The sequence below is a fragment of the Camellia sinensis genome, chromosome 5, assembly GCF_055761805.1.
Source record: "Camellia sinensis isolate YWXY chromosome 5, ASM5576180v1, whole genome shotgun sequence".
Lineage (NCBI taxonomy): Eukaryota > Viridiplantae > Streptophyta > Magnoliopsida > Ericales > Theaceae > Camellia > Camellia sinensis.
In genome coordinates this window covers 30,848,228-30,920,316 of record NC_138965.1, presented here as the reverse complement: position 1 = coordinate 30,920,316, position 72,089 = coordinate 30,848,228, and the positions used below count along the sequence as shown (strand labels likewise).

General features: G+C 35.2%; 3 protein-coding genes, 1 long non-coding RNA gene and 1 pseudogene across 7 annotated transcripts; 1 reads left to right on the top strand and 4 right to left on the bottom strand.

The window, feature by feature from the left end:
• Positions 1–24,411: 24,411 nt before the first annotated feature.
• On the bottom strand, positions 24,412–25,326 carry LOC145790525 (uncharacterized). Its single transcript, XR_014329309.1, has 2 exons — positions 24,641–25,326; positions 24,412–24,498 (listed from the first exon to the last, which is right to left on the bottom strand). It is a non-coding gene; the product is annotated as an uncharacterized LOC145790525 (long non-coding RNA).
• Positions 25,327–33,053: 7,727 nt separating this feature from the next.
• On the top strand, positions 33,054–38,935 carry LOC114320509 (uncharacterized). Of its 3 annotated transcripts, none has more exons than XR_014329308.1 (7): positions 33,054–33,257; positions 34,678–34,879; positions 35,020–35,216; positions 35,382–35,489; positions 35,595–37,312; positions 37,482–37,685; positions 38,564–38,935. XR_014329308.1 is itself a non-coding variant. In XM_082868502.1 (7 exons), the coding sequence occupies exons 2-7, from the start codon at positions 34,729–34,731 to the stop codon at positions 38,729–38,731; spliced, it is 2,415 nt and encodes an 804-aa protein (XP_082724628.1). In that variant the 5' UTR covers positions 33,054–33,257; positions 34,678–34,728; the 3' UTR covers positions 38,732–38,935. The 3 variants fall into 3 exon arrangements, 2 of the variants coding, with proteins under 2 accessions (XP_082724628.1, XP_082724627.1); XM_082868502.1 differs by having other exon boundaries at positions 37,613–37,685; XM_082868501.1 differs by having other exon boundaries at positions 35,595–37,315; positions 37,613–37,685.
• Positions 38,936–42,214: 3,279 nt separating this feature from the next.
• LOC114262676 (uncharacterized) lies at positions 42,215–51,426 on the bottom strand. The gene is made up of 15 exons (XM_082868500.1): positions 51,313–51,426; positions 50,510–50,614; positions 50,315–50,383; positions 49,884–49,973; positions 49,653–49,736; positions 49,368–49,532; positions 47,987–48,174; positions 47,193–47,272; positions 46,585–46,631; positions 44,149–44,410; positions 43,793–43,995; positions 43,571–43,674; positions 43,025–43,169; positions 42,733–42,867; positions 42,215–42,629 (listed from the first exon to the last, which is right to left on the bottom strand). The coding sequence occupies exons 1-15, from the start codon at positions 51,364–51,366 to the stop codon at positions 42,453–42,455; spliced, it is 1,908 nt and encodes a 635-aa protein (XP_082724626.1). The 5' UTR covers positions 51,367–51,426; the 3' UTR covers positions 42,215–42,452.
• An 831-nt stretch (positions 51,427–52,257) lies between these two features.
• On the bottom strand, positions 52,258–56,739 carry LOC114291093 (adenylosuccinate synthetase 2, chloroplastic). Its single transcript, XM_028235124.2, has 4 exons — positions 56,129–56,739; positions 53,651–54,343; positions 53,171–53,482; positions 52,258–52,665 (listed from the first exon to the last, which is right to left on the bottom strand). Exons 1-4 carry the CDS (start codon positions 56,447–56,449, stop codon positions 52,495–52,497), a joined length of 1,497 nt encoding a protein of 498 aa, XP_028090925.2. The 5' UTR covers positions 56,450–56,739; the 3' UTR covers positions 52,258–52,494.
• A 1,891-nt stretch (positions 56,740–58,630) lies between these two features.
• LOC114262674 (uncharacterized) lies at positions 58,631–65,661 on the bottom strand (annotated as a pseudogene). The gene is made up of 13 exons (XR_014329304.1): positions 65,478–65,661; positions 64,639–64,734; positions 64,445–64,513; positions 63,938–64,027; positions 63,721–63,804; positions 63,387–63,581; positions 61,797–61,907; positions 61,471–61,694; positions 61,280–61,360; positions 60,834–61,065; positions 60,080–60,178; positions 59,800–59,985; positions 58,631–59,115 (listed from the first exon to the last, which is right to left on the bottom strand). The product of XR_014329304.1 is annotated as an uncharacterized LOC114262674 (transcript).
• Positions 65,662–72,089: the final 6,428 nt, after the last annotated feature.

Below are 72,089 nucleotides of genomic sequence, written 5' to 3'. Positions count from 1 at the left end.
CAATTTTCCTTCGAATCTAAGGTTGTGCATCTCGAGAGTGGGTTCTATGCTCGTTAAGCAGTGGCCGTTTGCAAAAACAGTTTTTGAGAATTTTTACTAAGGTTGACTGAATTTCTCTCGAAAACTATTCCATTTTTCCAAAACTGGACCTTTTTCTTGGACCCAAAAAAGGAAAATTTTCAGTGCTCATAACCTAACTTGCATGATTTCAAATCAGAAAATCAAACAAGCATGTTAATCTAACTCTCATGTCGGTCAAAATTGTTTTAGTTGAAAACCAAAACAGAAAAATTGGTCAAAATGATGAACTAGGGGCACAGTTGAGTCAGGCTTCCTGTCTTTTCCCCATCGCCAATGCCTTTGCCAGAAAAGGCACCATACTTGCCAAGAAGGGCACTCTCCCTGCCAGAAAGGGCACAATTGAAACTATCAACAAAAGAGCTGAAAGCTCTCTCATCCTCCAAGCAACGAGGTATCAAGCCAAGTGCGAAGCACGAACTGGGATGGATCAAGATATCCCACTCCCTCATCTGGACAGGTCTAACCACGTCCAAACTCCCTGACAGAGCATCATCAACTGATGTTAGCTGTAGATTTGCTACACATCCTGTTGTAGCACAACCCCTCTGTGGGAGAAACTCACTGTTGTGAGCAGAAGAAAGTAGAATCTAGCTGAATGCTAGGGGCAAGAGCCCACAACTTTTTGTTTATCCATCAACCACCCTGGGGAGGGATAAAAATGAGAGCATAAAGAATAGAGAGATGTACGATGAGAGAAAAGTGAGAAAAGGATTTTGTGAGAAAAACCGAGCTTGAAGGCCGAGTGATGTGAGAATCACAAATGAGAAAGGGCGGGAAACAATACCCAGAGAAACAGGCTCCATGTGCACGTTTGTATGTCGTGTCTTTTGTTTCGTTTGTCTCAAATCTTGTTTTGAGTCGTTCCGAGCGTGTCTCGTTATGTTTAGGTCTTTTTACATTTGTTTTCCTTTTTTTTGAGTCGTTTTGGCTGTGGTCAGTTGTAGGCTCAATACCCAGTTGAGAACTCATTCTCTATTTCAAAATGAACCGTTTTGTGCTCAGAGTGCCGTGCCGTTCTCTACATCTGTGCAAAACAAGATTTGTTCTTTCATAAAACCCGCAGGATTCAACCCAGGTCATGTGGGAACAATAAAACCAGGACCTATCTGAAGCTATATGGGTTCCAGACTGCAAAGCAAAAGAAAATAGGAAATGTCAAGCATCTGAGTTTGTTTCAACTTCACTAAGTTTCGAGACTACATTCCGTGTGTACCTCTTCAAGTCTTGCCAATGCTCCGAAGTATGAGTGTGCCTCTACCTCAAGCTCAAGATCAAGTCTGCTTCAAGCCAAAATGGCAATCAGAAGTGCTCTCCTCGAGTACCGTTTCATGCCAGGGACATCTTGGCTGTGTTCGCAATGAGTTCCTAGGAGACCAACTGCGACGGTGGAAACTAGAGTTCGAATGACTGTTGCCTAGAACGCAAAGGTTCGGGATTTCTGAGACTAAAGTCTGGTTTAAATACCCAGGGATGTGTCCCCGGTTTGAAATCTGTATGGAAGCCCCATAGGTTGAGATAGCGTGTATGCACCTCAATTCTGGATACCGAACCAACCTAGTCTGTCACCTCGTTGGAGAATAGGGAAAGTTGTGAATATGATCAGGAAGAAAGGCAACATCCAAAGTGTTCTACGTGAAGAATCCTTGTCAGTATTTCAGAGCCTTTGTACTGTAAGTTGAAGGTAAGTGTTCGAAGAGCACGAAGGGAGATCCCCGTCAGAGTAGAGCGGTTCATCGCCACTCATCCCATGAGGTGCTTTCTAAAGCGCCGCTATGCTTGTTTATTACGTTCCTTAAACATCATGCATTGTATTGCATTGTACCTATCAAGTTTCTTTCTCATTCATGCACGATATTGTATGTACGGTTCATTCAAAGAAGTTCCGTTTAAGATCATTCATTTAGTGTATCAATCACACTTCACTCATTTTGTGTATCAATCATACTTCACTTCATTCAGTTAGTGTATCAATCACACTTCATTTATTTAGTGTATCAATCACACTCTCTTCACTTAGTGTATCAATCACACTTCTTTCATTTTGTGTATCTATCACATACATTCTCGTTTTGTGTATCAATCACACTTCACTTCATTCACTTAGTGTATCAATCACACTTCATTCACTTTTGTGTATCTATCACACACTTTCTCATTTTGTGTATTTATCATGCATATATTCACTTCATTTACTTTAGTGTATCCATCACATTTCATTACCTTTTGTGTATCCATCACACTTGTTCACTTAGTGCATCTATCACACTTTGTGTTCAATTTTAGTGTATCAATCACACTCTGTTCACTTAGTGCATCTATCACACTTTGTGTTTGCTTTTAATGTATCCATCACACCTATTCACTTAGTGCATCTATCACACTTTGTGTTCAATTTTAGTGTATCAATCACACTCTGTTCACTTAGTGCATCTATCACACTTTGTGTTCAATTTTAGTGTATCAATCACACTCTGTTCACTTAGTGCATCTATCACACTTTGTGTTTGCTTTTAATGTATCCATCACACCAGTTCACATAGTGCATCTATCACACTTTGTGTTCACTTTTAGTGTATCAATCACACTTTGTTCACTAAGTGCATCTATCACACTTTGTGTTCGCTTTTTAGTGTATCAACCACACTCTGTTCACATAGTGCATCTATCACACTTTGTGTCGCTTTTAGTGTATCTATCATACCCCGTTCACATAGTGCATCTATCACACTTTGTGTTCACTTTTAGTGTATCAATCACACTTTGTTCACTTAGTGCATCTATCACACTTTGTGTTCAATTTTAGTGTATCAATCACACTCTGTTCACTTAGTGCATCTATCACACTTTGTGTTTGCTTTTAATGTATCTATCACACCTGTTCACTTAGTGCATGTATCACACTTTGTGTTTGCTTTTAATGTATCTATCACACCTGTTCACTTAGTGCATCTATCACACTTTGTGTTCAATTTTAGTGTATCAATCACACTCTGTTCACTTAGTGCATCTATCACACTTTGTGTTTGCTTTTAATGTATCCATCACACCCGTTCACATAGTGCATCTATCACACTTTGTGTTCACTTTTAGTGTATCAATCACACTTTGTTCACTAAGTGCATCTATCACACTTTGTGTTCGCTTTTTAATGTATCAACTACACTCTGTTCACATAGTGCATCTATCACACTTTGTGTCCGCTTTTAGTGTATCTATCATACCCCGTTCACATAGTGCATCTATCACACTTTGTGTTCACTTTTAGTGTATCAATCACACTTTGTTCACTTAGTGCATCTATCACATTTTGTGTTCAATTTTAGTGTATCAATCACACTCTATTCACTTAGTGCATCTATCACACTTTGTGTTTGCTTTTAATGTATCCATCGCACCTGTTCACTTAGTGCATCTATCACACTTTGTGTTCAATTTTAGTGTATCAATCACACTCTGTTCACTTAGTACATCTATCACACTTTGTGTTTGCTTTTAATGTATCCATCACACCCGTTCACATAGTGCATCTATCACACTTTGTGTTCACTTTTAGTGTATCAATCACACTTTTTTCACTAAGTGCATCTATCACACTTTGTGTTCATTTTTTAGTGTATCAACCACACTCTGTTCACATAGTGCATCTATCACACTTTGTGTTCACTTTTAGTGTATCTATCATACTCTGTTCACTTAGTGCATCTATCACACTTTGTGTTCACTTTTAGTGTATCAATCACACTCTGTTCACTTAGTGCATCTATCACACATGTTCGCTTAGTGTATCAATCACACTTTGTTCACATAGTGCATCTATCACACTTTATGTTCACCTTTAGTGTATCAATCACACTCTGTTCACTTAGTGCATCTATCACACTTTGTGTCCGTTTTTAGTGTATCAATCACATTATGTTCACATAGTGCATCTATCACACTTTGTGTTCATCTTCAGTGTATCAATCACACTCTGTTCACTTAGTGCATCTATCACACTTTGCGTTCACTTTTTGTATATCCATCACACTTGCTTCACATTATGCTCATTTTGTGTATCTATCACGCGTTCACTTTGTGTATCCATCACACATGTTCGCTTAGTGTATCTATCATGTGTTTGCTTAGTGTATCCATCACACTCGTTTCGCTTTGTGTATCTATCACACTTTGCTTCACTTAGTGTATCAATCACACTTTATTCATATAGTGTATCCATCACACTCTCTTCACTTTTGTGTATCTATCACACATGCTTGCTAAGATTGCATCATAACTGCATGAAATGTAGTTTGATTTGCCTTCCCGCTTAAAACTGTTGCATTTATTGCGTATATTTGCTTCATTACAGCTTGCTTTGCATGATCATAAGTTACGTCCGGCTTTGTGCATACCATTTTGCATCTTGCCCCCTGCCTGCGGGCACATCTTTGTTATCTTGCCTGTTTGTCTAAATCTTCGGCCTTTTCAAAAATGGGTCGTCTCTGGGCTTTGACATTCACTCCCGTCACACATGACTTTCGAGTTCTGTCAAAGAGGGGCAATTGTAGACACCCCATTTTTGACCGACCTTAAGACTCAGACGTCACTGATTTAGCGCTCGATGGTATTGCATATTGTGCTTGTTTAGAAGTTTCAGAGTCCCGACTGCAAGCCTTGCCTCCGAACTTCCAAATTCTTTCGTGCCTTGCCTCGGTTTGCGAACCAAGCTCTGTTTTCTCTGTTTTCTCTTCCCAAAGGGAGGGAGAGGTCTCGTAGATCATCTCTCAGTGGCCGTAGGCTACGTTTCGTGGTCGTAGGCCATTTTTCCCATTTGGAGCCTGGTTTTCGATTTTTCAGAGGCAACGGCCGTGTGCCTCGGTTCGGGACCGCCTAACCACCTCCGTTTGCTCCGGTTTTTGGCACACATCTTATTTACTCCCTTTTGAGGAACACTGTGGCCCGAGAGACCAACTTCGTGGTCGAACGCCACCTCCGGTGCTTAACAGCCCATTTTCGGGGCCCCAGGCCGCGCGTTTCGGTCCCCGAACCTCCGTTTTGTATCCGTTTTGGTTCATTTTTGGTGGAGACCTTATTTTCATAGTTAGGAAGCTTGTAGGAGGGTGGGAGGCCAGCAATTGTTCTGAAAAGCCAGCTTTATTTCTTCATCGCTCTCCGACACCCGTTTTTCTCACTTGAAAGCCAATGTTGACCACCCCGGGGCCACTTTCTTGAACCCTAAACCCCATATTTGTGTTGTACACACCTGGGAGGCCACCAATATTTGGTGGCCGACTAGCAATTGTCATTGACCCTTTTGAACCCCTCTAAAAAGTTGGCTTTTCTCTCTCCTAGTTCACTTTTTTCTGGGTTTTAACTACATAGTTGTGTTATGCACACATGGGAGGCCACCTTTTTGAGGTGGCCGACCAGCAATTGTCATTGACCCTTTTGACCCTTGGTCGGTCGGCCATGGGGAGTGGTTGGCCGGCCCCCTGAACCTTCTGAACCTGGCCGGCCATGACCCTCTCACCTGGTTCCTTACAGCCACACCCTCTGTTTCCCCCTAGATCCTGTATCCGAGGGGAGGTCTTTTGGGGGGGAAATTTGAATTTGATTTTCCCCCCTTTTCTCCACTCCTCTCCTCTATAAAACCAGCACTTCCAGCTGCATTTGAGAAGGTTACAAAAACTTGTTTGGAGCTCTTGCATTCAATCTCTCTCTCTCTCTCTACTCCAAGCACCAAAACCCCCTAAGTTCTACACCATTTACCCTACACCTCATAGCACAAGGCCTCCATCCCTCATTCCAGCAACTTGAGGCTGCTTTCCAGAGGTGAAGAGCTCCCAAACTTGGCCCAAAAGTTGTTGAAGCTTGGTTCTACAAGGGTGAGTCTCATTTTCCCTCTTTTTTGCCTTATTTTGCATGCTATCTAAGCCATACTTGCTAGCTTTTTTGGACTCCAACCCAAACTGTAAATAGTTATATTTTGAGCCCCTTTTCATGTTTGATCAAGGACCTCCTGCTGTTTGAGGTCTCCTACTACCACTTGCCTCTTTATTTCTCTTTTAGGCCAATTTTTGCATAGTATTTTGGGCTTACTTGTGAGCTGTTTTGGACTTGGTCATAAACTGTAAAATAACTTGTTTTGAGCCCCTCTTCAACATTGTTGAAGGGATCTCCTCTATTTGAGGCCTCCTGCTATCACTTGCCTATTTATCTCTCTTTTAGGCCAATTTTTGCATAGTATTTTAGGCTTATTTGTGAGCTGTTTTGGACTTTGCCATAAACTTTTAAATATCTTTTTTTGAGCCCCTCTTCAACATTGTTGAAGGGCTCTCCTCTGTTTGAGAACATCATCTACCACTTGTCTCTTTACCCCTCTTTTAGGCCTTTTCTTGCATAATAGTTTGGCCTTATTTGTGATTATTTTCGTGGCTTGATGTAAACTGTAAAATGCCTTTTTTTGAGTCCCTCTTCAACTTTGTTGAAGGGCTCTTTTCCATTTGGGGCCATCTGTTATCCCCTTGTGTTTAATCTCTCTTTTAGGGCCATTTTTGCATGATAGATTAGCCCTATTTGTGTTCGTTTTTGAGACTTGTTATAAACTGAAAATATGCATGTTTTGGGACTGTCTTGCTTCTGTCTTCACGCTTCATGATCAAATAATGCATGCTTTGTATAGCTGTAAGTCATTCCATGTGCCTAGTTTCGAATTTCGGGGTTCATTCCATGCATCGGGTGCCATGTTTCCATGTTTCGAGGCTGTTTTGTATCATATTTCAGCGTTGAAATTCGCATGTTTGCATATCATGTTCCATGCCTTGCCATGCTTTGGGTAAAGTGGCATTTGATGCCTTAGGCTCGGTCCTCGATTTGCGTATATGCGTACGCGTATTTCGAGAGTCTCATTTTCATCTAATGGCTACTGATGCGAGTGTGGCTGAGGTCCACTCATGTTGGTGTAAGTCCATTATGCATTGCGTATGCCATTTCGATTCATAGCATTGCGTATGCTAGGTTGTATGTTAGAGCATTGTGTATGCCTTGTTACATCGTGCATTGTGTATGCCATCTCGTAGCATTGTGCATGCTAGGTTGTATATTAGTTGCATTCATGCATGTCATGCATATTGCATTGTTCTTGGGATAGGAGTTAGCCCGAGCACGGGAAACGAGGGACGTTTCGTACTTCGAGTGACGGAACGTGTCTCAATTCTCAATCACCGACACTCCGGATTATCCATGATGGAGTTTAGGTCTTGTTGTGTTTATATGTGCATTCATTTCATATTGAGTCGTGCAATTCGACTCCTCGGCCATCATGCATCGATATGCGTGATTGGTGGCACGAGGATCGAAGACTACACTCCCCGAAGAGTAGTCATGCATACATATGTGAAAATACTTTGTCATGCCCCTTTGTTGCTCTCTGTTGCAGCAAATCAGAAATCGGCAGCCTTCCGGAGCTTGGCACGCATTCCAAGAACATTTACAAACAGAGGCAAACCGGGGCATCACAAGGGATTTTCCGACAAAGGCAACCGGAGCATGCATCATTCATCATCCGGAGCAGATTTGAGGCAGTCCCTGGCTTGCATACCAATTTATTGCTTTCCTAATTTAATTTGTTAATTAATTAGGATTTTGTACATATTTGGACTGTAATTATTCATTTGGGACTGTATATTATTTATTCGGACCCTCTGCGCGAGGGCAATGTTGTAATAAGTGTGTGTGTGTGTGTGATGTATGTCTTCCAACCCCACGTCTTTCTCCCTTTTATTTACCTGCTTATGATGGTTAGATTAGGGCATGTTTCAATTAGCATACAATATGATAGCATGTTTGCATTCATTTCATCTGTCTTGCATGCACCGGGCTCGGCGCATCATACTAACTGCATTGTATTTTCAATTCCAAGTTAAATACATGTTAGCTGTAGCATTTCATATGCCATGTCTAGAATAGCCGAGCCAGCTATAGTTGCACTTTTGCATGTGTTGCATTAGGTATTTCTGTATAATTAGGATCATGCATGGATTTCTAATTAGCTTCTATTTTGGCTTGGAGTACTCGGTAAGTTTTATGCTTTAGTATCCTTGCATGCGTGTGAGTGACTGCCATGATAGCATGCTTACCATGAGACTAATTGCTTATGTGATATAACTGCCTGAATGGCTGTGGGTGAAGGTTAGGTTATTTGGATTGGAACAATTCATTCACTGTGAGTTTTAAGCCCACTAGATAGTGGCAAAATCATATTTTTCTAAGCCCACCCGAGGGTGGCAAATCCACGTCTTAGCTTACTTGCGGGTAGCACCATCAAACCATTTTCAAAATAAACAAACATGAAACGTTTTGTTCCAATTCAGGCGATCCAGTCTATACTTATATGCTGTGCGCATCACATAATAAATCTAGGCTAATAACCGGAATAAAAACGCATAATGTTTTCAAAAATAGATATCATGGTTAGTAGAGGCCGATCTTTGATCGGGCGAGTGGGGGTACTCACGAAGTGACCTTCCCCAATCGTACCCAAGTTCTCGAGCCGAGGCAACTTTGGTGATGACGGACACGTGGCCTTAGGCAAACGAGTCAGGGTTTCCTAAATTTTCCCAAAATAAAACATTTAGGTGGCGACTCTGTATCTAGCAAAGCAGTCCATGTTTGGCACTTCTTTCAAAAATCTGTTTTCTCAAAACGATTTGCCGGATTTGGACTCTTTGGTTCAGATTAAGAACCGTGACAATTTGAGAGTCCTGAACTGTAGTGAACCCTAATATGAACAGAACGGGGGGGGTCTCGCCCCCCGGGGCGTTCGGGGACGTCTACACATTCCCTCGCTCGAGCGGACTGTAAACACATGCAAAGTACTAGATACACGCATTTCACACTCGAGCGTTACTTTCCCCGCTCGAGCGGACTACATGAACTCAGAGTGTACGCTCAAGCGCAGTGTTCCCCGCTCGAGCGTGGATCCAAAATATGGAATTTCCATATTTGTCTCCAAGCATGAAACTCAACATTTAAAGCATCAAATTCGATCCTTTTGGGCTAATTTTCTGGAAAACACTTTAAAACTCATAATATGACATGTTTCAAAGATCAATTTGCAAAATCAAAGCCCAAAGGTAGTTCAATTGAACCCATTTCCAAACAAAACTTCAAGAACATGATGTACATGCAACATGCATGAATTTAATCAACTTCAAAGCTTCTAATACAAGAACAAATGAGTCAATCCTTCCAAAAACATGTTGAATTCATGGACCAAAGCTAGAATATGGACATGCATGTGAGGATTTCCATGAAATCAACCTCAAAATGCCAGAACATGTACATGTATGCATGATTTAAGCTTTAATTCAACATTTTGAACCAATTCTAGACTCTAATCACCAAACTTCCATGAAACATGCAAGATACAACTTAAATACAAGTTCAAGAAGGTGATTCTCCTACCTTAGGTCTTCAATTTCAAGTCTAGAAGCTCAATCATGCAAATTTCCTTCAATTCTTCCAAGTTCAAGCAAGAATTCCTAGTTGAAACCAATGTCTCTCACTCTACCTCTCACACGATTTAGACTCAAGAAAAGGGCTGAAGAAATGTTGTGTCTAAGTGTGTAGTTCAAGCCTCAAGATGTTAATAAAAGTGGCCCACTAGATGGCATTTTGGTAATTAACTCAAACTAATGTATTTAGTTTTAATTAATCTAATTTAATCATTCTAAATCACATTTCAATCAAATCTACCATAAAATCATATAAATTCTAATTAGCATAAAACATTAATCGATTTCAGATTCGGCCGCCGATAAGGCCTTCAATTTGCAGTTTAAAACATAAAACATGAACAGATCATTTAGCAGTCAAACAGATAAACATGCATTCAAACTAATACACTCAATCAATCAGTCAGAATTTCAGTCAATTAGTCACTTAACATACTTAATCATAGATTAGCACTAATCAGTGGTGAGGGTTGTCACATGCTTGTACTTAGTGTGGTAGGAAACATAGAGGAGTTTGCCATCGGGTATCTAGTGCTTGTTTCCGATGTGGCAAGACGGGCCACATGATAAGAGATTATCCAATCGAGTCGGAAAACGCCAACCGTTCTATAGCAAGTTCAGCAGGATCTGTTTCTGGATCAAGAACAAATGCTAGAACTAATACAGGAAAAGAACCCTTGAGACAGGGAAGAGTTTTTGCACTTGTGCATGGTGATGTATAGAATATCGAATCCGTGGTATCAGGTATAATTTATATCTATGCTCAGAATGCCCATGTGTTGATAGATTCTGGTTCCACACATTCATTTGTATCGTATGCTTTGTCACAGAAGTTAACTAGACCATTAGAACCTTTGAATTGTTTATTATCTGTGTCTACACCGTTTGGGGGTTCTATGATATGTGCCTATGTCTGTCCGACTTGTGATGTTATGATTGGTAATATGACATTATATGCTAATTTGTTGCCCCTAAACATTAGTCATTTTGATTGTATTCTGGGTATGGATTGGTTAACCAAATACTGCGCCACCATTGATTGTGCGAATAAATCTGTTGTGTTTAGACCGCTTGGTATACCCGAGTTTGTTTTTATTGGAACTGGGGTAGTTTCTCCACCGTACTTGATTTCATTTATGAATGCCAAAAAATTGTTAAGAAAAGGGTGTCGGGGCTTTTTGTGTTGTGTGATGACTGAGTCTTCAAATAATGTTAGTGTGGAAACAATTCCTGTAGTCTGTGAATTTCTTGATGCATTTCCTAATGACTTACCTGGGGAGTTAATTGATAAAGAAATCGAGTTTGTTATTGATATTATACCTGAGACACAACAGATTTCTAAAACCCCATATAGAATGTCCACTACGAACTGAAAGAATTGAAAGTCCAACTCTAAGAAATTTTGGACAAGAAATTCATCCGTCTGAGCACGTCACCTTGGGGTGCTCCAATTTTGTTTGTGAAAAATAAGGATGGGTCTTTGAGGTTATGCATAGATTACCGTGAGTTAAACAAAGTAACTGTGAAAAACAAATACCCCTTACCCCGAATAGATGACCCGTTCGACCAACTCCAGGGAACCCAAGTATTCTCTAAGATAGATCTTAGATCCGGGTATCACCAATTAAGGGTCAAGGCAGAAGATGTAGACAAAACAGCATTCAGAACTCGATATGGGCACTATGAATTTTTAGTCATGCCATTTGGGGTAACAAATGCACTCGCAGCCTTTATGGACCTAATGAATAAGGTATTTAAACAATTTCTAGATGAGTTTATAGTTATGTTTATTGATGACATTCTGATTTACTCCAAAAGCAGGGAAGAGCATGAGAGTCATTTGAGAACTGCTTTACAGATTTTGAGGGAGAAGAAGCTATATGCCAAATTGTCCAAATGTGAATTCTGGCTTGACAGTGTAGCATTTCTAGGACATGTGATCAACAAGGATGGTGTATTAGTAGACCCACAGAAAATTAAAGCCATTGTCGACTGGCCAAGACCAACCAACGTGTCAGAAGTTAGAAGTTTTCTGGGGCTTATTAGTTATTACAGAAGATTTGTAAAAGATTTCTTAAAACTTACCATGCCTTTGACACAATTGACACAAAAAAAATATACCATTTGATTGGAATGATCAGCGTGAATCAGCTTTTCAAGAGTTGAAAACCAGATTAGTGACTGCACCGATTTTGACTTTACCTAATGGTACTGATGGGTTTCATATTTACAGTGATGCATCCTACAAAGGTTTAGGTTATGTATTAATGCAAAATGGTAAGGTGATTGCCTATGCTTCTCGGCAACTCCGACCACATGAAAAGAATTACCCGACTCATGATCTTAAACTGGCAGCTGTGGTGTTTGCTTTGAAAATTTGGCGCCATTATCTATACGGAATAACTTATGAAGTGTATATTGACTATAAAAGCTTAAAATACTTCTTTACCCAAAAAGAACTGAACATGAGACATAGAAGGTGGCTAAAATTGATCAAAGACTATGATTTACAAATTTTGTATCATCTAGGGAAGGCAAATACCTTTGCAGATGCGTTGAGCCAAAAATCCATTGGGAATTTATCACATTTGCTCACCAGTCAGAATGAATTGCTATGTGACCTAGAAAAGAATAAGATTAAAGTGGTTTTGCGTGAATAGTGTGGAATTCTAGCTGCTATATCTGCCCAACCCGTAATTATTGAAGAGATAAGCAACAAACAACTGCAAGATTCATTCCTGAAAAAGATTGTAGATGTAATCAACTCAAAACAAAGGCCCAGGTTTGTACTTGAGAATAATGTGTTGAAATTTCAGGGTCGCCTTTGTGTGCCAGACTGTTTTGACTTAAGGAAACACCTTATGACTGAAGCCCACAACTTCAAATTTGCCATGTATTCGGGGAATACAAAAATGTATCATGACGTGAAACAGAATTTTTGGTGGCCTGGAATGAAGAAGTGTATTGTAGACTTTGTGGCTAGATGTTTACATTGCCAACAAGTTAAAGCTGAACATCAACGACCCGCTGGATTACTACAACCGTTTCCAATACCAGAATGGAAGTGAGAACATATTACTATGGATTTCATTGTGGGATTACCTCGCTCTCCTCGAGGTATGGATTCTATCTGGGTAATTGTTGATCGTTTAACTAAATACGCATATTTCTTACCTGTTAAATCGTTGTATAATGCAGATAAGTTGGCTAACTTGTGTGTTAATGAGATTATGAGATTACATGGCATACTAGTATCTATTGTATCTGATAGAAATCCTAAGTTCATTTCAAGATTCTAGAAGAGTCTACAGCAAGCTCTAGGAACTGAATTGAGGCTAAGTAGTGTTTATCACCCATAGACAGATAGCCAATTTGAACGGACCATTCAAACGTTGGAAGACTTGTTACGAATGTGTGCTCTAGACTTTCAAAGTAGTTGGGAAACCTATTTATCGTTGGCCGAGTTTGTGTATAATAACAGCTACCATTCAAGTATCAGTATGGCTCCTTATGAAGCTTTGTATGGCAAGAAATGTCAATCTTCGATCTGTTAGGTTGATGTAGGTGATAGACCGTTGTTGAGGCCAGAACTTGTGCAAGAAACAACTGAGAAAGTGAAACTGATTCAACAACGCCTAAGAACTGCATAGAGCCGTCAAAAGAGTTATGCTAATGTTTGGAGAAGAGATAGAAAATATGAAGTTGGTGATCATGTGTTCATAAAAGTAACTCCAATGAAAGGTCAGGCGCGATTTGGGATGAAAGGCAAGTTGGCACCAAGATATGTTGGGCCATATGAAATTCTCGAGATAATCAATTCAGTAACATACCGAATAGCCTTACCTCCGGTGATGAAACATATGCACAACGTTTTTCATGTTTCAATGCTTCAAGATTACTTACGAGACGTGCTCCATGTGATAGAACCGACTCATGTGCTTTTAAAAGATGATTATACGCACGAAGAGAGGCCAATACAAATCGTTAATCGCCGAATCAAAAGATTGAGGAACAAGGAAATTTCCTTGGTGAAAGTTCACTGGCAAAACCATAGAGGGACCTATGCAACTTGGGAGACAAAGGAGGATATGATGAAGAGATACCCAGATTTATTCCCTCTAGACCCGGTGTTTTTCTAAAAGAAGGTAATTTGAGTTTGGAGGACTAAACCCTTTAAGGGGGGAAGACTGTAATAACCCTGACCTCTGATTTACGTTAATTCGTGGTTAAATAAGCTTAATCTGTAATTAAGAGAAATTCTGAATTAAATTGCATGTGTGTGTTGCCTTATTTGTGTTTATATCTGTTTAACGTAGAAATATCTGTTTTCGTTTCCGTCTTGGTTTGCGAATTGAAGGTCTTATCGGCATCTGATTCAGAAATTGACTTGGTATATGTGTTATTTGGAATTTTTAGAATTTTATGGTAGGTTCAATTGAAATTCAATTCGGAACGAAATAATTAGAATAATTAATGCTCATTTAATTAGTGGTAAGCCTAACTAATTAGTCCACTAACCAAACCTATATAAGGCTTCTATATGCATCTCAACTCACCTTTCTTCATCATTTTGTTGATACTAACCGTCAGAGAGAGAAAGAGGAGATTAGAGCCAACTTTGAAGAGAATTGAAATTAAGCTAGCAACTACTAGAGGAATTGAAGGGAATTGGTGAGATTAAGCAAGAGATCACTAGAATTTAAGGAATTGTGGACCCTAGGTAAGGAATCGACCCTTAAGCTTTATGTTAGACTCACTTAAGTAAAGAACTAAGAGAATTAAGTAAATCAATGCATGAATTAATCTAATGAACTAGAAGAAAAGAGCAAATCATGCATGTATGTTCATTTGATCATAATTGAAGTTATTTTCAAGAGAATTCTCACAAGCATGTTAGTATCTTGGTTTTGTTCAAGGAATTCAACATGTTTTAGACCTAAACATCTCATTTGATCATGATTCAGAAACTTGGAGCTTAAATCATTTCATGTATGTCATGTTCATGTTATGTTTTCACATTTCAAACTTGATTTTGTACAATTGCATGTTATTGGGCCTAAATTTTGAGTAATGATTCTTACTTCATGATGTTTTGCAAGTTTACAAGAGTTTCCTTAAGTTTTTGGCCCAAGAAACCATAATTTACAACTTTAGCGTTGAGTTTGAAGCTTGGCAGCAATTCTGGAAATTCCAGAATTCTACTTCCACGCTCGAGCAACAAATCCTACGCTCGAGCGACCATCTTTTTTTTTGCACTCCCGCTCAAGCGACCAAAAGTCTGTTCGAGCATAAAATGTATGCTCCCAGAAGTTTGCATGTTTGGCAGACCGCTCGAGCGACAAAAGTTGCGCTCGAGCAAGGACATCAGTCTCACGCTCGAGCAAGAGTTGAGCAAGCATTGAGCGGAAAAAACAAGCAACCAGCACTTTTACAAAGTTTACAGACCACTTGAGCGAGGGAATGTGTGCTCGAGCGACCACTCGCATTTTACATGTCCGCTCGAGTAAAGAAAGCTACGCTCGAGCGAGACCATTATTTTCAACAATTTTTGTTAAGTGTTTGCAAGTGCATTTTAGCATTCTCATTACATCCTAGGCATTCCTAGGCCAAAATTAAGACACCATAATGAGGATAAGAAGTAGAAACATACCAAGATAAGAAAGAATTAAGTTAATGTTTCCGGGTGTGTAATTCAGTATGTGTTCGTTCTGTAACTATGTAGATCACGTACCGCAAGACGTCTGATTTACCCATTCTGTCTGTTTGCCTTGGAGCCCTCTGTTAATTGTGAGTAATAACTTTGTAAAACTATATTCAATTATATGTATTTTCTGAATGATATAAGATGATCTGTTTCTAAAATATTATTTTCTGTATGAATAAATGGTTGTCCAATGTTTCTAAAATGTACTCATGGCATTCTTAGCTTCAGATGACATATGTTATCTGTTGTGTTACGTCGCAATTATGGGTCAACTGTACGTCTCATGAGCCAACCGTACCGTCTTCGTGCACGTGAGTCAACTGTATGTCTTTATGGCTATGGCTGTCCCTTTATGGGTCAACTGTTTCTGCTAGTGCTAATGAATGTACCACGTATGTTTAACTGCAAATTCTGATTATAAATATGATTCTGAATCTGTACCTGTTATGACTTATGATTTCTAAACATGATTATGAATCCATTTTTGATAACTACTTAATTCTGTTTTCTGTAACTGTTATGGACAACATTCATTAAACCCTTTACTCTGTTATTATTAATTGGGCTTCAGCTCACTATTTATATTATGTATGTAGGTGACCAGGCCTAGAGTTGATGGCCTAAGATTCTGTTTTGTTAGCTAACAACCATGCCTCTCGAGGAGATTCCTTTTGAGAAGACCATGTCAAGGCTTTATTTTTGTTCTGTTTATTTGTACTTGGGCTAAGTTTCCTTTCGACCTTATCTGTGTAAATGCGTAACGCGAGACCAATGTGTTTATGACGTTACATGTATATATACATATAAGTTTGTTTGAAAATTTTGTCTCATATATGTCAGCATATCTCAATGGACTATATATGTTTATATGTTGCTTCCGCAGCGTCTAATTATATGTTATTCTGTTAAGAGGCCTTTGGTAATCTAAGGATTACTGGCCGGTTACGACGCTAAACCTATAGGGGCGGGTTTGGGTTGTGACAAACACCAACATTTCACACCAATTCCAAATTGTAAATACAAGCCATAAGAACATCAACAACATTAACAAAACACATGCTATGACAACAGCAACATTTTTCAGCAACATAATAGCAACAGTTGCAGCAACTTTTTGAGCAACATTAAGGAAGAAACTTTCGTTTATGAGCTGCTATGACTGAATAGCTAGTGTGTTCCACCTCTTTATGCCTGTCGATAGCCTTAAACGAAAAAAAAAAATTAAAAAAACTTAGCAGCAAATTCAACAACTAAAGCATTGAGGTAAACTGAATTTTCCAAAAATTGAAATAATATCAGTTAGCATGAGAATGCGAATCACATCTCCGCACAATGTTCATTACGAATCTTTTTTTTTCCCCTTCCATATTTCCATACACTAGGTTCAACAAAAAAACAAAACAAAAAAAAAAACAAAACAAAACAAAAAAGTAAAAAAAACTCACCATCAAGTTGTACAAAACAAGCAAACACCAACATCATGCGTGAAGCCTAATGTTTTTTTCACAGAACTAAGAAAAAATACTAAACTACAATGTTAATTTGAGAGATCTGTGAATCATAATAAGTATGAAGAAAGCCATCACAAACAAGAAAATAGTCAAATCTCAAGCAAAATGATAAATATAAACATTTATCTTAGAATCCTTTAAAACTAAAGTAGGGAGCAAACAACAAATTTCAATCATTTTGATAAATGGTTCGAGACCACATCAGATTTATCTATGTATCAGAAGACCCATAATCGAAAACCCAAAGGTCCCAAATTAGAGGACCCGAGAGAGAGAGAGAGAGAGAGAGAGAGAGAGAGAGAGAGAGAGAATAACTCACTGAGCAGCGGGTCGCCAGTAAGGGTGGGTTCGGTGGAGGAAAAAGAGTGTGTGTGAGGCTGAGAAGGAGTGTGTGTGAGGTGTATAGCTTTGGGCGAGAAAATTTACTTTTCAATTTTCAATTTATTTATTTATTTATTTTTATTACCGTTGGAATCTAGTTGGCCAGATCTCAACTGTTGCACGGAGGATTTGAAGGAGAGGCGTCAAGAAGAGTATCCAAACTCAATAATCTTCTACCGTAGGCATAGATTTGAGAGTGATCGGGTTATAATTTGTGTTTTACTAATAAGTATCTCGGGATTTGTTTAGTAATAATTAATGTTGTAAAATTTATTTAACAATAGTGATATATCCCATAAATATAGAGCTTTATATACTTGGCAATAAAGAAAAAAAAAAAAGACACAAAGATCACTATCATTATGGGGCCCACGTCTATTAGAACTCATTAGAGCTCCATTATTAGAGTTTCCAATCATTTTTTTTATTTAATAAATTTTATGTTTGACAATGTTTAAATTTGTACTGTTTCAATTTGATCTGATTAATTTGAAAGAGAAGATGATGCGAGAAGGTACTTCTGTGATGCCGATTAAATATTTTTCGATACTTTAATCAGTAATGGGTTGTTTGGGATAAACTATATAAGTGCACTTTTTGACTTTTTGGATAAAAAAGTAGAGGAAAAAAAGATGGTTGTTTTGGATAAATTTTTGATTTTTTACGAAAAATGTATATTAAAATATTGTATAAAATAACAAAATTACCGGATTACCCCTAATGCCCCTAGGCGTCTACTGATAGTGATTGTTTAGGAAGCCAATTAGCTATGCTGCTTTGAAGTTGTGTGATGGACTGGACGGTGCTGTTCGGCCTATAGGGCCCCACCATGGGTCCCATTTTAATAATCCAAACCGTTTAATGTGTAGAGCTTGTCGAGTACTATACGCTTGTAAAAAATCAAGTTGATCGAATATCGATAGCTATCTCATCGGATCAGTTTTTTGTCAATCGTTAATTTGTTCACCGTCCATTTTTTTATACAAAACTGATTTGATCATATAGCTATCGATATCTGATTAACATAATTTTTTACAAACATATAGTACTCGACGAGTTCTATACATTAGGCGGTTAAAATTATCAAAACGAAACCCGTGATGGGCCTCCATGAGCTGAACAGCACTGTCCTGCATAACTTTTTTGTGCACCGCCTATGTAAATTTGTACCATCACTACAGTGGCCATAGTTGGCTTGTACTTTTTTTCTTGTGTAAATTTGTTGTTTTTATATTTTTTTTTGTAAATAGTGAAACTTTTTGACTTTTTAAATAATTTTTTGACTTTTTATCTTTTATAAATTATGACAAACAAGCACTTTAATCAGTAATCTAGACTTTTAGAAACAGTGAGTATGAAAGGAGTTCACAGTTAATATGCATTAGACTTTCAAACTTATGTGGTATTTGTATATTAGTGCAAAAAGGATAATTTTTTTTAAAATTTGTGAATTTTTAAAATTTTAAAAAACTATGGGGTGTTTTAGGAAGATGATTAAAAGTTTTTTTTTTATTACTTTTTTTGGATTTTTTTTAAAAAAAAATATGTAAAAAATGTGAGAAATAATATAATCTAAAATAAATTAAAAGTTGAGAAGTAACTTTTAACCTACTTCTCAAAAGAAGCCATGAAATGTCTCAGTCTATTTGTTTTAAAATTTTAGAAACTATACAACTTCTGCATAGTTTTCCGTACAAAAAATGTGAGACTTGTATGAAAATTGAGAAATTTCATTATTCCTAGAAAATTGCAAAAATATTATGTATTTGTTAATATAGTAATGATAATTTATAGTTCATAAATAAGAACATATCATACAAATGTGTGACTTTATTTATGAATCATAAATTATTATAAGTTTATCAAAAAAATATAGAATATTTACTAAAAAAATACATAATAAGGCATACGATACACAATTTTTGAAAAATGTGTACCATAAAATTTGTTCAAAAACCAAACACGTTTTGTTTGTGGCCATAGCTAAAAAAGTTAATTTTGCTAAAAAAACATCTTAATTCATTTATGATGAAAAATGTTCGAACACGAAACAATCTTCTCGTATCATCCTGTTGATCAAGTTTACACTCCTCCAAACGTCGTCGCTTTACTTCCTGAAAACACAAACGTGAGCTAGCTGGCGAGTGTGTGTCGAAAACCCCTCCGATGTCTAAGTCAGTAACTAGACAATAGACAATAAATTCTGTATATTCTAGAGTAAGAATTGAGATACATGTACATAAGTCCTACTATGAGCTTTTATAGATTCTGCCTGACACAATCCTAGTAGGATTCCAACTCTTCTTATAAAAGTCCTCATAGGAATCATACTCCCAATGAAGAGTGTCTATCCTGATAACACTCTACTCACTACCAACCAAGTGAGATAGTTTGTACAATCTTAGTAGGACTCTATTCTTATTAGCAGAGTCCTTCTAGGAATTACATTCCCAAAGATAATGCAAATTCTGATAACACCCTACTCACTGCCAACTAAGTGAGATAGTTATCACCTTGCTTGGCTCGCTACGCCTAGTCAAGATACCTAGCGCAAATATCCTGACCGGGCCGTATGATCACTAATTGCTTTGAATCTTCTCGCCGAGCTACCTCTAACTTGGCTTCCTATATGTGGCCAACATAGCACTTCGCCTCGCCCACTGATCGCAACTAGAGCTCACCGACCGGCCTATCAACCATTGTTCGTACACCGAGCTATCCTGAGCTTGTAACTTGGCCCACAACGCGACCCAATATTCAGAAAACAATGCTTCCTAGCTCGGTCCAATTTGGCTATACAAATTACTCTCTCAAAAAATAAAACTGAATTAGTTAAATTTACTTATAGTGAAAAACTATTAGAAAAAAAAAAATTAAACAAATTATTATTTTTTAAAAATTTGTTTCAAACCAATAATCCATTTAAGGGTGCCCCAGTGTCGCTATATCCTAAATGATATGAGCATGCATACAAACAGATAAATACAAAAATTTTAATACTAAACAATCATATTGTGCAATATAAACTAGAAAAGTTATTGATTGGTCCTCGACAACGTCAAGTGGTACCCTAATGATATTGGGATTGATGGGAGAGATGGTATTCATAATTTTATATTGAGTGATTAAAGAATTTGAAGGACATGATAATTTATGATTACTAAGAAATATCGTCATGTGGCCTTGGATCAACCAATACTTTTTCTATAAACTATAAGAAGAATCATAAGAACCATCAAAAAGTATTGTCACCCAAAAAAAAAAAAGAAAAAAAAATTAGCAAAAAATATAAAAAATCCTACTTGTTTGGTTTGAATTTTTTGAATTCACTTTTTAAAAATTTGAATTTTTTTACTTTTCGTGTTTATTTTATTTTCACAAAATATTTTTGTAATATTTTAAGCAATTTCTTTTAATTTTTAGATACACCTAACATACGTACACCTAAAAGTATAATATTTGTGAAATTTTTTTTAAAAAATTAACTAAATACCAAAAATTTAAAAAAAACTATGAAAATTTAATATATTTTTCGTATTCTTGTGTGTTTATTATTTTTTAAAATATTTTACTTTTTAAATATATTTAAGTAAGGTGTATCTAAAAGAGTTAAAAAAAATGCTTAAAAAATAAAAATATTCACTAAAAACATAAAAACACGAAAGCTAAAAAATTTAATTTTAAAAAAATTGAATCCAAACAATTAGAACCAAACACGGTGATTTGTCAAAGTGTGAGAATCTCTGTTTCCAACCATCTAAAAGCTTGTCCCTCCATATAATTGTAAATATTTTGGGTAAAATATAAATACACTTCTTCAAACTTGTTTAAAATATGAATTGTTCTTACTGGTTTTAGAAATTATAAATACTTGTCAGATTTTTTATTTAATGGAATTAACAAGAAAATAAAAATTCAAACTACTATTTCATACAATAATAAAATTACTTGAGTTATTAACATACTTCTAACATCATTAAAACTGTTAATTGGCTTAATAATTTATTAATAAAAATTATTATTTGTTATGCAACTAAAAACTTGAACGGTGAGATGTAATTTTCATAACTACATAGACAATTTGTTTGGGGATTGAAAAGGGAAAAAGGGCCATGGCTTCTCTACAAATGGACACAGAGAGAGAGAGAAAGAGACGTTTTAAGATGGTGAGTAGGCGTTAATGATTAAGGGAAACCTTATTGGTCAAAACACAGAGAAAATTATGAGTAAATCAAAGAAATTTCAAATTAAATTTTTTTTTAGAACACTGAGAAAATTTCAAAACACAGAATTTCTCTGTGTTTTGAAATTTGTTTGAAATTTCTCTGTATCGACGCTGAAATTTCTCTGAGTCAGGTTAGAATTTCTCTAAATTGAATTTTTTTCGTGAAAATGTTGAAGGACCCTCAACTACTATGAAAATATTGTATGCCTTCTATCTTATAAAATTTTAATATCAGAGACCTTAAAAAATATTTCCCTTCATTTTTTACATGTCATACATAGCACAGGTTACCACTAGTTTTCTAAAAGAGAAAAAGAAAAATTTATAATTGTGACAAGTTGTTGCTGGGCCTGATTCTCGAAAGTCCAAACCAAATAAAGTCAATTACAAATACAACTCATGAGATTTGTTTAAAATATAAATTGTTTCTTGTAATTTTAAAATTATAAATATCCTTTTATTTATATTTTTTATTTAACAAAAAATTAAAATTGTAAACTATTTTTTTATACAACAATAAAAGTGCTTATTTTAGTTTATTTTTTTATTTTAAATACACATAATCTAAATGTTTTTTAAAAATAAAATATTTGAAAAGCAATCTAAAAAGAACCTAATAAATAAAAAAAATAAAAATATATTAAATTTTATTTTTTTGTTTTTAAGAATTTTTTTAAAAAAATTATTTATAAATTTTATTATTTTTGACTGTATCTAGTTTGAGAACCCCTATAAAAGCCAAAAAAATAAAAATAAATAAAAAAAAAATTAAAAGTTGCTAAAAAAAGATCAAAAAGTTAATGAATTATACAAAAAATAGAAGATTATTTTTCCTCTCTACTTTTTTATTTTTTTTTTGTAAAAGTTAAAGAAAAAAAAATGATTCCAAACATACTAAAATGGATCTAAAATGATTATTTTTATGTTTATTTTTCACCTCATATTTTAGCTAAAATGTTAAAAAATTATTAAAATAGCTTATTCCCAAACCAAATGGATCTAAAAATTACAAATTTTGATTAAAATATTTAAATTGTTTATTGAAAATAAAATATATAAATTTAAAATTCAAAAATTATTTTTAAAACTCTAAATCTAAGTAGATATTTTGTAACCAATCATATATATATATATTATTAAAATTACTATTTTTCCATTACTTATGTGGCATATTTTAAAGACTTACTTCTTCTTCTTCTTTTTCTAAAAAAGTCATATTTCTTTTCCATTTACATATAAAGTTTTATATAAACTCAATTTCAATTATAATAACTAACTAGTGGTTGACCTGTACGACACGGATTATTTTTTTTAAACAATATTTTATAAAATTAAGTTAAATTATTTATATATGTTTATATATAAATTATTTTTAGAAATGTGTTGCAATATATGTATTACAAAAGAATAATATTAATTTTATCATGATATAAAATATAGCATAAATAAATATATAATAATTTTAATTGAAATATTTATCTATATCTATGTATACATATATATAGAACTATTTAAAAAATATATAACGATTTCCGTTATGTTAAATTATGAAAGTGTAGTTTAAATATGTATATATATGATACTTTTGTACTTAATTTCAGTATAATACAATAAATATTCATTTTAATATTAAAAATAATGATTAAATTGGAGAAAAAATGTTATTTAAAATTAAAAGATGATTCTAATTATTAATTTTGATAATTTTAACCTTATCGTTCTATAAAAGTGTTATTTAAACGAAATTTTATTTCAATTATTTATTTGTATTTCAATCATCTTAATCCTATCGTGCTATAAAAGTGTAAGTGAAATAAATATATAATGATTTTATATGATATTAAATTGTAACATAGTAAAATAAACATTTAATTTGATATTAATAATAATTGTTAAATTGGAAAGAAAAATAGGAATATACAATTAAAAGTAATTTTAATTATTTTTTTTATTCAGTTGGAAATAGATAATAATAAAAAAAGGGTAGGAATAGAAGTTATAAAAAAAAGTATTTGAAAAAATTAAATATAAGTATGTTGCGGTTAGATTAAGAAAAAATAGATAGATTAATTATGTTAAGCATTGATTTTTTCTTTCATATCTATTTTAAAACTGTTTATACATATTGTATATAAAATAACTTCATGTTAAATAGGAAACTCAATATAAATTAATAATAAATTATAAATAAGATAGACAAAAAAATAAGAAATATATTTAATTTTAATATAAAAATTGAATACTTGAATAAAAGTAAAAAAAGTAGAAGAAAATTAATTGGTAAAGTATTTTTTAGTATATGTAATTATTTAAATTTTATTTATGAGTAGTTTAGATTAAGTAGAAGTTTTTTGAATATCAGATTTTAGGAATAATTAAGTATAAGGTATGTTACGTGACATTTAAAAAAAAAAGACAAAAAAAAAAAAAATAGAGATATCGCATGAGTGATATTAGGGATTCTAAATAATCTATCAAATTTTCTACCAAACCTCGCACATGTCCTACACATGTGGATTTGTATTGGTCTTATACTCATGTGAGAGATTTGATAGAAAATTTAATAAATTATTTGAGATTTATAGCATTTTCCATGTTCCATAGGAGAGAACAAAATTTTGAGGGTAAACCATATTTATATATATAATTAACTATAAATTAATATTAAATATCAATAAGATAGGCAAAAAAATATAAAATATAAAAAAAATAATTTAATCCATGAGATGAACATAATTAAGCATATTCTATCTTATTTATTTATTTATTTGTATATCAAGATAATTTTTTTAAAATATTATAATAATTAAATTAATAATTCTCAAATAAAATTCATATAAAATTAATTATTATAATTAAAATTGAGTTTTGTAAAATTTTATACATAAATAAAAAAAATGCTGATATATATATATATATATTTTAAAAATAAACATTTAAAATGTGAAACTTTAATAATAAAAAAAATATTATTTTTAATAATATATATAATTTTACATAAATTATATTTGAGATATAATTACTAGTTTATCATTATTTGTCTTATTTTTTTACTGAGAACAAATCACGAGAACAAGATAAACTCCTCCTCAGACACGCCCCCTTTCCTTAAAAAAATGCTGGAAGTTCCAAATTTTCTATTAAATAAATAATTAAATGTAGATGTAAGGCTACAAAATTATGAACCCCACATGAGATATTTGATCATTTATTTAATAGAAAATTTGATGTTCTAGCATTACACCTTTCCTTGTCCATCTCTCTATCTCTCAAAAACGAAAGATTCTCTGTCTCTCTGTCTCTGTCTGTACATTTATAGATTTCTCATCATCATCATCAATCATCAATCGTCAATCTCGACCGATCAAATGCTTCAGTTGTTCTTCGCGCTAGCCTTCTCGGCTGTGCCACTGACTCTCTACGTTCCTCCGATCCGTAGCCTCAACCTCTTCGTGGAGTCCGTGGAGCAGCTCCTCCGCCAGACCACCTCCTACTCCCTCCACGCCTTCCCTCGCTTGCGCTTCATCGTCTCCCGATTCTTCTATAATCTCCTCCGAGCCTGAAGGTACTCAGTCATGTATTTCTCACTCTATATCTATATGTATATGTCAAAAAATCCTAATTTCCTCCATTGTATATGTTCGTGATTGTGTGCGTGTTGTGTATGGTGGGTTGTGGATTGTGAGATTTTAGGTGTACATGAATTTTAATTGTAGTTCTCGAATGCGGAATTAGGGTTTGTTCGTTTGAACTTTGTTCGTTCAAATAGTTTAATAGATTGTATTTTTTTTCTTCTTTTGCGTAATTTGGGTTTCTTTGAGAGACTCCTTTTGTTGTTGTTGTTGTTTGTTTGTTTGTTTTTTTTTAATTCGTGAATTATTTGAATTCCTAATTTTGGATGTGCCTCATAAAGAGGTTTTTGTTTTTAAATTGGAATTGTGTGTGGAAAATTTGTTGCTTTTGTCATGGGCTAAAAATTACACATTCACCTCTTAATAAGAATTATTTGTCATTTTGATCCTCAAAAAACATTCTCTAACTTTGATCTCTAAACTATTTGTCATATTGGTCCAATTATCAATATCTTTTATAGTTAAGGGGCAATTTAATTAATTATTTTTTTTTTTTGGGGGGGGGGGGGGGAGGAGGGGAGAATTAAAAAAAAAAAATTCACCTGAGTTCCTGAAAAAGTGAAGTCATATCTGTAAATTTTGGTCGATAAATCCAAACTCAAACCCAACCTAACCTAATCTCAACACATCCTCACCCTGAAATTCATCACTAAATAAAAGGGTATTTGGAGAATATTATATAAATACACTTTATATATATATATATATATTTTGGTCATATCATATCTCTCTATTTTTTTGTATATCTTTTTTGTAAAAAATTAAAAAATATACTAATTTGGTTCATTCTAAACAATTCTTAAATTTATCTGCAATGGGACTCATATTAATAAATGTGCATGCGACGCATGAGAAAATGAGATAAGAATTAAGATTATATATACTTTTTTTAATCTAAAAAATCAACTTCTTGTCTAATGAAAATTATAGTAGGTATGTTTTGTTAAAAGGCAAAAAAGGTTGTGAATCGAAATTAAGAATTGGGAGAGGAGAGATCATATGACGGGTTCGTGCCATTGGTAGAGGGAATAGGATTGAAAGGAAAGTGGAGGGAAGGGAAGGGCAATGAAATGTGAGGAGGGTTGGATCAAAGTTATGAAAATAAAAAATTTTATAGTTTCAAAAGGAAAGTGGAGGGAAGGGTAGGGAAATTAAGGTCTTGTTTGTTATGATTTAAAAAAAGTCAAAAAGTCACTATCTTATAAATCACATCATCTTATCTAAGTCACATCACTTCTTTACCACACATTACTTCAAACCTAATCTATATTTCATAAAAATTCGAAAAGTGTACTTATTTAGATTATCCCAAACCATCCCTAATGCTGTGTTTGGTTGAGGGATTTAAGGAGGGATTTGGAAAGAGAAATGGAAAAGGTAGGTGAAATGTGAAAAAAACATGCCTACATTTCACATAGTTTCACACACTTTTTCTCTTTCCTTTTCCAAATCCCTCCCCAAATCTCCAAACCAAACACAACGTAAATGTGAGTAGGGTTGGACCAAAGTTTTTTTTAAAAAAAAATGTTGTTTCAAAATTGGTTCGGTTTGGTTTTAAAATCAATTTTGAAAGATAAGTTTTTGAAAACAGTTTTTAAAATTTATTTGGTTATATATTTTGCAAATAGTTTTGCAATTGGAGTTTTTTAGTTTGGAGTTTTGTAGTTTAAGATACTTTTGTAATAGCTTCAATTCGTAGCTCGAATTCGGAGGCTCAAATTTAGCCCGAATTCGGAGAAGAGGAAGAAGAGAAGAAGAAGAGAAGAAGGAGAAGAAGAACTGGACTGGAGTGGGCCATCAAAATCGGAGGTGGAGGCGGAGGCGGGGCTGAGCGACGAGCTGCGACGCCGACGAGCTGTGTCTGACGAGCTCTGTTTCTCTCTCGCCTCTGCTCTGCTCTCTCTCGCCTGTGTTCAACGAAGAAGAAGAAGAAAAGAAAGAAAGAAAAGGAAGAGAAAGAAAAGGAAGAAAAAGAAGAAGAAGAAAAAAAAAAGAATGGCAAAATGACGTCGTTTTGCCATTCGAGCCAAAATCGAGCCACGAGTTTCGAGCTACCAATCATTTTTCTTTTTGTAATTGAATAGATGAGTGTGAGAGAAAAAGTGATTGATTAATGTATAGGATGTGAGAGAAGATGAGAGGAGAGAAAAAAATGTAAGACAAAGAGAGATGGAATAGAAAAAGTGAATGAAAAATGTTTTGAGAAAATTGTAAACTAAGCAAATTTTGGGTTTTGAGTTTTCAAAATTTTATTTTGAAAATTAAACTGAACGCAACCTCGTATTTTAAAAACTAGATCATATTTTTGTCTAACTTTATCCTTCATGATGTCAAGAACTATGCTGTTATCACCTTGTTAAATGGAAATTCCTCTTTGTAATTTTGATTAAAAATTACTTTTGGATCTTTGACAAATGTTTGAGATTTTTCTAATTTTATTGCTAGAGTTAAGAATCTAAATTCAGTGAATCTGGATTAAGATATGTGCGGCAGAGCATAAGTATCAACATAACGCTTGAAGGAGCCTCAGGTAAATTAATTATTTTATATTTCGAAGATATTATGTTGACATGGTTTGAAAACAATGAACATGGGATTAAAAATAACATGACATGGTTTGAAAACGATGAACATGGCGGATAAATTATAAAATGCCATTCATGTACATGAGACTATGGGTGTTTTGGACTCGTGACAATTGTTGTTCAATTAAGATTAAAAAGAAATATTACAGGCATAGTTAGAATAAGTAAAATTCTTATTTACGGTCCCTCTTACAACTAACTCAAAATGCCAATGTCAAACGATTAGGACATAATTTATAATATCATGAGAGAATATGAGTGCGGAAAATTGAAGGAGTAATGAGAGATCAAATTTGGAAGTGAGGTTCCGTTTGGGAAGAAGGGTTGGGTGAGTTTGGGGCTATTTTAGTTACAAAAAGACAAAATAAGCTTTTTAATCGAATAAAACAAAATATCACATCTAATCCCATAATTATTACATTATTTCTCTCACAAAAAATTTAAAAAGTCAAAAAGTCATTTCCAAACGAGACTTTTAGCCTTAAGTTAAAATAAACAAAAAGTCAATCTATTTTCCAAACGAACCTTAAGTTATTTGTTAAAGTAATAAAGAAATATTTGTAACTTTTTTTTTTTTTTTTTTTTTTGAAGACGAAACTAGCAAACAGATATCATTAATAAGAACTATGTACAATAGTAGCCAGCTTATGCGCTGGAGTAATTACATTTTGTCATACCTTGATAATACTAAGAAAAGTAAAATATTTACTAAAATACAAAATATCACTAATTATAGAAGCTACATGTCAATCAACATTAGAATTATTAGACTGAAGTAACTTAACCAAAACTTGGCAGTTCGTCAAAATCTGGATGTGTTGTAGTTGTTGCCCCATAGCCCAGCGCACAGCTTCTAAACAAGCTACAACTTCGGTATTGAGAGGAGAAGAAGGACAATGTAAAGTCGTTGCGTGCTGCCTCACCATACACTGATTAGCATCGTAACAGATCCATGCCGCACCTACTTTCAAACCCTTGGCCCGCCATGAACCATCTATAATGAAGGTCCACATTGCAGTAATTTCCGGCAAATCCATGGCAAAACCTGTTGCAGATTGAAGAACACACATTGCACTTGAAGCTTGCATAGAGTCAGAGGCATTAAGGTGCAGTAATGGAAGACTAGATTTATGAACATTGCGCCTTATGGCCAAAGTGTAACACTCTTTAGCAAACTCAGTGGTAGATGAACAAGACTGCACATTATGATTGAAAACAAGGTTATTGGTGTTGGAATAATTGGTTTTTATAGGCTTATTTTGGGCTAACTCTGAGCCCAAAATTGAGTGGGTCCCAAATGTCTTTTGGGATGGGTCCGAAGAAGTGACGTGTTCCTTGCAGTATGGCAAGTCACACGGTAAAGACGGTTCTTCAAAACCATTTATGAGTGAATGAGAACTTGACGTCGTTTTCGGGTCGTGGAATGAACAATTAAAGAATTAAATGTAGATTTCCTTGTAAAGTTTGTCTCACATTGAAATTTTAAAAGAGTTTTTGTATATATATAAACTCTAGGTAGCAACACTTGGGTTGAGCTTCAAGGGACACTCCAAATTTGTAGAAGGGAGGAATTATGGACAAATAGAACCTTAGCTCAAACCACCACACGCGCGCGCCCCGCAGCCGCAGCCGCTATCCGTCCGGTCGAGCCGTGCCGAGTGTGGGTTGTAGGTCGGGTCAGTTCTAATATTAATTTTTTAGACAAAATTTATTTGAATTTTTTCTAAAAATTCTTAATGAAATTAATTCTAGTTTTGTGCCAAAATTGAAATTAATTTTCTGTCCAAATTTTACCACCTTCAGTCTAAAATTCCTAAATAGATTCAAACTATTTTACAATTTCAAAACTGCCAAAAACTGCTGCAGTTACACAGATTTGAATCTTTACAGTTCGAACAAATCAAATTGTCCAGCAGATCTGTTGAAATTCAAACAGTATCTGTTCAATTCAAAATTACACCTGTTCACTTCTTATAGGTTCTTGTTTGGGTCTGTTTGTATGTCTATAAATACCAGCCTTATTCCAGCAGTTTGGGCATCTAAAAACAACTAGAAAAAATTCATTTTGCTGTCTAGATTTTGCTCTCTTGCATTAATTATTCTTCATATTATTTTAGAGATAAATTCAGAGAGTTTAGAACACAGGTTTTGTTCGCCGAACAAATTGTTTAGAGTATTACTACAATTTGTGAAGATCATTGTATCTTGAGAGATAGACGCCATTAATTTGTTTGATTTATTTCAATTTATTTATTTTACACAGAATATTGTTCCAACAATTGCGTTGTATCCAAATTGCCCATAGCAGGGCCACCAAGTGGATAATTATATCATCATCACCCATTTGTTCAAGCCAAGTCTTAAACCAGCAAGAAAATGACAATGGCTGTCCGACACTAAAATCAAGTCCCAACTGTGATCCCCGCCACACCTGCTGGGAATATGGACACTGAAAAAACACGTGTTCTAGAGTCTCCTCGCTCAAATGGGAACACAAAGCGGATCGAATATCAACCCTCTTCGCAGTAACTCCTAATGAACAGGTAAAATACTATGAAGGCATTTCCACAACCAGAAAAAAAGGGCCTATTTAGGAGGGATTTTAAGCATCCATAATTTTTTCCAAATTGGGTTTTGGGACGGCATGTCGTGATACAATGGATAAACCCGAGATAAAGCTTGTTTATATCTAGAATTCACCGAATATTCTCCACTCTTTAACGGACTCCATACTAACTAATCATCACCATGATGAAGTGAAATATGGATAGAAAGGATTTTATCAATACAACTTTCTGGGGAAAAAAAATTGAGCAAATTCAATCTCCAACAATGATTCTCCATATCCATCAAATGTTCTAATCGCATAGTTGGTAAAAGTTGCGTGAGTCCTCTCCCGATTAAAGGGTTAGTAAGAGATGGAATTCATTGGTTCTCAAAGGGGTTGATCGTCTTTCCATTACGCACCACCCAATGTAAACCCGAAAGTAATAAATCTCTCCTCCACAAAATACTCCGGCACCCCCATGAACATCTCTGAGGGACTTTGACCCTAAGAAAATTTTGACCAGCACAATATTTACCCAGCATAACCTGGGCAAACAAAGAATTTGGAGACTGAAGTAGTCTTCACGCCTGCTTAGCTAGTAAAGCCTGATTGAAGCAAAACAAGTCTTTAAAACCCAAGCCGCCCCATCCCTTCGGCATATAGACCTTTGTTCAACTCTTCCAGCAAACACCACTTTGTCAATCCGAATACCAAAGAAAATTCCTGACTATAGCTGCAAACTAACGTGGGAACAACCACGACATCTTAAAGACCGACAACAAATAAACTAAGATGGAATGTAGCACATGATTTATGAGCACACACCTTCCCGCAAAGTTCAAAACACCACATTTCCAGCCTTGGAGTTTAGCTCGAGCCTTATCCAAAAGACAAGAAAAAATTTCCTTCTTATGCTGTGTTTGGTTGATGGATTTGAGGAGGGATTTGGAAAGGGAAAGGGAAAAGGTGTGTGAAACTATGTGAAAAGGAAAGGGAAAAGGTGTGTGAAACTATGTGAAATATAGGCATGATTTATTTACATTTCACCTACCTTTTCCATTTCCCTTTCCAAATCCTTTCCCCAATCCTCCAACCAAACACAGTATTAGACTTACCCCGAAAACCCAAGATTAGCCCCTAAATAAATGCCGGGCTTCTCCACAATATGTACACCCATAACCGAAATTAGAAACCTTTTATGAGTAGGCTGCATATTGCGGCTAACATAAAGTTCTGGTTTGTTAAAATTTATTCGAAACCCAGTTTGGACAGAAAATGCCACCAACATCCATTGAAAACACCAAATCTCCTCTATTTTAAAATTCATAAAAATAAAGCAGTCATCAGCAAATAGCAAATGAGAAATGGGAGGTGAGTGTCTACTAATAGTAATACTCCAACATATCCCTTGAGATCTAAGTCCGATAACACTTGCATCACCAATAAAAAAAGATAAGGAGAAAGAGGGTCTCCCTGGCGAAAATCAGCATGGGGAGCAAAAAAAATCAGATTGTTGGCCATTAACAAGGATCGGAAAGGTAACAATGGTCGCACATTAAGCAATCAAAAAATCCACTTGTCACTAAAATCCCATTTGACGCATAATAGCCAAAAGAAATTCCCACTTGACCCGATCATAAGCTTTATTCATGTCTAATTTAAGCCCAAACTCAGATTTTCAACCAGAATGTTTGTGTTTAATATGCTTAATTAATTCATGGGCCAGTAGGATGTTGTCTGAAATTAATTTACCACGCACAAAAGAAATATTTGTAACTAAGTGAGAATCGATCAACAAATTTAATTTATGAAATATAGTTTAAAGAGACAATTATAAAAAATTTATCAAATTTTATTCACAATATAATGGTTGATTTGTCATTTATACAAGGCTTATTGATTTTTTTCTCCTCAAATTTGGAAAAATGAACTTAGGCCATAAATTCAATATTTATTTTTTTTGGCAAACAATTCAATCTTAAAACTTTAGAATAATAACTCCAATTTTTTGCCATAAAGATAATAATAATTTTAAAACCATATTATTCTCTATTTGTCATTTTGTCTACTATTTCACATATTAGGGGTTATTTGGTAACCTATATTAACATATTTTTTTTATTTTTTTAAATTTTTTAAGTCACATTATATTTTTATTTTTTTACACATTATTTTTACAAAAAATTAAAAATATATTTATTTATACATCATTTCAAATATCCCCTTAAGTCCATATCAACCCCATCATCAGCTGCCGCGAGTTACCTCAGGACGCCTTTTTTTGATGACCGGTGGATGTGCAATAGTAAGTTAAAAAAAAAAAAAACAAATAATTTTATTAATTAATCATATCATTACAACTAAAACAAAACAATCCTTATTGCCATACACCTCCTAAAAATGGATTTCTCAACAATTTTTTTTTTCAAAAAATACAAAAACAAATGAAAATTTTATTAACAAAATAAGTTATTAAAAATATTTTTCTTCAAATTTAGAAAAAATTTAAAAATAATAAAAAGTAACAAATATATATATAAGGCCAATTGAAATTTTTTCTTCCCAATTCATGAAAATCTAAAAAAGAAAAGAAAGAACTGATTTGGGATCCAGATTAATCCACTCACAAAATTCTAGACAGTGTGTGGCAGAAAATTCTAGACAGTATGCGCTAGAGGTTAATTTATCAACAATGATACATCTCACTAATTTGGGAGTACTAATAGACTATTAATGAGGTGAAAATTCAAAAAAAAAAAGAAAAAAAAAATTTAAAGCCAAAACATCACATCAGTCAGTGAAACCCACTCTCTAGAGCTCTTTTAGTACTCTAAATTTAAAACTCCCAAATATTTTTCTTAATTTATATAGATTAATCCACTCAAAAAATTCAGAATAGTGTGCGGTAGAGATTAATTTATAGAGTGTAAGTTTATGTGTAAAATAATTCTGAATTTGAACAAAAGAAATTCGGACCGTCCACGTTAGATCCGAACACGAACCGTTTACGCACTCCTCGTCGTCGCTCCCCCAAATTCTCATCTCTGCAAAATCTCCCTCTCTCTCTCTCTCTCACCCGGCGAGTCGTTTGTAACGGTGAGTATGTCCGTACACAACCACCTCGTTTGATTTGATTTGAATTTTTTTCTGGGTTGAATTCTATTTTATTCATTGAAGATTGCAATTCGTACTGGGTTTACCAAGTTCCATTCTTTAATTTTAGTTAATGGGTTTGATTAGAATAGGGTTTCTTGTAACAGTTTAACTACATTGGCATTGTCCTTGTTGTTAGAGCAATTCCAACAAGCTCTGTAAAATTGGATTTCTTGGGGCATTTTTGCTCTGTAAAAATGGGGTCTAAAAGCTCTGATTCATCACCAGGCTGAGAGTACAATCTTTGCTTCGAAGGGTTTTGTTTTGGGATCACTGCTATGTTAGTTTTATGAACTGTATGTTTTCTTGAGTGATGCAATTCATGAATTTGCTTTTATTCTAGAGAGATAATGTTAGAATTTTATAAAGAATACATGATTTCCTCTAGCAAACCTGCAATAAATTAATCAAATATACATGAATGTGTTTGCATTTTGCTTTATGTGCATCTGGTTTGATGTATTTTGTTTTGCTTCGTGTGTATCATCCGGTTATTATATGTCCTTTTTTGATTCATTTTGAAAAACATATTTTTTGAAGATTTTTTTTCCCCACAAAAATATGATTGTTGTTCAAATTCCATGTCAGTAGCCACGTCAGCAATAGGTGCCTAATGACATTCCATGAAAAAGGTTGCCTTTTTTAATTTTGTGTATGTAGCATTTTTTATTTTGAAAATTAGTTAAAATGGAGAGTTTTGTTGGAGTACACACTAGCTAAAGTGTTTAGGCAAAATGGAAACAATTGTTTGACGAGTTTCTAATTCAGACACATTCAATTGGGTCCCTAGTGGATTCTAAGTTTTAATTGCTTTGCTTCTACACTTTTTTTAATTGTAATGTAACTATGAATTTATCAGTTTGCTAAATTTGATTCTGGCTTGTTTTGAAAGATTTAAATGAATTGCCGGAAATATAAGGGCAAATGTATGAAACAGTTTCATTTAAATTTCTTTGAATTTCAACCAATATCAACATGTGTTTAGGTCCGCAAGTTTAGCAGTGTAAGTCTTCATAACTTCACCACCAAGATTTCCAGTGTAGATTTCTTAGTTCTGTTGAACACCAGATTTGCAATATCCAATATTTCGTAATTATTCACTGATTGTACGTATGAATCTACATGGCTAGATATTTAAATTCGAGTTCCGTATGGTAAATTGACGGTTCTTCACACAATTTGTTTTTTTGTTTGTGCTGATTTTATGTATATTCTTTCCGTACATGTCCATATATTGGTTGTATTGTTGCTACTTTGAGACAGTTGTAGAAGCATGGCTGAGCTTGCCAGTGCCACATATAGGCAGAAATTAAGCAGGGTGTAGTCTATTTTGTAAATTTTTTAATCCTTACTGCAATTCCAGATAAATTGAGTCCTCTTCTGGCAATATCATCAATTGAAGCCCACTGATGGAATGACAAAACAAGAAAGAGAAAGCAAATCATTGGCTCTGGAAAATTCTGAAATTGTGGTCTCCATGGCTTCTTCTTCTTCAACCCTTCCATGGCTTTGGGTCATCGAAGCTCTCGCAAGCTTCAAGGAAGTGGATGCATCTATTCTAATTGGTACATGTGAATCTAAGAATTTACTTAAAAAATGGTGACTTTTGTTTTACAGTCTGATATTTTCCTGCTGATAGGGTTTGATTTTGATTTTGCTTCTTTTTCTTTTTCTTTTTTTAAAACATTTTATTTATTTGTTTTAGATTTGGTTAAAAGGACTCCAGCAATATCTGACAATCTGGGAAAAAGTGCAAGAGAAATGGTCTCCTTGAGAATTTTGGAGAGTTTTTTCGCTCAGCAAACTGGAAGCACAAAGGGTGTTTCTTCTGCCCCAGATTCCAAAATTGAGTTTGATTCATCATATCGCTGTGAAGATGTTGTTCGACAAATACTGCATGAGGTAACCCCTGGTTTTATCTGTGCTCTTTAGATTGTTTGTTTAAATGGCGGAGACAAATTAAATTTGGAACGACTATATTATTTTTTGAACTCAACTATGTCTCGCTTATATGAAATCTTTAAGTTTTCTTGAATAATATATTCATATGTATAATGTATTTGTCAGATCTCTGCATCAAATCTGAAAATGGATGGACCAGAGATGTTGAAATGGGATGTTCAGAACTTTATTAAGCATAAAAGAGCTTGCTTTCCAAAAACCACTTTACAACAGGTAGAAAGGAATCTCTTTCATTGATGTATAAATTTGTGAGGTTATTATATAAAACCCTGTCATTTATTGTTGGTGATTTGACCCATGTTCATTCTTGACAAACAGCTGAAGGATGCAATTCTTGAAGGAAACCATCGAATTCTTGCATCCTTGAAGGAAAAGAGTGGATTATCAATTGGCAATCAGTCTGAAAATAGAATCACTGTGGATGATGATGATCTTAATGCAGTCCCAGGGAGACTTGAGAAGAGCAGTGATAGTGCAACTATGGAAGCAGGAGGGAACTTAACTGCTCCAACCGCTGAAAATTTGGATGGCCTCTTGCGAGAAGATTCACCTAATAGAGATTTGTTACCCTCTAAGAGGGATAGGAGTGACTTGGATACTGAAAATCAGTCTGCAAAATCCAATGAAGATCTTATCAATATGGACAATGGTTGTGATCCCCATTTGCATAATGGCAAGAAGCTCAAAAGGGACGCTGCTTGTACCAGTGAGGCAGTTGGTCAGAAGTCTGTTCCTATAATTGGAAATGAACTTTCAGAAGATTCATCTAGAAGAGATGGAGAAAATACTGTAAGAGAAGGGTCTGAGTTGGCCATATTATCTCAAGTGGGAGGCTCGGAGGAAAACAGGTTCTCAGAAAACAATCATGATCAGCGTACTAATCCACAGATTTCTTGTAACAACGATACAGTGCCTTTAGGTACATCTGGAGATGGACCAGATTGTGGTCTCCCTGTTAATGGAGCCAAGGATGATGGCAAGGATTGTGCTGAAATGGGAACATCAAATGCTGCACCTCCAGACGAAACCCATCAAAGTATTTGTGTTGATGAAGCCAGAGATAAGTGTGAGAAGGCCCAACTATATACATCTAATGGTGTACTTAATGATGGATCCTTCCAGAACTATTTTCCTGACAGTGCCAAAGATGACATGGTACATAATCCTATACAAGAAATGTCTAGCGATAGTGATGGTTATCAGGACGAGAAGGTTGATGTTGCCATGGAGAAACGTACTTTCTTGAACTCTCAGGGCACATTCAGTGTGGATTCCCTGGCAACAGCTGACTGTACAGAGCTTACTCTTTGTATGAAGTGTAATGAAGGTGGTCAACTATTGGTTTGTAGTTCAAGCACGTGTCCGTTAGTGGTTCATCAGAGGTGCTTGAGCTCTGCACCCAGCTTTGATGACAGTGGGAAATTTTACTGCCCTTTTTGTGCATATTCTCATGCAATTTCGAAGTACTTTGAAGTCAAGAAAAAGGTGTCTTTAGCTAGGAAAGATCTCGCTGCTTTCATTGGATTGGAGAATGGACATCGGGCAAACAAACTTTGTAAGAGATCTCTTAGATCAGAGCAAAATCAGTTGAGACGAGATGACAACGTGAATGGAAACAATCAAACAAACTACAATGGAAACCATGTAAATGAAGTCAATAGTTCTCAATACAGAGAAAATGTAGAAGCTAAGCAACAAGCAGAACCTTCAGTATCAGGCTTTAATGGCAATCTATCTTGTCGAGAAGGTGGTGTGACCGTAAATGATGGAACACTTGCGGAGACACAACAGATTGATGAACGGTCTGGTTCTAAGCTTCATGAAGATAATCCATCTTGCAGAGACGCAGAGATTGTCGATGTGACCAAGATACTTGCTGGAGATGGAAAGCAACAGGAAGTTTTACAACAACCGATTACTGATTCAACCCAAAAAGCTGCATGTCCACCGAATGCTGATGCAGAGGAAAGTTCTGAAGAAGAAAATGATAAGACCTCTTCTAATTACTCCAGATCACTCAGAAGAAAAGAAAAAAAGTAGTGAGTTTGTCGTATTTGTAGATGATAGGGGTGTTTATTTTCTGCATGTCTATGCTAAAGTAAATCACTCTATTCTAACCAGCATCCAAACACTAATATGTTCTTACTTGGCAAATTTCTGTTAAATAATTGATCTGCCTTTTTATCAACTTTAATTTGTTGCAAGGATTTGAATGTCCAACAACTGTATGTCCTCTCCCATCCTCATGTATGCGCTTGGTCTTTTGAATACTCTGATGTTGGATTTGGGTGCTGCTATTTTGATTGATAAGGGATGAACTTTGTTCCAATCTGCAGCACTTACCCGGCAATTCCTCAGTTGAGGCAAAAGAAACTCCCATGGACAGCTGCAGAAGAGTTCATACTAAAGGTACTTTTTTTAAATATTTTTTTTATGCATATATTTCTGCACCATGAGGGCATGATGTATATTTTTTCCTCAATAATTCATATATGCTATTACTGCAATGTAATAAGATTACATCATGTCCAATCTAGGCGAAGTCATAAAGTATTTTCATCTCAGATTTCACTAATTCCATAGTTCTCTAGTCAAATTTTGACATTCACCTCTACCCACTTCACCTGGGACCTTGAAAAGAACGGAAAGTATTTTGGGATAATGTAAACCAAAACAAAAAAGTTGATTTAAATAATGGCAATTGGCCATACAAGATCGAGTTAAACTTGAGTCTAAGTTTTTAATCGCTTTATTAATTCTCCTCTAGTGGAATGTGTTATTCGACCTTTCTCAATTAGCATTTAAGGGCTAAGGGTAGGTCGGGATATATGATTGTCGTACTCATTAACTGGGCATCTCTGAAGCTTGTCTCCGCTCTTATTAACTCTTGCTGCTGTGACTTAAAACTAAAAATTTTACATTATAGGCATGCTACAGTGCTCTTGGACCTACTGATTCTAACCCTAGATACTAGATAGCTGATAATATATATATATATATATATTTTTTTTTTTTTCTTACCCTAGATAGCATCTGGAAGCACTGCAAGGGTGAGGATAAGGTAACTTTGCTGCAAGGGTGAGAATAAGGAAACTTTGCTTACACCTAGAGGCAAAAAAAAAAAAAAAAAAAAAATTGTTTCACACATTTTGACCTTTCATTGCTTGGGATTCATATGGATTTAGTAGTAGCACAATCTTTGGGTTTGTTGTTCTGGTTTATTTCCTTCTTTTGATTAATGTTTGTTGGAAACGTTTTGCATTGATAATTATTACCATTGTTTGCAGGAGGGTGTGAATAGATTTTCAAGTGTTCAAGATAGAACTATCCCATGGAAGAGGATTTTGGAATTTGGGGTTGATGTGTTTCAGAAAGGTCGAACCTCAATAGACCTCAAAGATAAATGGAGGAATATTTGCAAAGGAAGCCCCAAGTCGAACCCGAAGTCAAAGTGAAATTTTGTCAACTTGGTCTGTTTGTTGCATGTGTAAAAATATACTCTGTTTTTGGCTTCCCCTTTTTAAACTTCATCATGTTCTCTTTTTGCTTTCTGTATTCAAAATTAAGTTGAAGTAATTTCATGATATGAGTGGGAATTTAAAAAGAGAAAAAAAAAAAAAAAAGTGAGAAAAATGTAAATAAAATATAGTTATATTTTACTTGGGGTGTTTTGGGAATTAAGTCGATTTTTTGATTTTTTACGGAAAGACGTGTAAAAAAATAAAAAGAGTTGTTAGATTTTTTACTTTTAAATTAAAATAGTCTATCCCCAAACAGAGCTTTACATTTAATCTACAATTTTTATTTTCCTTTTTAAATTTCTACCTAAATTTATAATTCAAATACAACTTAAAATTTATTTTACTTCTCAATCACTACTCCTTTTGGTGATAATTTTTGAAGGATTTGGTGATAGATCTCTCACTGTCTAATTTGTTTTTCAAAAGGACAAGAATTATACAGGTACTTTCAAAACCTTTTAATATTTTTAAACTTGTTTCTTTTATTATACTATCCTCATATCTGTCAGTTCTCCTATTAAGCTATTCTCATAGTATATTTTAGAGTAAAATTTTACTTTAAATTATAATAAATTTTACTTTAATTCTGAGTAAAATTTTACTCTGAAAGTACAATTTTACTCTAAATCAGAGTAAAATTTATTATGATTCAAAATAAAATTTTAAATTTTGTACCCTCTCTACTTCCACCAACCGATGACGAACCAGATCTAAGGACTCTGTTGGTGCACTATTGCTGCCTTTATATCTAAAGCTCTCAGATCTGAATCTCTCGTTTTTTAACTTTCTCAAACTCGTTTTTATCATTTTCCTTCCCAACATAATGACACGAGGAATAAAGCAAAAACAAGAGGGTTTGGGTGTAGTGGATCTGATAAGAGAGAAAGGGATAGAGAGATTTGAGAATGGTGCAGTGGATGTGACATCGAGGACGGTGGTGAACCGACGGTGAGAACTAACCTTTGGTGGAAAAATCTAACCAGTGATGCACACTCTCTTCTCAACCTCATCATTGGTGAGACACCACGAACCGATCATGATAATAATGCAAAAGATTGGGAAGATGAGAGGTTTTGTAGTCATCGACGGCGATGGTTGTGGCAACGGAGGTGAGATACTCGGTGGAGGATCAGCGGCGGCTTCTCGGTCTGGCGATGGGGGAGATCGACTGAGATTGGAAAAGAGAGAGGGTATAATAATCTGATAAAATATTTAAATAATAAATTTTGTCCTTTATACAAGACTTTATAATTATGATGGAGTTTTAAAAGTATAATTTTTTTCTTAGTTCTTTTAACAATAAAAGGAAGGTAAGAGAGGTTTATAGCCAAATTTCCCATAAGTTTTCTCTTCTTTTTTTTTGGATAAATTATATTGACACTCTTTGTGATTTCTGTTTAATACAGATCTCCCACTCACATTTAAAAAATTACACTTATCTCCATGTCTAATTAAAATGACATATTTGCTCCTTAGCTTTTATACATATCAAATAATAAGCATGCATATATTTTGTTCATGTTATTTAAGAGAAATAACAATCTTCATTGGTTTAACTCAACAAAAAATTGAATGTTTTTTTTTTATTATTATTTTTTGTATTTTTATTGAATTTTTGTAATATTTTAAGTAATTATTTTATTTTTTAGATACACCTAATATAGATATACTGAAGAAGTATAATATTTTGTATTTTTTAAAAAAAAATTACCAAGTACAAAAAAAATATAAAATATAAAATTCATATATGATCTTATTTTGTTGTATTCAATGGATTTTTTTTTAAAAAAAAATTGTACAAATTTTTATACCTTTTAAATATATCTAAATTAAATTGATCTAAAAAGTAAAAACAAATTGATTAAAATATTTAAAAAAATTATTAAAAATACAAAAATGTAATTAAAAACTCAAAAAATTATTTTTAAAAACTCCACGAGGGTACATTTTTGTTGATATTATTTTTGTATAAACGTATATATATGCATTATATTTTTGTGCTTTCAAGTTTTATTGGGTGGTTGGTTAGATTTTACGTGAATGGCAATATTTGGTAATACTGTAATAAACGTGAATGAATAGACAAGAAAGAAAAATGTTTGTGGAAATAAAAATGAAAAATTATATTCATATATAAAAATTTATACAAAAAAATATCATAAAAATATTGTGATAGTGATATTGTTGTAAATATAAATCATATTTATGGGTGTTTTGTTTTAAAGTGAAAGACCACCATTAAGCTATATCATTATGTTTGAAAATTCTATACAAAATTTATATTTGTATATCATCATTCAATAAGAATATGTTCAAGTAGAATTTAAGAATAAAAAGTTGTAGAATACAATCATGATGATAGGAAGAAAAAATGATAGAAAAAAAAGAAGAGATAGTCATTTAAAAAAAGAATAATGTTTTGTGGCCCGAAAAATTCTGCCCCGAATTGCTGAAACGACAGCCATTCAATTTTTTTTTTTTTTTCTTCTTCCTCAGTCTGATACGCAGTGAGGGAGGAGAGAAAGAGAAAGAGAGAGGGAGAGGAAGAGAAAGAGAGGGAGAGGGAGAGGGAGAGGGAGAGGCCGTCGTTGTCGCCGATAGCCGATCGCCGCGCCTCCGCCTTCGCCGCCTCGCTGCTCTGCGCTGATCGTCGCCGTCGCTGCTCTGATCGTCGCCTCCGCCCCTTGTCGGCTCTGCCCCGCTCGTCGCCTCCGCCGATCGTGTCGCCTCCGCCTCCGCCGCCTCCTCCATTTTTTAGGCCCCCTCCATTCCTTCCTCCCCCTCCCCCTCCCCCTCCTCCTCTTCTTCGTCTTCCTCCTTTCTCCTGCTGAAAAGAAAAAAAAAAAAAAAAAATTAGGGAAATTTTTTTTTAGCCATTCGAGCCGCTGCCCATTCGGGCTCTGTAGCACCACTGTTAAAAAAATTTAGAGTATGACATCAAAAATCAAAGGAATAATTTATAATAAAATTCCAAATATCAAAAATCAAAGGAATAATTTATAATAAAATTCCAAATCTCAAGGAGGAAAATATAATTTTTTAAATATGAGACGGGATCTATATTAAAGAGAAACTTCAAGGGTGTTAGTGTAACTTACCCCCTATTTTGTTTGGACTAGTCATTGTGATTTTTTCCCACACAAACAGTTGGTTTTAGTGAATCTTGCACTATTTCTCCTTTGAGAGCCCACACCCAAGACTTCTATTTTACATCATGAATACAAAGATGTAAAAAAAAAATTGATAATAAAAAAATTTCTCAATAAAATATTATAACTTTAGCCTTGCTGAAGCAATGAGGGTCACAATATCTTATTGGATTTTATAAAATAAAACACTCAACCTGTGAGTGCTTTCAGAAAACAACTCCTCAAGTAAAAAGAAACAAAAATGATAAACGACAGTGGTTTCCTTCCCTTTTTACAAATTTTAGAACTTTTCTTTGACAAATCCATTAACATCCAATACAAAATAAATAAATGGTTTTGGAAATGTCAGACACACAGAAATTCTTAACATCAGAGTCCCTTCGTGTTGGATCAAGTGGAATGCAAAGTACTGCATTCTGTGCAGTTTTCTGAATAAATTTCAGTGTTTGTTATCTAGGACCAAGTCACATTTGACAAAGAAGGAAATATCCTTCTTCCATTATTGTTTATTCATTTCCATACTCCGAAGCACTCAAATACTCGCCATGCTCCTCAAAATACTCAATCAGACGCTTCAAGAATCCATCGCCAGTCACGGTTTCAGTGTCACAAATAAGACAACACTGCCTCCTTGCTCGTGTCACCGCAACATTCATTCGCCTGCGATCGCTCAGAAACCCCACCTAGAAAATCCATGAGTCATTTACCATCACGTAATCTTGATGGCAATTGAGATTTTGAACATTAACAGAAAGGAATTAAGAGGACTAATATTTCAAGGATTACCTCTTTCTTTGAGTTTGATCGGACCATTGAAATGATAATCGCTTCCTTTTCTCGGCCTTGAAAGCCATCAACTGTTGATATCTCCATATCTTTTAGCTTGTCTTCATTGCTTCTCATCATCTTCAGTAAGACAACCTACAATAGTATACATAGAACAAAATAATAGGTCATAATATTCATAATGGGTATTTTAATCCTGTTCTGTGAAACCAAATTCACTGCAATGAGGCCTTCGATTGAACATTAAAAAAGTTATTCTTTAATTTATTGTTATTATTTTTTGTTTTTTTACCTGTGCTGCGTAAGGGGAAATGATTCCAATATCAGAAGCTTGGACTCCACTCTGAACAAGTCTCTTTGCATGGGTAATGGCAACCTCAGCTTCGCCCTCATTCATTCTGCTGTCTTCTTCATCTTTCTTTTCCTCCATGTCGCATCTGAAACAGATTGGAGTGAACCACTTAAAGCAGTAGCACGGAATTCTTAAATAAAATCATTCCATTCTCTTCTTACAGCATAACAAATGATATTGTAACGTTTCAAATGATTGTCTATATTTAACAATAAGATGCTTTGAAGGGTTTATAAGAAGTGTCTCATTTTAAACATCTCTAATCCATATGTCGATATTTTTCCCCCCTCCTAATTATCATCCCATGATAATATGATTTTGAGCATTCAAATCTTATAAAGCATGTATAATTTCATTTCAAAGTTCTACCTAAAAATAACAGAAAAGATTAATTTCAACGTGGTTCGATACTCAATGCAGAAAACTCTAATCAATTGCCAAGTGAAACTGAGCCTGTGTGGCAAACAACAAAAATCAGCTGCATACCCAGCTATGTCTATGAGAATTAGAGTTGGTTCGGTTGAAGAAGACTTCTTTACCCCCTCAAGGTCATACAGCATGTGTGCAGCAACACATGGATGAGCTTCGATCTGTAAAAAAACAGCAGCAAAATATCACATAAAAAATACTAAAAACAACTGAACAATCATTCTTCATCAATAAAGAAATTTTACTATGTGAATCAACATCTGGGTATGATCTGAGCACTTTACTGTTGTAAAGCTCTTTAGATGACCAAGTCATTATGAGCTCATGCATGCGGTATTGGACAGTGAGCATAGACGTGACTTCATCACCACACAAGTCTGTGAGGCGTTCAAAGAGGGTTCTCCCTAAACCCTTCTCCTCGGCTTCTACGCTCTGAATGGTTGGAGGAAGCTGGAGGTGGTCTCCTGCAAGTATACATCTTGAACCCTAAAACAGAAAACTCATATATTAGAACCAATGCATGAAGTGTTAAAATGTGTTTCATGTATTAACAAATCAGGGATTGGAATTAATGATTGGGCTCCTTTCCAGGTAAAAACACATTTAGAGAAAGATGTCAGATATGTCTTCCTATTTACCTTTTAGTAGGGCTATCCAACATGCTATCTCAAGTGCCTGAGCAGCTTCATCAATAATCACCAAATCAAATGAAGTACCCTCCAACTTTCGGGACAATGCACCAGTCAATGTCGTCAACACCACATCAGAACTTTTGATTACATCTGCAACGGCTAGCACTTGCCTTTCACGCTCTTCTTTAGAAAGAGTCTTTAGCTCCCTCCTTATGTCCCTCCTTGAATTTTTATCTTTTGTCTTCAAAAGCTTCCCATTCAAAGCCTGCACAAATCCATTAGGACAAAGTTGAAAAAAAGATTGTACTGTGATAATCATAAAATTACTGTAGATCAATGAAGACATATATAGCGATCCTGGTTTTTCCTCTCTTTATTTATTGTATTCCGGACTCGGTTCCGTGGATGTGTTGTTGTCTCATTCTCATTTTCATCCTTTACTCTTTATATTTAAGTCTTGGGTTGTGTTGGGCAGGTTTGAAACAGGTTAGTTGTGTTTTGAAACCAAAGATTGATGCCCAGAATTTGGCCTTCACGCTCGAGCGGGGCTTTTGACGCTCGAGCTGGCCCTTTGTTGTTGCTTCTTCACTCGAGCGGGCTTTTTGACGCTCGAGCGTGAATTTCCATCTCCTAGTATTTTCTCTGCAGGTCTTCGTATGCTTGAGCGGGAGTTTTGACACTCGAGCGTAACCCTTTGATTTTGTCCCTTCGCTCGAGCGGGGAGTTTGACGCTCGAGCGGGGACCATCGCCTACAAAACTTTTGGAAGTGTGCAATCGACGCTCGAGCGACGCTTTTGACGCTCGAGCGTGAGTCTATGCCTGACGCTCAAGCGGGGGGGCTTCCACGCTCGAGCGGGGAGACTTTTATATCAGTCCGAGTTTCACCTTTTTGGATCACTTTTTGATTTCCTTTCTCTCTTACTTTTCGAAAACCACCATTGTAGAGCACCTCACTCTAAAACTACCTTCTCTCTAGGATTTGATCTAGTAGGAGTGACCTCCTACCCTTTGGCCTTTGTAAAAAGTGTAGAGTTTGTCGAGGGTTACATTTTGATCCGAAAATTTCTTGGTTTGGAGCACTTCGAATTTCTTCATCTTCCTCCTTTGAGCTCCGAATTTGAGGTAGGGATGAATGTTGAGCTATTTGTATAGATGGTTCGATTTAGGAAGTTAGGGTTTGAGGTGTGTTATATTAAAAAGAGGGATTTTGTCTTTTGACTCATATAGGTATATTTTGGGTTTTAAAAAGGGATCATTAATGTTGTTGGTAATATTTGAGCCTTTGGGTCATCAGTGTAAATAATGACATTTATTATGGAATTATGAAATTGAGTTGGAAATAATGAATTGGTCCATTATGTGTTAGAATGGTGGAGTTGGAATTATTAATCACTCACCTTCAAAAATTGTTGATACTTATCTGTTGAATGAAATTATTATCTGTTTAGAAATAATTGCTTTGAGCCATCGGTGGATGATAGTCTTGATTGTTGTAGACAATGCATGATGATTAGGCGAACTAAAACTAATCAATTGAATATGTCATCGGATATGACGGTTGGAATAATACATCAAATTTTATGTATTGATTGATTGATTGTGTATATGATATGTGTTTATATACATGGTATTGTGTGGGAGGAGATAGGGGATGTACTCCACGGTTTAGGAAAAAATAGGGGATGGACTCCTAAACCGGATATTGTTTGGGAGGAGATAGGGGATGGACTCCATCGATACAGCAAATATGTGTATCTATTGAAGTATTGATACAGCAAGTCTGTGTATTATATATGAAGTACGGAAGTGTTTTATTTGAGATTGATATAGCAATTACGTGTATCTATTGTGATATACGAAGTGTTTAATTTGAGTTGTTATCTCAATTGAAATGGAAGTACTGTTGATATGAGATGTAATCTCATTTAAATTGTTTGGCCAGGTTCTGAGCCATAGTTATGAATTGAGAAAGTGAATAAGAAATGGAAAATAGATTGAAACATGGTCACATTTGTCATGTAATTGAAATGGATTAAGAATTGACTTATGTGAGTTAAACATTTATCAAATGCTAATGTTTTAGTCATTGCTCATATTATGTTTAGCATATCTCTACTGGGCGTTGGCTCACCCTATATGGGATATCATTTTCAGGTTCAGGTATTATGTCGCCTCCGAGGTCATAGCTTGGATGGTTGTGAGAGTTGAAGACTCTTTTGTTTATTTTTGTGTATTACATGTATATCAAGCCAATGGCTTATTTTGTGTAGAGTTAGTACTCTCTTTTTTGGAACTAAGTGTTGGCTTGGAAAGTTGTAAGCCCGTGGGGCATTTACTTTTATTGTCAACGTGTAATACTTTTGGACTAAATACTTTGATGAATAGAAATATGTTTATTTCTCTTATATCTTTTATTGTCACTTCTCTATATCTTTTACCTTCATTTCCTTGCGGATGTCATTTGCAAGAGAACTATCCCCCCCCCCCCCCCCCCCCCCCCCCAAGAACCTACAAGGAAACAAATTGAATAGGTAAATACAATTCCATGAATCAAACATACAAATCATTGAAATCAAGCAATAACAATGGCTATTATATTCACACACAAACAACAAAAAAACAAAAAACTAATTTTATTTTGCTTTTTCAAAATTCAATTGGATTACAAAATTATTCTTTATTTTTCTTTACAAATTTGATGTGAAAATTGCTTTATTCTTTATTTTTGTTTTTCAATGTGGATTATTTTTTACAAAATTTATGTGAAAATTCAAAATCAACAGTCTATAACTATCACGTAATGATTAATGGCTATTAAAGATCCACATCAATACATCTTTATTTTAAATTCAAAAATGGTTTAAAAAAGCTGAAACTAATCATGGCGTGATAGTATAGACCATTGATTTTGAATTTTCATGATGTGTTGCAATTTTATTAAATGAAATAGAGATCTCCATTACATCTATGAAATAGAAAGGATCAATATCTTATCAGGCATGAAAATTCCATGATCCAAAAAGTTTTCCCAGCAAATAAATATTTTTAAATACCTGTGCATCAAGAGCACTGTCCAAGACTTGAGGTAGCAAACGTGCGGGATGCCCCACCCTCACCAACTTCACTCTAATTAAAGGAATAGATAAAGAAAGTGAGTAACACAATGCAGGTCAGCATGTGTATGATCAGAGAAAATCCCTAACATGGCATTGAACTTGTAGTTGGTAAACATCACAATGACATTGACATTTGATAAGTTCAAGCGAACAAGCTCAGAGGGTTTGGTATAGGTACATAGATTTATATAAGGTTACTGAAAATCATAATCAACTAAATTCAACAAAACTACAGGTAAATTTTTTGTATAACAGGAATTTACAAACACAATAAGCATAGGTTCAATGAGTACAATCAAAGAGAACACTTTCTCAGGTGAAGTGAGCAACACTTTCCCTTAATACAAACGAGGCCCAATTAAAAAAGATGAATTAGGCCATATCATATCAAAGCCTAACTCAACAATACAGACCTCCAAGGTCTGTTACACAAAATCCTTTCAACTATCCAGCTATATGAATCCTATCGTCGAAATGTGAGGAATAGACATTGGTGAAGGCAAAAAAGAAAATGTTAAAGAAATATCAATTACTTAATTACTTAAACACACATGGATCTCTCTGAACTCGTCAAATTAGGTATATACGGCTTAATTAAAATTTAGAAAAGTGGACTACTGGACTTCCATCTAAGCTTCATTTACTAACATTCCTTTACATGAGATTGTCCCCCATGATATCAACCTGAAGAGTTTTTTCTAATGATGAAATGAAATCAATATACCTGTAAGGAACAAGTCGTTCAACAATGTTGTCAACGGCAATATTTGAAGCAGCACAAGCAAGAATCTTTGATCCACGTTTCACTTCTTGTAAGATAATTTCCACCACAGTTGTAGATTTTCCAGTTCCGGGAGGCCCATGCAACAAAAATATGTTCTTTGATGATAGGGCCTTTGAAATGGCGTCTTTCTTGAAGCAAAAGAGAAATTGCTTTAGTGTGCGAAAATGAAGACATGAGCCTAGAAAACAAATGAATACAATGTTTAAGCAAATATTGATGCACATTTACATAGATATACATGCAGAAGTTCAAATACTAGCTATGTTTATGAAGTAGATTTCCAACACAAAAGTACATAATATGAGAGCTACTTCATTTCAATGCCATAACATCTTAAACTTCACTGGCTTTCCATGCCCAATTATTCCACAGGAATAAGTTGCTACAGTGCTACTCCATGGCAACACATACTCCCCAATGAAATCCTTAGTCAAAAGCATTTAACTTTAGCATATCTCATTGGATGCTAAAAAGGTTCAAAATCATTGCATATATCATGGTCAAGAATGTTAAATGAACTTAACATGAAATGTACAAGTATCCCTAAGGACATTGTTACCATTGTTTCCCCATTTAGTTGAAGCACAACATATGCGTCTCGAAAAGGAAAAATTGAAAGCACTTTGAGTGGAATATAATTCTCTCAAATTAACCTAATCAATCTCCTCAAACTCTGCTTTAATTAACATTGTAACTATAGCGCTTTCTTGCAACACAGCGCATCTCAAGTACCAATAGATGGTCATTACCACTTAACATTTTCAGTTCTACAAGCTGAGAAGTTATTATACAAGTAAGATTTACTAGATACTCTCAGTGCCAAACTTATTAACATTAGCCATTTTAACTTTTAAATTAGGGAAATGGACATGGAAATTTTAGTGTCTTCAACCCCCAAAAGATTATAATAAAAATGGACAAGGACGTCATTAATCTAGACCATCTTGCGCCACAAAGAAAATTTACGTCAACCACACATGCTGTCCTCTATGAACCAATAAAAATTCCCAACCAATGGAAGCCGTGTGGGTATCCATAATCAAAAGGGTAAAAGATGATTGCATTAGTATTTAGCAATGAATTATCAATTGGAAGCAACAAGTTAAAAAAAAGTATTCCACAAAAAAAATAGAACAGCCATATGGTGTGAGAAAAAAACCATCTTAAATGTTACATTAAATAGTTTTGGATATAGCAACACCGATATATCAATATATATATGTGTGCATATACATGTGCTAATATGTATATATATATATATATAGAGGGAGAGAGAGAGAGACAGCATGCATTTAAATAGAAACAAAAAAAGCTTAAGGACCTGAGAGTGATCAAGGTTGGTGTTAAATAGTGAGAAAGTAACATCCTTCTTTGACACTGTTGGCGGTCGCTCTCCAAATAGCACAGGAACTAAGTCGGCAGCAGGTCCCCTCAGCACTCCTTTACTTAGTTGAATCAATGTATCCTTAATCCTACGGTATGTCACCTACAAAACAATTTAAATGCACAACATTCTTTGTTAGGCTTGTTAGAGTTTCGACCATTTTCCTTTCATGCTAAGCAAAAATATATATATATTTTAGAGATTTTTTTGTGAAAGCTATACCTCATTGGCCCCTTTCTCAAGACGTAAAGGACTATTTAAACCCTCCTCTGGGATATCATCAAAAGCAACAGTGATTGATGAGTCCTGTTCAATATAAAAACCAATTTACATCTCAATCAATTAAAAATAAGAATAAAAATATATATATATATATATATATATTTTGCATGACAATAACCAGTACCACCAATAAATGCAATAACCCATATAGTGTTTCGAAGGCAGAATTACCTTCAGACGATAAACCACACCTTGACCCAGTGGAGGTGACCCTAGATCAGCTTTGTTTGGTTTTAAAACAACAACATCATGAATCCCAAACTGCAGGGGGAAGAAAAATACATTATTACTTATCAACTTCAGTTTCCATTAGTTACAAAAACACAAACAGTAGAAGTATGAAAATGAAGAAAAAGTTTCTTGGAAAAATTATAAACTTCAGTTTCCATTAGTTACAAAAAAACAAACAGTAAGTATAAAAAATGAAGAAAAAGATTCTTGGAAGAATTATCAACTTCATAACATGTGACGAAACTGAAGAAGCAACCTTACTAACATGATTAATTCGACATGGCAAATCAATATATTGTAGCACACATCACATTATAACATGTAATAAATATCAAAATCAAAATAGTAATGAGTGGACATTAGACAGTCACCTTGTGGGCAGGAAGAACATCACCTTTAGTAGACTGAAACTCGAGAAGAGATTTTCCCATTAATCCTGTCTACGGTGAGAACAAAATCAACAAAATTAGAGAAAAACAACCCAACAAGTTAAATGATTTAAACCAAAAAAAAAAAAGAAAAAAGAAAGAAAGAGAGAAAATAAAGCAAAATAAAGAATGCACTACCTGAGCATCCACACACTTCAAATTAAGAATGGAGGAGCCTTTCTTCTGAGCAGCATCCAAAGTCCTTGTTGCTCCCGAAGTCATGGAAGCTGATATCTCAGCTTCCTAATACAGTCATACAAACAACACTATACAGCAATTTCTTTAAGTATTCTTCTTCTTGCACTTTGTTTTCACTATTTATAGTCCATAATTGTTAATTAAAACAACTAAACCCTAACCCATTTGGATTGAGCAATTTGATGAGAAATGATAAGAAGTGATGAGAAAGATAATTCTTTCTCATGTTTGATTTATAAATTAGATATATTAAAAAAATAGTGAGAAATGGTAAGAAATTGAGAGAAACATAACTCTTTTATTATGCCACTTTGGTTTCCCACCAAAAAAATGGGTAGATTTGGCGAGAAACCAAACTGGTTGGATACTTTTTTACCAACAAGATAACCTATCAAAACACAAAAGGAAGAAAATTTTCTATGACCCATATCCCAATCCCACATGTTTTGCTATCTTAACCCATCCAAACATGATAATAATGAGAAAACCACAATTACTTGTTTTCTCTATCAGGGAAAGAGCTAATTCCAAACGAAACGGGCTAAATCCTTAGCAGAGGCTACACAATTGAATGCATTTATTCGAAATACAAAACTCAAAGAGTTGAGGCGGACTAAGTAGAGAGCGATTAATTCAATGATTCAGAAGATAAAAATGCAAATGGAAGTTCCTGAATTCGGCGCATTTCCAGTAGGACTAAGATTAAAATGACATATTTGTGTGTAGCGGGAGAAAGAGGGGACCTTTTCGAGATCGAGTAGAGGGGCCATGGTGGAGACGAACTGTTCAAGAGACATAGCAGATGAATTCTTGCTACTGTTCTTCCCCCGTTTCTCCACTTTTAGAGAGAGAGAAAAAAAAACATCACATTAATGATGGGCCCCACTCATTAGAGCTCTTAGTTTAGAGCTCTCAAACATTTTTGTAAGATCAAATATATATTTTACATAAAAAATGATAATATTTTTTTTTATTTATATAATTAATAAATTATCGATGAAGATATAACAAAGTGTTAATATAATTATTTCAAATTTCTAGAACTAGTTATATTTTTTTTCTAAATGTAGCATTTTTACTTGCTACTCTTGCTCAATATAAAATAGTAACACATATTCGAGTGAGTTATTTTTTATTCTTCAACGACATAATAAAATTGAGTTTGTATGCCTTAATAATTTTTTTTGTTAAATAATTAGTTTTAAAAATTCCATAAATAATATCACATAATATTAACCATCATTCTATATGAATTAGTAACATTTCATGCAATTACAAGTGCTATAGTCACAATCATTCTACACTTCTACAGCATTTGTAATAACATGATTATGGGTGCTCCGAAAATTGACATTTTTAATGATTTTTTGAAATTTTCCAAAAAATTATTTACAAAAATAAAAAATAGTTAACTTTTATAATAACTTTTTTGATTTTTGACATGTTTGAAAATTATTTTTTTAATTTTTTATTAAAAGACGTATAAAAAATTAAAAAAATGATATGACAACTTACAATAATTTTTAACTTTTTAATTATTTACCCTATTGACAAATAAGGTCCCAGAAAAATCCTAAATCAACAATGGTCAAAGACTCGGTGTCTCCAAAATTGACTGATTTACTGTTCAAAAAAAAAAAAAAAAAAAAACCCTACAAACTGCACCAAACAGAGCCTAAGCCATGGTATCATACCAAAATGCCCTATATTATTACCCAGCACAGTTATTCAAATTCAAAGTCATAACGACTTTATCAAAGTAGCCCAGATTGAGAATTAACATTTGTTACAACAAATGCATGTCCACTAACTAAAATTTTATCTCTTTGTCCAAAAATTAATCCCAATCACAGGGGACATACACCTCCAGCATCAGAAAGCTTCATTCTAGCAAATGACAAGAACAGAAACCCTAATAAATAATATCACTTGTATATAAGAGCATCACGCCCAGGCCCGACACCTATGTAATGGATGGGAATACCAACAAGTTCTTCTATCCTTTCCACGTATTCCCGTGCAGCCTTTGGAAGATCAGAGTAGTTTCTCACCTTCGAAATATCACATTGCCACCCCAATAAAACTTCATATTCCACCTGACATATATAAGAAAGAAAAAATACAATTCACATGGTGAATGGAAGCCACTATGAGGCAAATGGAAACAATTACAAACTCAATATTTAGTTTTTCAATTATTTTCTTTAATTTTTGTTATGTATTAGATTATTGATACAAAACAACAAGCGGGGGAAGGTCAAACATCAGGTGTAAACCATCACATTCAAGTAATTTCCTACTTAGAAATAGGACTATTTTTTTAGGACAGAGAAGATTCATTGCTAGGGTTTCCAGGTGAAGACAAGTTTCATTTTGGCATCCTTGAGAACGAGTAGGGTCCCAATACATGGAAAACAAAAATGCACAACCAACCACATACTACGTGTAAAGTTTCTATTTAGTGAGCCAATGTCATCAAAGTTTAAATCTCCATTGAGTAAAAAGGGCGACCTAGTGTACGAGGGCAAAATATACACAGCCCTGTGTAAGTTTAGATACCAGCTCCAAATAAATATATGGAAAGGAAAAAGAAATGCTTGCCTTCAGTTGCTCGAGAACGCGAAGATCACCAGGGAAGGATTTGACTGGTGTACCATCAGCGTGTTTATACAATACCCCCAACTGAATTTCAGGAAGATCCGACAAGACATCAAGCTTAGTGAGATTTAGAGAAGAAAAGCCATTAATCTGACAGCAGTATTTTAGAGCAACTACATCAAGCCAGCCACAACGACGAGGACGACCAGTAGTCGTGCCAAACTCCTGCCCAGCAATCCTAAGGAGGTCACCACCTTTACCCAAGATTTCTGTTGGGAAAGGACCTGAACCAACTCTAGTAGTGTACGCTTTAACCTGCACCATAAAATATCAGGTAGAGACCATAAATGACCATGGTGTAAGTGTATTGTGTGAAGTACAAATGTTATTACCATAAAACACTCAGGCGAAATCACTTTCTACAAGAGACACTTGGCAGAAAAGAGAAAAATAATACAGAAATAAAAGAATTATATCTCTTACCACTCCAACTAGGTCACCAAGAATTCTAGGGGCTATGCCAAGACCAGTACAGATTCCACCTGCTGATGGGCTAGAGGAAGTTACAAATGGATAGGTTCCAAAGTCAACATCCAGCATGGTTGCCTGACCACCTTCCACTAAAATCTTCTTCTTTTGTGCAATGGATTCATTCACGACATGCACAGTGTCAACAATGAAGGGTTCCAACCTCTCAGCAAATCTCTTGTATTTTTCAACTTCTTCTTTGAGCATGTCTGGGCTATACTTAAAACCTTGGAATCTTAAAGCTGCATCCGACAATAAGAAATCAAGCTTCTGAGGGAAAGTGTCCATATGCCTAAGGTCACATATTCTAATGCCATTGCGAATCACTTTGCTGGAGTAACATGGTCCAATGCCTCTCTTGGTAGTGCCAATAAAGGAATTAGCTAGCTCAGCCTCTCTAAGGCCATCTACTACTTGATGAAAATCAAACAACAAGTGAGCACGATCAGATACCAATATCCTACCTTTGCAGGAGACTCCATTAGATTCAAGGCCATCAATTTCTTCAAACAACCCTGGTAAATGCACTACAACCCCATTACCAATCACACACACAGTTTCCTCGTTAAGAATACCTGAAGGAACAAGATGAAGGGAAAACTTCTTCCCCTCTGCATTGTAAATAGTGTGTCCAGCATTGGCTCCACCCTGACATCAAGTTATATTTAAAGCTTTAGAATAAAATGATTGCAAGTCTCAGACACCTGGCTATTTAGGAAATCACAAGATTAGGGCAGGTAAACACATTATCACTATTACAATCACATAAAGCATGTTCAGAAGAAGGTTTATCAACTCAAAAGGAAGACCTTTCCTTTTTGATGGTTCTTTTTTTTTTTTTAGTCTAAAAAAAAACAGATCTGTCACCAGCCACATGTAAAATATACTTTGAATTGTGGCAACATAGATGTTCATGTTTACATGTAAATTGAATATCCAAAAATCATAAAGAGAAGTAGGAAAGAGTTACTATCTGGTATTCATCAGAGTACTAGTTGTAGATTGGGGCGCTTGGTATTTTAGTTGAAATTTTTGAGCTTTTTTTACCTGGATGGACTCCACATTCAAGTATCAAAACACTATGACACCCATAGCAAAGGAATGGGTGATGCCCATGGATGAAATGCCCCCTCTTCTCCCCTTCCCCCATTTCCCAGCCACTGCCCCCCACCCCTTCCTATTTCAGCACCATTGCCACCTCCACTTCCCCCTACCCCATTCCACAACCCATCCGCTTCTATTATCCTCTTCTGATTGGACACCAGTGCCACACAGAAGGTCATTTTTGAGGAAGCATCACTGGTTGGCTAATCATAGCTGACGGATTCCAATATGGCAAAGGAAGAGCCAAACGCGACAAATTCAATGACAAAGGAATCCAATCAAGGTGTTTAGACAGGGCATTCTTAAATCTGAAGCTCATGACCATCCCATTAGGTTAGTGTCGGCCGTGATGGGCCTGATCAGATTGCAATACCTCAAATGTCTCTTCCACTTAACCTTTGTTATTATGTCGAGCCCGCCTCCAAAAACACCCTTAATAGTTAATATCACAACAAATCCACCACCACTGCCGCTTAAAAATGGTTACTTTGCCCAAACAACCCCCAACGACCAGTCAACAATGTCACTTAAAATGACTACCAACCCCACCACCTGTAATATATGCAAACATGTAACATTTACTTATATCCATCCTACCACCACTACCACCACTAAACTACTAGCACATCCCTTGCCTTGCCAACAAAATTGCTTTTAGCAAACTGACAATTCGGGCACTAGCACCTCAAAAATCTCACCACCACCAAATTACTTTGTCTTTTATAAACTGATCTCCAATTTCTAACATGTTTAGTATAGTGTAATCACTTATTAAAGACCTAGTTTCGACACCAGGCCATTACGAGTGCAAAACAAACACTAACAATATGTCCAATTTATGCCTTGAGATCTTGTGGATGTCAAAACTGTGATCAAGATAAATAACCAACAAGGGTAAATTTTGTTGATGCATGTAAAGTGAATTGTCAAACAGTATGAGGAGTCCATATGACTTGTAATCATCGGACGTATTTTACTGTTTTATTTCAACCTTGCATATAACACCCAAAAGACAATCTTTTGAAAGTAAAAGAGCCCATTTGGATTTGGTGACTTTGGAATAAAAGAAAAAGAAATGCATTTCTTTCATTTGTTTGAATTAGTTAGTAAAAGTAATAAATGGGGTGTTCTATAACCCTCGTTTGCAATTTTGATAAATTTTTTATTTTTTATGTAATTTTACCAAACAAAAGAGCAGAGAAATCTTTTCTCTCATATCAAATCGTAAAAATTTCTTTTCTTTTCTCTCCTAATTCCCAAACAAGAACGTAAATTTTAATTCTAGACCAAATAAGAATCTTCTTGAACATCATACATGTATACATATACCTGACAACGAGCGACAATGTCGAAGTGCTTAGCCAAGATATCGACGAGTTTGCCTTTACCTTCATCACCCCACTGACAACCCAACACGCCCGAGACCTGACTCAGCGATCTGATTCGACTCAGCCCCTGACTCACCTGCTCAGCAGCCACTGCAGATGGCGAAGAAGAAGAAGCAACAGACTTCACAGAGAACACCGCGTCCTTGCGATGGTGAAGGTGAAGAAGATGAGACCCAGCACAGGTTCGGATGGTTCTTCCATAGAAGCTCCTCTGTTGAGCTGTGATAGGGTTTGATTCGAGTCTCAGTGATGAGAGGTTCATCGTAGAGAGAGATGACAGAGCTAGGGTTTACAGTGAGAAAGAGATTTAGAGGAGAGGACTGTATGTGAACGCTAGGGTTTACAGGGAAAGAGATTTAGAGGAGAGGACTGTATGCGAACGCTACGGTTTACAGAGGAGAGGACGGTTGCGTCTGTGAACAGGGAAAGAGATAGGTTGTGTCGGTGAACACTACTTGGAATAATTTAAAGAATATGTAATTGTCCATGTTATTCTCTTTTTTATTTCGAATTTTCTTAGGAAAATTTTAAATATATATAAAATTTATTAAAAAAAAATAGAGTAAATTACATAAATAGTCTTTATAGTTTGGAACTTGTATGACTTTAATCTCTGACTTTTCAATTGTAATATATTTGACCCTAAAATTTTAATTTTGTTTCAAATGAGGACAATTGAATATATAATTAGATTTTTTAAGGATAAAATTGTTAATTTGATAAACTAATTCGACAAAAATAAATGTCAAACAAATATTTTTAAATTTTTAAAAATTATTTCTACCTACTAAAAATAAGATTATGTAAAATTGATAAATCTTTTAGACATTTATTTATTTTTTTACCAAATTAATTTTTATTATGTGTTTGGATGATGATCATGTAAAATTAATTTTAAAAAATTAATCATGTAATTTTTATTAATTTTACATAATTTTATCATTGGTGGATAAAAATAATTTTAAAAAAATTAAAAATATTTTTTTAACATTTATTTTTGTCAAATTAGTTTATATTTTATCAAATTGACGATTTTACCTTTGAAAAATCTAATAATATTTTTAATTGTCTTTATTTGAAACAAAATTCAAAATTCAGGTCAAATGTGTCACAATTGAAAAGTCAGAACCAAAGTGACACAAGTCCCAAACTATAGGACCTATTAGTATAATTAATCCAAAAAAAAATGATAAAAATTAAGAAAATTCGAAATATACATAAAATTTATTAAAAAAAATATGATACAAATTATATGACAATGTCATTATCTACTCTATTATTAAAAGGAAACAATAATTTTGGTGTCATAAAATTACTCCATAGAAACTTTTCCCAATTTCTCTTAAAATGATCTTAACTTCCTACACTTACACAACTTCACTGTATTTTGCATACAAAAGTTCTGACAGCTCTCTTCTAAAAGCATCCTATGGATATGTGATTGATTTTTCTAATTCGTAATTATATGAATGTGTGCGCTTTTCATAATTTATGAACATTTTCACTGTATTTTGCATTTGTTCCTATGGATATGTAATTGGTTGTATGTTTCACTTTTGTGATTGGTTTTAATAATAGAATAGATGTGTGCGCTTTATATTTTTTTATAGTCAATTTCTTAGTCTCTCTAGCATTTTTATATCAAAAAGCTACTCTTTTTTTTGTTTCTCTAAAAAATAAAAAATTTAATGATGAGCTTATATGAGATTTTCGAACTCTCAAACATAAAATTTTCGTCACAGGTCACCAATTGCTGATACTAATGAAAGTATTCACTAGTTATAAATTATAAATAAATTTACAAAGAGTTATATCATTATATATAATTTTTTTTATTTATATAGTATTATTATTTTACTATTATTTATATAAAAAACAATAATTTAAAAATTACTTTGTATTATAAGTTAAAATTAATTTGAAATATATTATTAACATATGAATTTAAATTGTTTTTGATAAGTCAAGTCTTTTAAAACCACATAAATAAATAGTGGTTTTCAAATAAAAAATGAATGACGACCCTTCCTTTATCTTCACAATGCTCGTCAACCCCCTTCTCTTCTTTCCCTAACGCCCCTTACGTGGTAAAAATAAACAGGATTGAAGTACGCAATGGTGAACAAAAAAAGAACAAGAAGGAATTAGCTGGTTGGCTTCAAATTGGCCCTATTCTGACTCTAAACATGCAATTACAGTATCTCTATCTTACCAAAATATATGAAAGAGTAGAAGACCTTGAAAACAACAAGAATGAGAGTGTTCAACATCATATAAATAGATTCATGTACACACAATTCTATTTTATATACATGTCTCAAATTATACACCTTCTTGTGGATTTAATTAAGATGTCTGCATGATAATAACATAATAGTAAATAATATCATCAGTGTTTCATTCACTTAAAACAGAAAAAAAATGGAGGCTCACTATCATGATATGAACAAACATTCTAAATTTTTATTTTCTTCGTAAAGATGGGAGATCTGCCAAATAAACAAGCAATCAATGAAGAAATTGTTCTGTGAAATTTTTCTTTTCCATTCTAAACAATATCTAATAGCACAAAAATTCATATTATGTATGCAAATTGTAAAAAATAAACAAATATTGACACTTTCCTCTTCTTTTGTTTGGTAAAATTGGCTAGAGATGCCATTGGAAACTACGGTTCTTCGGATGCTGCTTTCTATAAAATCATTTAATGGTCACTTAAAATTGAATTCTCTTGTCAACGAGGCTGAGCATCTTCGAGTGTTTGCTTCTTCCTACCAAAATGCCCCCGAGTTGTTGTGATCTCTTCAAGTTAGATGTTACAACTCTTCAATCGGTTCTTATCAAGCATTGTCCTGGTAATTCGAACTCCTTAGTATGATGAGCAAGTTGTCGCCTCCAAGGGTCATTATGCAACTTGTAGTGTAAAACCTTGTTGGAAAGAAAGCATAGTTCAAATTCATTGGCTAAAGATTGAAGAACTAACAATCCCAAATGAGACAAGGCACACATTCAAACTCAAGAACATTGCTGTAAAATAGCAAGATTCACTTTATTTGGCATAATATATGTTAGTTCTACAAAATTCTGAAGAGCATCAATTTTTGTCAAACAAATTTTGTCAACAGGGCACTGAAGGGAGTTTGGACTAAATTTGGAGAATTTATTGATTTTTAGGGCATTTGTGGAAAAGCACACAAACTTGAACTTACAAGGAAGGAAATCCTCAAGAAAATAACAACTTTCTCATGATTTTTGTGCAAAAATTTAGAAACCAGTGTGCAGGGCATGTGCCCAAACATCCCCAATGATCAATCCTAAAGGGGCTCGGGATGGTTGAAGTCAATGTCCTCTTCCAACTAAAAGTCATAAAAATCCTTGCATTCATTAAGTTGGTTAAAACAAAAATATAAGAAGAAATTTATTCCACTAATCTATTGTTGTAGGCATTTCTGTCACTCCACTTGATTAAAAACATTACTCAATTAAAATCTTATGAACACAAATCTTCAAAAATATGAGCTGATAAAACCAAAGGGCATGCATAATGGTTCCTGGTAAAAATATTAATGTTTAAATCAGCTTTAGGCATGAGAAGGATTGTGTAAGGTGTACCTGTATGATTGTGGCAACGACATCATCTTCAACTAGCTGCAAAAACATCGTAGCCCAATCATCCACCCGTCCAGACGCAGTTTTCTACCGCTCAGCCTCGAGCAAAAATGAATCACGATATAAGAACCACTGCCAGATCTTCCGTACATTCGCCAATCTGAACTCTATTTCTGTCTCATTGAATCCCTTCAGGAAGCAAAGCTCACATGTCATTCAAATTCTGTGAACTTCTAACTAGAATGTGTTTCATTAATATTAAGAAACAAAACTAAGAAATTACCCTCGGAATTTTTATCAAATCTGGAATTTCATCTTCATGTATCCGAACAGCAAAGCTTTCATAGTTGAGCACTTTCTCATATGGTAGGTAAATCCCATCCTAAATACAAAACCAATTGAAAAAAACATAATAATATATAGAATATGACAGGATGGTGGTATTCAACTGGGATATTTCCAAACAAACTAACTTGATGGTGCTTCTGATTTTTTATTAGTGAAGGAAATTAAAAACACATCCTATAAAATAAAAATGAGTTAGTTGAAGTGAGAATGCTTAGATGAATGTGTGGTAAGACTAGGAAAGATAGAATTAGAAATGAATATACTCATGAGAGTAGTACTTATTGAAGATAAATTGACAGAGAACATGTTAAGATGGTTTGGTCATGTACAATGAAGACCTATAAATGCAATGGTAGGGAAGAGTGATATGACCAGGAAAAGACTTAAGTTGACAAGAGATGTGGTAGTGAAAAGAACATATGAATTTATTTAATTTAACTGAGTATATAGCCCTTGGTAGAGCAAAATGACAAAAAATGATTCATATAGCCGACCCCACTTGATTGGGACACAAGGCTTAGTTTGATTTGGATTGGTTGTTGAAACCCAATTCATGAGCAGAAAGTTGCAAGATGCTCACCTCACCACATACCATAAACTGGAAGCAGTTTACAGCTTATAATGAGCCTAATCAGACACAAATATCAATATCCACAAGCTTGAAGTTTGCAGATGGAGAATATTACAACCTGAATGACCACGGGAATGTAGCCTTGCAAAATGCTATCTCCCATTCAACCACTCCACCCACCTCCAGGCATGACCCCACAAAAAACCGAACTTGCCAAATCCTCATGATAATTATCAGAACGTAGTGGGGTCACAATCACATCTTCGGAATGCTGTGTCCCAAGCTTTCCTTCCTTGTTAGGACTTGATCCAAACTCTTCTGCCACTTTCTGCCGGATACCCATACTATACCTGAGTGATGCAGATAATCTAATCAATTATATCTCATTGAAATTCCAAAGTGTAATATGTATCTTTAAGGTTGTTGAGGATGCTGGTAGCTAACAAGTAGAAACTCATGGGTCTGAACCTCTTGTAACATGTTTCTTAAACATTGGGGAAAACATGGATTCAACATATACCTCGAAACATTTAACGCTTTCAAATAACCCTTTAGTTTCCTTACGTGGCTTCTGGCCTTCCTTTTTCATAAGCTGGTCCTAGATTTCCATTGAAGTAAAACAATGTCTTCTGCTTCTCACGGGGCCTGTGGAAGTAACATTCAATTAACCATTATTTCCAGTATATGCTAGGGTTACAGTGTACATCAAACAACAAAACCGCCGAAACCAACAATGTCTGTCATGAGGTACAAACCTAGCCCAAAGTTTTGAGTTTATGGCATTAACATCAGGTCCTTTATCTGGGTCAAAGCATGGATGGTTGCCCCGTCTATCAGAATATATCCGGTCCTAGTTGTCAGCCCAATATGCTGTCGTCGAGTGGTTATGCTTTGAATTTGTATTACCCCAGTGGACCAACATCATGCTATTCCATATCTCCTTAGGGGCATAGCAAGCACCTTCATCCCATGAAAAGGACTCGAGATAAAGCAAAAACATTAGCATACGCACCACAAACTGTTGTAATGTTGTTTCCACACCGTCAATAAGTGAAGCTGTTTAGCCACATAATATTCATACCCAAATGTGGTCTCTTCCTGACGAGCGGTTCCAGCAATGATATTGCTCCACAATGTGATTATATGCCTTATAAAATTCCAGAGTCAGAGAGCTCCTTAGGCCCTTGTGTTCCTGAAATTTAAAGAGGTATAAATATTACAATTAAGTAATTAACACATGATCGAAGAGGGAGACAAATTACAAAAACATTAAATATAGCGTGTTTTTGACAAACGGTCAATCCTTTTGTTATTTTCTATTTTCCTTTCTTGTTAACATCCTGCTTAGGAGATCACTTCTTTTCTTTATTTCTTTCATTTATAACCTTGATTACGAGAAATTGTTTGTACAAGGTGACCCAAATGCCCAACTGACGAATAAGGAAATATGATGTGGTCCGCAGGACGAGAAGGGCTTAAAAGATGATAGCTATAAAATGCAAAATAGATCCCGATCTTCCTTTTCTCAATTTTTTTGCCAAGTAAAGGGCTGATGATCTCTGAATAAGGTAAACATACTCAGTTACAGATAGAGACCTCTTCAACTAAAAAGGGAACTGTTATGAAGTTTCAAAAACATTAATGTGTACTAATTGGGCGTTGTTTATATCTCATTGGGTGCTAAAAAGGTTCAAAATCATTGCATATTTCATGGTCAAAAATTTTAAATGAACGTAACATGAAATGTACAAGTATCCCTAAGGACATTGTTACCATTGTTTCCCCATTCAGTTAAAGCACAACATATGCGTCTAGAAAAGGAAAAATTGAAAGCACTTTGAGTGGAACATAATTCTCTCAAATTAACCTAATCAATCTCCTCAAACTCTGCTTTAATTAACATTGTAACTATCGCGCTTTCTTGCAACACAACGCATCTCAAGTACCAAAAGATGGTCATGACCATTTCACATTTTCAGTTCTACAAGCTGAGAAGCTATTATACGAGTAAGATTTACTAGATACTGCCAGTGCCAACTTATTAACATTAACCATTTTTACTTTTAAATTAGGGAAATGGACATGGAAATTTTAGTGTCTTCAACTCCCAAAAGATTATAATAAAAATGGACAAGGACGTCATTAATCTAGACAATCTTGCACCACAAAGAAAATTTACATCAACCACACTTGCTGTCCTCTATGAACCAATAAAAACTCCCAACCAATGGAAGCCATGTGGGTATCCATAATCAAAAGGGTAAAAGATGATTGCATTAGTATTTAGCAATGAATTATCAATTGGAAGCAACAAGTTAAAAAAAAGTATTCCACAGAAAAATAGAACAGCCATATGCTGTGAGAAAAAAGCCATCTATTAAATGTTACATTAAGGGTTGGTTTGGGATGTTCTAAAAAAGTGTACTTTTTGACTTATTGGCTTATATGGGTTGGGTTTGATGTGATGTGTTAGAGAGGTGATGTGATTTAAATAAGATGATGTAACTTAAATAGGATAGTGACTTTTTGACTTTTTGTATTATTTAGTGTACCCCAAACCAAGCCTAAATAGTTTTGGATATAGCAACAATGATATATCAATATATATGTGTGCGTATACATGTGTTAATACATACATATATATATATATATAGAGAGAGAGAGAGCATGCATTTAAATGGAAACATAAAAGCTTAAAGGCCTGAGAGTGATCAAGGTTGGTGTTAAATAGTGAGAAAGTAACATCCTTCTTTGACACTGTTGGCGGTCGCTCTCCAAATAACACAAGAACTAAGTCGGCAGCAGGTCCCCTCAGCACTCCTTTACTTAGTTGAATCAATGTATCCTTCATCCTACGGTATGTCACCTACAAAAACAATTTAGATGCACAACATTCTTCGTTAGGCTTGTTAGAGTTTCAACCATTTTACTTTCATGCTAAGCAAATATATATATATATATATATACATACAATATTTTTAGAGATTTTTTTGTGAAAGCTATACCTCATTGGCCACTTTCTCAAGACGTAAAGGACTGTTTAAACCCTCATCCGGGATATCATCAAAAGCAACAGTGATTGATGAGTCCTGTTCAATATAAAAACCAATTTACATCTCAATCAATTGAAAATAAGAAAGAAAATATATATATTTTCCATGACAATAACCAGCACCATCAATAAATGCAATAACCCATGTAGTGGTTCGAAGGCAGAATTACCTTCAGACGATAAACCACACCTTGACCCAGTGGAGGTGACCCTAGATCAGCTTTGTTTGGTTTTAAAACAGCAACATCATGAATCCCAAACTGCAAGGAGAAGAAAAATACATTATTAATTATCAACTTCAGTTTCCATTAGTTACAAAAACACAAACAGTTGAAGTATGAAAATGAAGAAAAAGTTTCTTGGAAAAATTATTAACTTCAGTTTCCATTAGTTACAAAAAAACAAACAGTAAGTATGAAAATGAAGAAAAAGTTTCTTGGAAGAATTATTAACTTCAGTTTCCATTAGTTACAAAAAAACAAACAGTAAGTATGAAAATGAAGAAAAAGTTTCTTGGAAGAATTATCAACTTCATAACATGAGATGAAACTGAAGAAGTAACCTTACTAACATGATTAATTCGACATGGCAAATCAATATATTGTAGCACACATCACATGATAACATGTAATAAATATCAAAATCAAAATAGTAATGAGTGGACATTAGACACTCACCTTGTGGGCAGGAAGAACATCACCTTTAGTAGACTGAAACTCGAGAAGAGATTTTCCCATTAATCCTGTCTATGGTGAGAACAAAATCAACAAAATTAGAGAAAAACAACCCAACAAGTTAAATGATTTAAACCAAAAAAAGAAAAGAAAAGAAAAGAAAGAGAGAAAATAAAGCAAAATAAAGAATGCACTACCTGAGCAGTGAGCATCCACACACTTCAAATTAAGAATGGTGGAGCCTTTCTTCAGAGCAGCATCCAAAGTCCTTGTTGCCCCCGAAGTCATGGAAGCTGATAATACAGTCATAAAAACAACACTATACATGTCAGCAATTTCTTTAAGTATTTTTCTTCTTGCACTTTGTTTTCATTATTTATAGTCCATAATTGTTAATTAAAATAACTAAACCCATTTGGATTGAGCGATTTGATGAGAAATGATAAGAAGTGATGAGAAAGATAATTCTTTCTCATGTTTGATTTATAAATTAGACATATAAAAATAAAATAAAAAATAGTGAAAAATTGTAAGAAATTGAAAGAAAGATAACTCTCTTATTATGCCACTTTGATTTCCCACCAAAAAATGGTGAGATTTGGTGAGAAACCGAACTGGTTGGCTGTGTATATATATTTTGTATTACCAACAAGATAACCTATCAAAACACAAAAGGAATAAAATTTCTTTCACTCGTATGCCAATTTCACATGTTTTGCTATCTTAACCCATCCAAACATGATAATAATGAGAAAACCACAAATTTTTCTTTTCTCTATCAGGGCAAGAGCTAATTCCAAACGAAACGGGCTAAACCCTTAGGAGAGGCTACACGATTGAATGCACTTATTCGAAATACAAAACTCAAAGAGTTGAGAAGGGCTAAGTAGAGAGTGATTAATTCAATGATTCAGAAGATAAAAATGCGAATAGAAGATCCTCAATTCGGCGCATTTCCACTAGAACTGAGATTAAAATGACATATCTGTATATGTATGAATGTATGTATGTATGTGTAGAGAGAGAAAGAGAGGACCTTTCGAGATCGAGTAGAGGGGCCATGGTGGAGACGAACTGTTCAAGAGACATAGCAGATAAATTCTTGCAACTGTTCTTCCCCCTTTCTCCATTTTTAGAGAGAGAGGTTTTGAGAATAACTGGGTTTTGCGAGGATTTTATATATTTTCCCACTTTTTTTTTTTTTTTTTAGTGCCGCTATTAGCGCACATCATTTTTTTGGATCGCATATTTAGGGGTTGTTTGGGTGTCTTAAATAAGTGTATTTTTTTACTTTTTTAGACTAAAAAGTTGAGAGAAAAAATATAGATGTTTGGTTAATTTTTTAAATTTTTATGGAAAAATGTGTATTAAAAAATTATATGAATTAGTGTATAGGGAAAAATTAGGATTGAGAGTTATGCAGCCGTAATTTTTGACTTTTGGTGAATAGTGATAACTTTTTGAGTAACTTTTTGTACACTTCCCAAACTTGGCCTTAGTGTTTTTTTAGGATCCCATTTGTTAATTTTTTTTATTACAATAATAATCTTAAATAAAATTATTAACAATGACATTAATAATTTCGAGACATTTCATTTCATAATTAAACCATACACGTATTATATCATGAATTAAGATTTATAATAGCACTTACCTCCATTACTTTCCATCCATCTTCTCCAAATCTTACCTTCAAAACCTATTTACCCTCAACATCTTGAAAATCCTTTGGCATCATTATTTCGACGGTAACAGTGACAATCATTTGATTACTTATTGTGTGAGTGATTTTCTGATCACACTGTCCGTCTAGTAATCAGCTAGAGAGTACTGGCAGAATAGATGGCTTCAGCTAACCTGCAACAGAAAGAGAAGGCTCCGGCGGTGGTTCTTCCACCCGGGCGCACTCCGACGAGCAAGTCAGTATATTTCTCAAAGATAATCAAGTGCTAAATTCACTGTTCTGAATACAAATTGCGTACCTTAGACCCACCGGGAGTGCCTCTCTTTTATAGTTAGCTCAATCCTAGTCCCACTAGAAGCCTAACTTTTATGGACTTCAATTCTGGATTTACCTTGGACTCTTCAAGAGATAAGGATAGATTTCCAAGAGTCCTATCCTTACCTATCTTGAAGTCTTTTCTTCATTTCAGGACTCTTGTCCCTTATCCGCTTATCTCGGATTCCGATATCTTCGGAGGAAACCTCGGCCTAGACGAGATTACCTCGGCACAGCGATCAAGACACGTGGCACCTTGACTGACACGTCGGCGTCACCTTGCCACGTGTTGGTACTCAAAAAATATATCCCCACAACTGCCCCCTAGGTTCTATTATCTCGGTATCCTGAGGTGATGGGACCTATATCGGTACTTCTTCCTGTACATCGGTTCAAAAACTCCTCAGCCGAGATCATTCATTTCAGGCCAACATGTCTTCTTTTAAGAACAAGAATTCTAATGAACTCCTTTACGCGCATGAGCTGTCACGCATCACTTTTCAACCGTTTCATTTATGCGTTTTAACTCCATTGGACCGTGCTAATGACGCGCTAAATATCCGTCGTGTGCCTGTGTGCGCCGTCTGACGTATGCACTGTTCCAGGCGCATTAAATGCTCTGTTTGCCGCCGTTTCAAGTTTTTGACAAAACTTTCCCTTCTCTCTTCTTTTCTACACTTTTGCATTCGATTCACTTGCCTTCTCTCTCTCTAAACCCTTTCTCTCGAATCCACCATTGCTCAAGCTCCAAGCTCTGCAATCGTCTTCATTCGTCCTTCTGGTGAAGCTTCCGCTATTCTGTTACTTTTGTAACCATCGTTTGACTTCGGCGAACCTCATTTCGGCCTTACTTCTTCTGGTAAGCTACTGTTTCCTTCGTTTTCAATTGCTTGATGCTCTCCATCATTTGTTGCCATTACTGCTTTGTTCAATATTTGATTTGTGAACCATATATCTGAATGTTTTTATTCCATGATTTTGCTTTTGCCCAAATCTTGAACACATGCACTGTTCCACCACTTTCTTGATTCTGAAACGCCGTTCTTGCTTTTCTGTTTTCCAGATTTGTGCCTTCCATCTTTGTCTTCATAGATTTAGGTTTGGGATTTGACTGTAGAACCCATCAAAACCAAAACAATCTTCACAAATTCTTGCACCAATATATACTTAGGTCTTATCCGAGGTTCACAAAACCTTTTTAGATCATCTCTTTCTGAAACCCAGTCTTGCTAACTTTAGGCTGACGTTATGGGTATGTGGAGGCACATGGTAGACACCCTGACTAAACTTGAGTACTTTAGGCAAGAGTTCTCCATCCCTGCCGATGTCCATCTGAGGCTGGCTGGAGATAACGACTCCATCATGCCCACAGATGATTCGATGCCTTTCTCCATTGTAGCTTTCACTGAGTGCGGGCTCCGGCTCCCACTCAACATCCTCTTTCGCGAGGTTCTTCACTATTACAAGTTGAACCCCATGCAGCTGGCCATAAAATTCTTGTCGAGTAATCAATGGCATTATAGCCTTAGCAAGACAGGAAAATGCTAGGATCACATTAGCCGATATCCAGTATTGCTATACCATGTGTGGCCTTAACTTGAAAGAAAAAGGCTACATTTATTACCTTAAGCCGAGGTCTACAAAATTCAAAATCGTAGCCGACCTCCCAGACTCCAACAAGGGAGCTGGGGATGATTATTTCATCACGTCGGGGAATTGGGAATTCGGCCCAGACGAGGAACTCCATCTCTTCCCTCTTCCACGTTCAGTCTTTATAGAGGGCAATGGTAAGAGCCTTACATTCTGATTTTACCTGTTTTCTTTCAAAGTCTCAGATACTTTATCCGTTTCTGATGTCTATTCTTCTTGCAGCTGTTCGTAAACCACCAAAGGGCTTCCGCGAGTCTTTCCGTCCCAGTGAAGACTTGAAGAAACTTCTGGACTTGCCTGTCCATAAAAAGGAAAGCACCTCTACTTCTCAATTTTATTCCAACTTACAAGTCAACTTTGCCTGACGTCCCTAAGAGGAAGAAGAAAAGCCTCTCTCCCCCTTCTGCCACAACTACCCAGGCTGCATCCACATCTCGGCCAGATCAAGGGTCAACCTCAGACCCAGCTGACTAGCCGTCAACCTCGGCTCCAAACCTGATCCCAATATCTCAAAGAAAGCGTCGGCGACGACTTGTGCTTACAGCCAATATGGGCCGCCTAAAACCAGTCGTAAAAGATCTCCTAGCCAGTATTCCAACTGATGTTGATGCTGAACCAGCTCAAGTCCAGCCTCTACCAAAGCAAAAACGAGTAAAAAAGGCTTAGCCAAAGGCGAAGGTAACTCAGGTTGAGTCTGAAGATATCTTGCCTATCTCAAAGCTGGCTGAGAGTGATAAACCTCAGCCTTCCGCTGGGAAGAGGCATTCTGAGTCTGAGCCACCAGAATCCCAAAAATCAAAAAGGGCGAGGTCATCATCTGCAACAACCTCGGGGTCAAAAAACCGGATGCCCTCTAGGCCCCGACAATTACTTTGGAGAACAAGCCAGTTATGGCTAGTGACAGCGCCGATGATATCAATGTCGGCGTTGCACTTAGTACTGCGCTGCTTCTTCCAGGCGATCTGGAGCGAAATGCTGAGTACAGCGAGTATGAGAACTATGTTCTTATGCTTCAGCATTCCGTTCAGGTAAATGTCTTCTATTTGGTAATTCTCTTTTTTCTTTCTCTTTATTTCATACTTTGAATGTTTTTCCTTTTGCTTTCAGGCCATCCAGCATGCCCACTCTTTCTCGATGCAATCTTTTGAGAACCGGGAGAGGCTTGCTTGGGTGAAGAGGGACGTCTCCAGCCTTCAAAAGACCAACAAAGGCCTTCAATCTAAAATGAAGAAGTTGGAGGACCAGGCCGAGGCTGCCATTAAAGCCCAAACTGACGCCGAAGAGAAGGTTAGCGCTGTTGAAGCCATAAACAAAGTCTTTCAGGCTCAGTTGAAGGAAGCCGAGGACAAAAAGACCCAAGCCGAAAAGGAGCTTCAGGAGGCCCTGGCCACCAAAGACGCCGAAATCAAAGAAGCTGATGAGAAGGCCTATGCTTAGGGCATGGCCAATGTCATGGAGGCCTATGAGCAACAAGTGAAGCAGGCATGCAACAGGGGTTTCTCCCTTGGTTGGATGTCTCTTATGAAAAAGCTCAATGTCCCCGAGGACTCGCCTCTTCGGAGTGCTGACGCCATCCCTCTTCCATTCTCTCCGCCGCCACCTCCAGCTCAACCTGATGATGATTCTGAATCTGAGATGATGATGAGGATGAGGTCTTGGTGAGGAAATCCAAGGAGGCTGCTGGGGCCAAGTCCCCTCCTCAAAATGATCAAGTCATTGACTTGACTCAAGATGAGGAGGTTGAGGAGGTTCCCAAAGAAGCTACCCTTGAGCAGGTATCATCCGACGTTCCTCTAACCGACAAAAGTATTGATGAAACCCTTGCCCAAATCGATGCCGAGCTCGCTGCGGAAAAGGCGACTGAGGTGGCTTCTCAACAGCCCTCCAACGTCCAAGCTCAGTCTGCTGCCGATGTTGGGGAATCTTAGTTTTAATGTCACGTTTTTCTTTTCTTGTCTGTTGTACTCTTTTGTTTCTTCAAACAATGTAAGCTGCTTGACACGGCCGATGTGCCCTTGTTTTCCGCTTTAATGCTTAATACAACTTTTCTCCTCTGAGTGTTTGTACCTTTCTCTTCTCTTGACTGCTTCTGCATGATTCTATACTTAGAATGTTTTGCAAGTCTTTCTTTCTTTGTGCAATCTTCTCGGGGTAACATACTCCGGTTATACGAACTGATGTTTTACCTCGGCAAGTATCCAAGTACCTTTTCTTGGCATAACCTTGGTTTCACTTTGTAAATTTTTTCATAAAATTTCAACAAGTGTTTAACCTCGGCTTAACTTTAACTTGTAAATTGTCCACAAATTTCAACAAGTGTAAAGTATATATTATTTTAATTTCAACTGGCAAACTTTTCTCAAGTTTTCAACAAGTGTTTGAACAACAATCTTGATTTAACTTCATCTTGTAAATTGCTACAAATTTCAACAAGTGAAGATAAACAATTATCTCGGCTTAACTTCAACTTGTAAATTGCTACAAATTTCAACAAGTGAAGATAAACAATTATCTTGGCTTAACTTCTACTTGTAAATTGAAGATAAACAATTGCCTTGGCTTAACTTCTACTTGTAAATTGCTACAAATTTCAACAAGTGAATATAAACAATTATCTCGGCTTAACTTCTACTTATAAATTGCTACAAATTTCAACAAGTGTTAAGCATTACTTCGGTTTAACTTCAATTTGTAAATTGTTACAAATTTCAACAAGTGAAGATAAACAATTATCTCGGCTTAACTTGTACTTGTAAATTGCTACAAATTTCAACAAGTGTTAAGCATTACTTCAGTTTAACTTCAACTTGTAAATTGTTACAAATTTCAACAAGTGAAGATAAACAATTATCTCGGCTTAAGCGTTAAACATTTTTGTCTTCTCTCTGCCCCTAATGTAAACCTAAGTTCCACTTGGGTTCTCATTATTCAAAAAACATCATTATGCATAGTTTCACAAGTTGTGAAAAATTCTGCTAAGATTTTATTGATCACATCGGCAAAAAATCAAACAACATCTAATGATAGAAAAATTTCAAATTACAAGTGTTCCAAGGTCTAGGCAATGCTTTTCCCTCACTATCTTCAAGATGATATGCCCCGTTTCCTAATACCGAAGTAATTCTGTAGGGTCCTTCCCAGTTTGGGCCAAGCTTGCCCTCTCTGGGATCATTCTTGTTGCCGACAACTTTTCTCAAGACTAGGTCGCTGACTTGAAAATTCCTTGGATTGACTTTCTTATTGTAAGCTTTGGCAAGCTGTTGCTGGTATGCTGCAAGCTGTATTGCAGCCTTCTTTCTTCTTTCTTCTAGAAGATCCAGATCTCGGGCTAAGAGTACATCATTAGTCCCGTTCTTAACTCCCTGGGTTCTAATCCCTGGGATGCCGACCTCCAGTGGAATGATTGCTTCTGTGCCATAAGCCATGGCAAAGAGGGATTCTCCTGTTGATCTTCTCGGCGTAGTCCGATATGCCCAGAGTACGTTGGGCAATTCATCTACCCACTTTCCTTTTGCTTCCTGCAGCCTCTTCTTTATCCCATCCAAGATTACTTTGTTGAATGCTTCTGCTTGCCCATTGCTTTGAGAAAAACTTGGGGTTGAAAAGTAATTCTGTATTTTGAACTTTGCACAGAAGTTCTTGATAAGTTTGCTGTCAAACTGCGTTCCGTTGTCGGCAACTATTGCTCTCGGAATCCCAAATCTAGTGATTATGTTTCTCCATATGAAATTCTTAACATCCACATCTCAGATTTTGGCAAGAGGTTCTGCTTCTATCCACTTCGTGAAGTAATTTGTTGCTACCAGCAGGTACTTCCGTTACCCAGTTGCTTGGGGCAATTGCCCAACGAGATCCATGCCCCATTGGGCAAATGGCCATGGACTGGATACAGGGTTCAGGTCAGCAGCTGGCTGGTGTATCAAAGGTGCAAACCTTTGGCATTGTTTACACTTCTTCACGTAGGCTTCTGCATCTTTTTGCATGTAGAGCCACCAATAC

What these genes read in the sequence shown, in the direction of transcription:
- LOC114291093 (XM_028235124.2), bottom strand. Translation starts at nt 56,449, where the DNA reads ATGAACCTCTCATCACTGAGACTCGAATCAAACCCTATCACAGCTCAA. An exon ending in TTGGTGACCTAGTTGGAGTG is followed by an intron (nt 53,483 to 53,650) that starts GTAAGAGATATA and finishes TTTATGGTGCAG; the next exon opens with GTTAAAGCGTACACTACTAG. An exon ending in GCGTTCTCGAGCAACTGAAG is followed by an intron (nt 52,666 to 53,170) that starts GCAAGCATTTCT and finishes TATATATGTCAG; the next exon opens with GTGGAATATGAAGTTTTATT.
- LOC114320509 (XM_082868501.1), top strand. Translation starts at nt 34,729, where the DNA reads ATGACAAAACAAGAAAGAGAAAGCAAATCATTGGCTCTGGAAAATTCT. An exon ending in AGAAGAAAAGAAAAAAAGTA is followed by an intron (nt 37,316 to 37,612) that starts GTGAGTTTGTCG and finishes TCCAATCTGCAG; the next exon opens with CACTTACCCGGCAATTCCTC. An exon ending in CAGAAGAGTTCATACTAAAG is followed by an intron (nt 37,686 to 38,563) that starts GTACTTTTTTTA and finishes CATTGTTTGCAG; the next exon opens with GAGGGTGTGAATAGATTTTC.
- LOC114262676 (XM_082868500.1), bottom strand. Translation starts at nt 51,366, where the DNA reads ATGTCTCTTGAACAGTTCGTCTCCACCATGGCCCCTCTACTCGATCTC. An exon ending in GAACGACTTGTTCCTTACAG is followed by an intron (nt 47,273 to 47,986) that starts GTATATTGATTT and finishes TCCTTTAATTAG; the next exon opens with AGTGAAGTTGGTGAGGGTGG. An exon ending in ACATCCGCAAGGAAATGAAG is followed by an intron (nt 44,411 to 46,584) that starts GTAAAAGATATA and finishes GGATTTGTGCAG; the next exon opens with GCTTTGAATGGGAAGCTTTT.